At 44.3% G+C, this 72,089-nt stretch overlaps 2 protein-coding genes across 2 annotated transcripts; one reads left to right on the forward strand and one right to left on the reverse strand.

The window, feature by feature from the left end:
- Positions 1 to 13,035: 13,035 nt before the first annotated feature.
- Cryz (crystallin zeta) lies at positions 13,036 to 35,980 on the reverse strand. Its single transcript, XM_052178865.1, has 9 exons — positions 35,835 to 35,980; positions 28,401 to 28,524; positions 26,813 to 26,965; positions 23,567 to 23,730; positions 21,852 to 21,903; positions 17,385 to 17,534; positions 14,452 to 14,559; positions 14,265 to 14,360; positions 13,036 to 13,599 (listed from the first exon to the last, which is right to left on the reverse strand). Exons 2-9 carry the CDS (start codon positions 28,509 to 28,511, stop codon positions 13,438 to 13,440), a joined length of 996 nt encoding a protein of 331 aa, XP_052034825.1. The 5' UTR covers positions 28,512 to 28,524; positions 35,835 to 35,980; the 3' UTR covers positions 13,036 to 13,437.
- Positions 35,981 to 35,996: 16 nt separating this feature from the next.
- Tyw3 (tRNA-yW synthesizing protein 3 homolog) lies at positions 35,997 to 50,422 on the forward strand. Its single transcript, XM_052178866.1, has 6 exons — positions 35,997 to 36,265; positions 38,970 to 39,050; positions 39,802 to 39,900; positions 43,063 to 43,134; positions 45,739 to 45,872; positions 49,801 to 50,422. Exons 1-6 carry the CDS (start codon positions 36,092 to 36,094, stop codon positions 49,994 to 49,996), a joined length of 756 nt encoding a protein of 251 aa, XP_052034826.1. The 5' UTR covers positions 35,997 to 36,091; the 3' UTR covers positions 49,997 to 50,422.
- Positions 50,423 to 72,089: the final 21,667 nt, after the last annotated feature.

Consider the following 72,089-nt stretch of genomic DNA (forward strand, 5'->3'; position numbering starts at 1 on the left):
CCCTAGCTTAAATTTTTATTTCACTCCAATCATTTTTTTTAAGTTGAAGTCTTCCATTTTACTTTAGCAATTTCAGTTGGAACACTGCGTTTGAAAAAAGAAAACGCTTATAGAAAAGCTGAAGGTTAAATCAGCTTTCTTCTGTAAACAGTGCCTAAATTATCATCTCCTCCCTTAACAGCCCAATTAGTGAGTTAAAAAAAAAAAAAATCACAAAGCTGGAGAGATTTAAAACGTGGGGCTAATGCGCCACCTGCTGGTAAAACAGCCACAAACGCTACTGCAGACCATGTCTCCTCCGTGACATTTATTCCTTTAAAATTGTCTTTCATGGCCCCTGGTTCTGGAAAGACTCAGTGTAGCAGTATAGGGCAAAACCAGAACAGGGAAGTGGGAAGGGTTAGGTGGAAAAACAGGGGGAGGGAAGGGGGCTGATGGGACTTTCGGGGAGTGGGGCTCTAGAAAAGGGGAAATCATTTGAAATATAAATAAAAAATATATCGAATTTAAAAAAAGACATTAAAAAATTAAAAAAAAAGAAAACATAAAAAAAATTGTCTTTCATGAATATCTGGTGTGATTCAGACCCTGCAATGACACAGAGACACTCGAGAGTGCACAGCTGCATCCTTACACCCGAGAGTCACTTGGACTCCGGGAAGAATTGTTTCTATTTACCCGACAACCTCCAGGAAGGTCTGTAGCCAAGTATAGAGGATGCGTTTACAGAGTAGGCTTCGTTTCAGAGGTGGCCCAGAGAGATGCTGTTGCAAGATTTGAAGGATGAGGAAAGGTTATGGGAACAAAACGCAGAGTGTTGGGGACAGTGGGTGCCTGCGACAGGGGCGCACAGTGCACATCCAGTGACCAGGAATAATTTCAGATTGCATATTGGAGGCAACTCGGACTTAAAGGTAAGGTGGAGCTGTGCAGCTTCACGTGGGAAATATCACCTGCGTTCATTATAGAAGAAAGCGGGAGACTGGTGAGGGTCAGGAAGGTTACAGACAGCTGAAGGGACACCACAGAGGGCGTGGCTGCCTCAGGGCCATGTGGAGACCTGCCCAGTAGATCTCATTGGCACTTTAGATGTGGACTCGGAAAGATGACAGACTTTTGAAAGACATTTTAGGTTACATGGCTGCAAAAAAATAAACAGAAAGGAACATTTCTTTAAACAAGTCCAGCTTCCTAAAGTAGCTCCTTTCCCCTGGCCCTTGGTCATAGGAATAAGGTAAGGTACATTGCATGAGGTCATGATTGCTGTGCAAACTTAAGCACATGACAATAAACTAAACGTAGAGACTTTCAGACACTGTGGCTATCAACCGAAACAACGTTCTGTGAGGGCCCAGAGACGCCGATCAACAGCCCCAGGTTCTCCATGAAGGAAACAATGAATGAAACAACGTTCTGTGAGTGCCCAGAGATACGGATCAACAGCCCCAGGTTCTCCATGAAGGAAACAATGAATTCCAGTACTCAGTTTAGGGTACTCTGAGTCCTTCATCAATGGAAGCTTTAAATGCTTTAAATGAGCAGCTATGATGATAAATTGTGAAATTAAATATGATTTTTTTTTATAAGAAACGAGCTACATTTTGTCAAGCTGGTATCAAGGCAAAGGCAGACACTCGTGCAGTCCTTTATCAACAACTGTTTTGCATATGAACTGTCATGGAAGACAAATATATTAAAATAAAATTACTGCTGTTTCTTCCAGGAATAGAAAGTCCTATCTACCAAAGTATATTTAGTCTCACATGAAAGGATGTGGGAAGTGGGGCTGGGATAGGAATGGCCCCACAGACTCTTGTGTATGAATGCTCGGTCCATAGGGAGTGGCACAATGAGGGGGAGTGGCTTTGTTTGACCAGGTGTGACCTTGTTGGAAGCGTGTCACTGTGAGAGTGGTCTTTGAAGTCTCGGACACTCAAGCCAGTGGTTTTGCACACATTGTACAGTGGTTTTGTACACGTTGTAAAGTCCACCCTTGTGTTATTCATGTGAGTGCTGATTTCTCTGCCGTCATATCTTGTTTTAATCTGGACAGTGTTATGTTTATTCTTAGAAGCTCTCTTGTCTCAAGTTTGTGTAAACATGGTTCCTTATTAATACTCTACCTTGACAAGAAAAGCGGATGAGTCAATCCAGAACTTTAAAGAGAGTAAGGTAGGACTTCCGATTGTAGGACGGAGGGAGAAGGGGACAGGAAGGGAAGGAGGGGGAGGAAACAAAGAGAAGGGGAGAAAACACAAGAAACGGCTGAATCAATAAGGGCGAAAGACTGCGAGTCAGACGGGAGTGCTGTCTGGGGGGAGAATGGCTGGAGTGATAACTGCTCAGTATTTGGCTCAAGGCAATTTTAATAAATCTTAGTCTCTGGCTGTGGTTGTTGGGGAATTAGCTGGTTAAGGAATAACTGCCAATGTACTAGTTTTACAAACCAATATTAACATAATAATAATTCTATACCGGCCCACTTCCTGCTGCCTGCCCATCCAGATGTAGAACTCTCAGCTCCTTCTCCAGCACCCTGTCTGCCTGCACGCTGCCACGCCGCCCCCATGAAAATAATGGACTAAACCTCCGAACCTGTAAGCCAGCCCCCAATTAAAGGCTTGCCTTTATAGGAGTTGCCATGGTCATGGTGTCTCCTCACAGCAGTAAAACCCTAAGACAGTATACAACATATGCATACCCATGTATATACTTATATCACGTTCCCCTCAACAAGAGCCTCTACCCACAAAATGTAAGAGTCTGGAAATACACCACTTAAAATGCCTTCCTTGTTAAACATTTGACCTGTGACAGCTGAACAGCAGGACCAATTACCAAAATCAGCCCTTTAAAAATAAGAGTCTAAGCTCCGAGCTCCCAGGCAGAGCCTTTTGCCTTCGCCCATCCCCGCGATGCTGCCTAGCAACAAAGCCATGCTCCTCAATTACATACATGAATATACAACATATAGGAACTTCAAAGCAAGGACAAAGGAATCAAATTGCTGACAAATTAACAACCCGAATTTTAAAAACGGCAAAAAATGCACATGGACACCTATCTGGGAGGACTAGGCATATATATATATATATATGCATTATTAAAGTTTCCCTCCATGCGTGGTGTGGAACATGATCTGCGAGGATAATCGCTTCAGAGAAGGTTCTTTCCCAAAAAACAGAATAATGAAGTATAAGACACCAGGCTTGACTGGGCTGAGCATGCAAACCCAGCACCGGAGAGGTGGAGGCAGGAAATTTGCAGCAGCACGGCCAACCTGGGCTGTATACTCAGATCCTCTCAGACAATAACTAGCCCAAAGCATGTGACCTGTGTTACGCACATGTGTTTGTCACCCGTGTTTATGTACATGTGTGTTTGTTTCATGTATATGCTTAAGTGTGGTGTGTTTTCTTAGCAGACTCACAAGAGGCTGGGGAGGAACCCAGTTAGTAAAGTGCTTTTTACACAAGAATGAGGACCTGAATTTGATCTCTAACAATCACACAAAAATCAGGCAAGGCCGTATATAATCCAGCATTGATTGGGGAGTCAGGGATGGCGCCTCCTCGGGGCTCACTGCCAGAAATCTAGGCAGGTCAATGAACTCTAAGATGGAGAAAGGTTGAGGGAAACACCCAGCTCTGATGTCCACATGTACATGCATACCTGTGCATGCATGCTCACCTGAACACATGTGTGCACATACAGGAATAGGTAAAAACACAAGAGAGACACAAAAGAATAAAGATGCAAGTCTAAAGTGACTCAGTGATGGTGTCGGCTCTTCAACTGTCACCTGAGAACACAGTCTACAGTAACTGAACAGCAACCTGAGACAGATCTGTTTGAAAATATATTTGGTCAAAAATTAAAAGTTCTGTTCATGTGGTAGTCTGATTTTGAATGGTCTGATTAATGCGTCTTGTAATTTTAGTGGTTAATTTGTGGCCACAGGATATGTGTGTTCCTGTTCTGGATTTTATATAAGTGAATTTCACTAATTGTAAAGAAAAAACAATGCAAGTTAAAATTCCTTTCAAGACTCATCTTTGGCTGCATGGTTCTTCCTTGGACTGCGCACTCTGGTCTGGGAAGCAGTGTGCTTTCTGAAGGACGTGTAACTGAGTAATATCAGCAGAAGGGCAGGGTGTGGGTTTGCCATAATCACACCAGCAAGAGGATTGTGTCCATGACTGGCCTTCCTACAGACTGTGACACAGTATGACCGCATCCAGCTGGGCCGAAAATAAAGATCCACTCTTTCACCTCCCTGTTGTTGTTGTTGGTTGTTGTTGTTACAAGGTAAAGCTACAGGGATGGGGAGACTGCCCAGTGGTTGAGAGTGCATGCTGCTCTTCCAAAAGATCCGATTCAGAAGAGCCAAGTGTGGACCCAGAATCCACATGGAGCAGCACACAACCACCCAAGACTCCAGCTCCAGCTCTTCTAGACTCTGAGGGCATCTACACACATACATACATATACACACACACACACACACACACACACACATGGACACACGGACACACGGACACACACGGACATAATTAAATTCTTTAAAAAAAACTAAAGCTACCTTAATTTCTTTAAATTTTTTTATAGAAGCATCTCTCACTGCAAAATGGTTTTAAATTAAGCTGTGATTCATAGAGCTATGCAAATGTCAGTGCTGGTAGGAGAAATGTGCTCAGTCATAAACAACCACACAAATACACACCACAAACGTGTGGAGACATGAAGCCTCACGGTTAAACCCACGAACTGGTTCCTGAACACTAGGATGAATGAGGGCCCGTGAGTGAAGCACAGAATCCCACAGAGCTCTCCCCGGGGCCTCCTACGTGGCATTTCACATGCTTTGCACTATAGAGAAGCCAGAAGGTCCTGCTCCAACTCACACATTTCCTCCTGATGCTCCTGGGGCTCCCAGGGGTGAAGAATTATTAGAGGTAAGTGATGGGATTCAGTACCTGTTGGAGCCTCCTGATAGTCTATGTCATATGTTTTGGTCAGTATGTGTGTGTGTATACTTGTGTGTGTGCACTTTTGTGTGTGTGCACTTGTATGTGTGTGTGTGCACTTGTGTGTGTGTGTGTGTACGCACGCGCGTGCACGTGTGTATAGACGTTTGGGAGTGTGCTTGTTGTGTATATATGCATGCCCTCAGGATGCATGTGGAGGTCAGAGGACAGCCTCCAGAGGACAGGTCTCCCCTTCCATCATGTGGGACTCCCATCTTAGTTACTTTTCTACTGCTGCGATAAGACACCATGACCAAAGCAACTTACAGAAGAAGTCACTAGGGGCGTACAGAGGGCTAGAGTCTGCTCTGCAGGAACTATAGCACCAGGCAGGTGCAGCGCTTCAGCAGTAGGTCAGAGCTTAAGTGTTGATTCACAAGCAGGAGGCAGAGAAATACAGCCACTGGGAAAGGTGTAGGCTTTTGAAGCCCCAAATCCCACCCCCAGTGACAAGTCTTCTCCAAAAAGGCAATGACTAATCCTTCACAAACAGATCTGCCAAGGCCAACTGGGAACCAAGTCGCTAAACATATGAGCTTGTGGAGGCCATTGTCACTCAAAACACCACAGTTCCTGAATCGAATCATCAAGCCTGGCAGTGATCCATTCTGCTGGCCTGTCTATTGTCCCCAAAACACAAGCTGTACAGCCAGATTTGGCGATGAGATTATATCATCTACATATTCCATATTTCAGGCACCCAAGCAAGGTTTGAAACAGGAAGATAAGCAGTACCTTCTTCCTGATTTGATTGTGGCTGTAGAAAAGCAGTGTGTAGACACTTAATCCTCCTGCCTCAGTGCTGAGGTCCACACCGAGTGTATTCATTCCTTCTGGCATCTTGTTCCTCCCCTGCCTGGAAAACAGTCCATCAAATATCTATTGCAGGACCCAACTTCCTATAGGTCTTTTCTCCAAACATTGCCCCCTTACAAGAACAGCTTTTGCCACAGGCTTGACTTCATTATCAGAATACTGACACATCTCAGCCTAAAATATAATGGGGTTTCCCAGAATACAACTAAAATGGAGACAGCTCTGATCCTCTCCTGTCCCTTCCTCTGCTGTGTCTTTCTGTGTAGTCAGCATTAAAGCCTTTCCCATATCTGTCTGTCGTTAAGTTGCAGATGCTGTGAGCATGGGATTGACACCTGCTGTCTGCTACAGGATAGCGCCTGGTCAGGGCGGGTGTTCCTCAAATAACTAATGTTTATTTTATGGAAAGTTTTAGACAGATTGGGATGCTAGAGGCTGCCCCAGCCTAGCAAACCATCCATTTGTGTCAGGCTCTACTCTCTTCTTTGTATAAAACAAATTTCTACAGATTGACCCCTAACTAAACCAAACGGAAGTGGGGTCAGGCGTGTCCGAAGACAACCAGAACCCATCCACTCATTTAGTCTTTATTTACAGAATATTTATAGGAGAGAGCTAATGGGTTTTATTATTATTATTTTATGTGCCAAGATTATGTAGAGTCATAAGCCTTAGCTAGTGTGATTTCCCTAGCAACTGAATGAGTGAGTACTTACACTTCCAGATATAGCTAAGAAACATGGGCCTTTCCTTACTGAAACCCATAATCACTCCTCTTAGGAAGGGGTGGCTGTATCACTTCCTCCGGCCCTGTTATTTTGGTATTTAAAGAGAATAAAACCATGAACTGAGGGAGGCTTCACAGTGGAAGCCACATAACAAACCTTCCAAGGGAATAAAGTAGAATCTGGAAGGAGGGGAATGTACAGTCTGCTGACCTGAAGCAATAACTATTACAATTCATTTAAGGAACAATGCAGGTGGGCTGGAGAGATGGCTCCGCGGTTAAGAGCACCAACTGCTCTTCCAGAGGCCCTGAGTTCAAATCCCAGCAACCACATGGTGACTCGCAACCATCTGTAATGAGATCTGATGCCCTCTTCTGGTGTGTCTGATGACAACTACAGTGTACTTACATATAATAAATAAATAAATTTGAAAAAAAAGAAACTATTCAGGCCTTTATTCTTATTGATGAACATTAATTTTCATGTTGCTTAATTTGCTAGCAGAATATAATAGAAAATACAAGTGCATATACACGTGCCTGGTAAAAACAATGACAAAATCAGTGAATGTCATGGAATCAAACAGCTGATGACCTGTGGAAATGGATCAGAGATAAGCAGGAGACTGAAGAAAGAGCTGGCATCCCAAAGTTCAACAAAGAGGGATGCCTGCAAACAGCACTTCCCACTTATAGTGCATAATTAAATAACTTATGTGGCAATTAAATTACATGCCAATTAAGTAGAATTGCAAGCTCTAATGCAGCGAGAGAAAACAAGTGAAGTCGTCACCAAAGCACATCAATTGCTTTTCTCTACTAAGCTGAATTGACATTTTAAAAATGATCGCTGACCTGACTTGTATACCTCCAGCATTTAGAATATACATTTGAATTAGATCATTAAAAACGTAAAGGTAAAAAACCTGAACCAGGTTATGATACATAGATTCTGTCTTACCCAAGTGAAACAGTAAATGTAAAATCTGTTGCAATGACTTGTTTTACTGTAATTATTTAAATCCATTTTTTGTGTGTGTCTTTGAATTGTTAAAAAGGAAAATGGTAGGAACCCAGACTGTGTTTAGATACCATATTAAGCCAACTTCTTCACCCATGCACAAAATACATTCTTGACAATTCATATGCAAACCTGTCTGTATCCACAGCTATCAGCCCTTCTGTGGTGTGATTGGAAATCCACTTATTGTCTGTTTAATATCTGCATTTTAATATGATAGATTTCTTCACAAGCCTGTTGCTATAGTTTATATGTCTCCTTGAATGGAGTCAGAAAGATGTTACAAGCAGGAAATTGTCCCAAGTCTACATAATCTTTTACCCACAAACCACCCTTCTGCCTGGCCTTCTAGTTCATATCCATTGCACTGGGTTTCAGCACAAAAAAAAAAAAAAAAAAAAAATCAGAGGATCGGAGCTGTATAGGCCAGGCCACAGGGCTATGTGCCCATCCTGTGTGGTCCCTAGGTCCAATCCTCAGTGTCACATGCACATAAATAATACAAATGAGAAAGGGGAATATCCACTTCTCCTAGTCAACAAACTGTTTATCCTACCAGAGCTCACCAGATCTATTTTCTTTCCCCTCTGCCCTGTCACAGCTATATGCTTCCACTTAGGTTTGGGTGACGGCTAGTGAACTCTGCCACAGTGTTTTTCATAGCAGCCCAAATAGACTGACGATTGTTTCTGATCTAGTTGCTTTAAGAAGTGTGCACAGTGATTATCACCAGTCCTCGTCACCGAGGGTTGAGGAGACAGATGAAGTCACAACATTAGCGACAATGCAAGCTGTCCCACTGACCCTACTGTCTGGCTGAGGGTTGATGACTCCCTGCGAATTCTCCACCAACCATTTCTTGAGGGCCCAGTGCCAGGACCCATCCACCTTGCCTTGGTCTGGCAGGGCAAAGTCTTGCAGTCCCTGGCTGCTGCTGCTTCTCCATCGTGCACTTGAGGATGAGCACAGGACCCGGGGAGCACGGGGAGGTGGAATGCTAGAATGCCCCTGAATGCTAGAGGGGAAGACTGGCCAGCTCAGGCCCTGCTAACTATGCATGGCTCCTTGACTTCTGAGCCTGCAGACACTGGAGGATGAACAGGGTATTACAGGCCGTTGCTAAGGGACAGAGCAATTCTAAGCAACTGGAGGAGGACAACTGATGAGACGCAGCCAGTCTAGAATATGGGCCCTCATGGAACAAACTGGAAATAGGTCCATGGTTACCAGCACACAGCCCAGGACTGGGCTCGGAAGCCAGGTGAAGTAAGGCACACAGAGGCTCATGAGGTAGGTGGAGAAAAAGAGACTGTACAGCCACTGAGGGGAAAAAGGCATCTAGGAGAGAACAATCGTCTTGTAGAAGTCAGGGTGGGAAGGGGATTGAGGGTCTGTATCATTACAGAAGATAAAGATGAAGAACTCGATAAAGCAAAGCTAACAAAGAGACCACAACAATGGGATTTGGAGACATGCTTGTATGTCCTTTCTACACAAGCAAGACTGGGACTAGAAGATGCAAATAAGTTCGTAGATGCAAAGTGGTATTTTTTTTCATTGTGAAGAAAGAAATCCAGTTAGATTGCCCACCATTGGATAGAACAAAGTGCAAAGAAAGAGTGTTCTTCATTTGGTTAATCAGCAGGCTGGCAATAAAGACAAAGAATTCCAGCAACTTAAGGGTTTCTGTTTATGTGGAAATGTAGCTCGATAGACATAAAATGGGAGCGTAGTCTGAGGAGCACTTAGAAGCTGTGGTAATGGGCCTGCAAACAAGACTAGGCGAGCCTCCTTAATACACCCAGAACTCATGCACTAATGAACCACAGAACACATAAAACCCTTCGCAACAAGGAGACACAGTAACACAGAATTTGGTAAAAAAATTCTACACAAAGTAATATTTCACCAGATAAGATGTATCGTCCATGAGGAGTGATGCTTACAGTGGTATTTCACACAAGAAGTTGTGATGCGGGAAACACCCAGACAAGCAGCAGCCCGAGGTCATCATCTCAGGTTTTAGACTAACCACAAGGAAAGGCTCATTCCCAGAGATGCAAACATGGCGTTTTCTTTGTAATCAGATAGTTTTCATACCAGACAAATATTTTGTCTTTTTAAAACAAAAAACTACATACTCTGTCCCTTGTAAGCTATTGGAATATGTATGCCAGGGGAGACTTTGTAAGTATTGGCTAAGGTCCTGCCATACACTCACAAGAAATAACGAATTTCTCCTGGTATCTCTGAGTGCTTACCTGGAGACTCTTCCAGTTACTGCAGACACACAATGAATATTTGTATTACACAATGTTTTGGGAATCAGTGTCAGAGACACACAGGAACCATCATGGATGCCCTACTAGTCACTGACAGAAAACAGTAAGCACGAGTTTCTAAGACATAAAACTCCCTAGGCTTTTCTGTTTAGAGAATCTCTTATAGACATCACCTGTTAATAAAAAAAAAAAAGCTGATGTCCAACGAGATGAGGCAGGAAACAGGAGGTAGCACACTGGCTGGAAGAGAGAGGATTATGGGGAAAAGTGACAGTATATAAGGGAGACTGACTCAAGGGAACTTGGCAGGAAGAGATGTAAACCAGCAGGTATCAGAACTCAGGATAGAATAGGGAGAGATTCAAGCAAGACACTGAGAGAGACACCAAGGAAGAGGCTAAGGAAGAAGCAGGCCAGGACTGAAGGAGAGGCAGCTAACCAAGAGGTAACCATAGAATAGTTCAAATGGGTTAAATAAGTTATGAGCTAGTCAGGGAATGGGCCAAAGCTTATGGCCTAGGCATTTAATAATAAATAATTAGTCTCACATTCATCATTCCAGAAGCAGGGGCTGGGAAATGATTTAAAAAAAAAACATGTCTCTTTGGATATAGAAAGTTCCCCAAACATGGAGTACTAAAAACAAAATAAGTAAGATAAAAAATGTAATTTTAGATGGCATTTTTAAAGCACAATATTGAACACTGGCATTACTAGAGATGGCTGAGTTGCACTGGGATGCTCTGTTACTTTGGGATGGGGCTGACCGAGGACACTAAGTCAGGTCAGATTGACCTGACAGGCTTTATCATTCTTGGACGTTCCTGGACAGAAAACAGCTCTTTATCCTGAGAACCATGCTCATCCCAGGGTCACATGTAATTTCTTGCTTTAATGTTTGCTTAAGGACATTAGGAAATGTTTCCTGGTTTTCTTTACCCTTTCAGGCATATCTAAGGCGGTCCCAACCCTGGTTCTATGGCCAAAGCAGATATAAGGAGCTGACAAAGAGCACAAGAAGACCTAAATGTGCAGGTGGAACTTCCAAGCATTATTATGTGACTGCCCTGTGTCCCCATGTTCCCTGTGATGGTTGGATCTATGTCACCATGGTCGTGTTTTGTTTATCCATTTACAAAATAAGTAGAGTAACTCTAAGGAATTCCTCTTGATAGTACAGGGAGGCCTTTCCAACTAAGTAGAAGATTTAATCACAGTCAGACTTTCAAGTAAAAATCTCAGCCTACATTTCTATTCTGCTGGCTCTGACACATCAACTCCTGTAACTACTTGAGGGAATTGCTTCAAACAATCCTCTTAATATATGTCTTATTGATAATGTTTCTCTGGAGACCCATGACAGATACACACACACCCCAATTGTGGGTAATACTTCACAGGGTCATATCCCCATTCAACAATGCGGCCAGGGATATCAGTCATGTTTTATGTATCCTTGTCATCTCAGATTCCAACATGGTGCCTTCCCAGACCAGTACTTGATGGCTGCCGAGCTAACAATGGACAGACTGATCTTCAGTGACTACTATCCAACCAGCAAACAGGTGAAGCCAGTAAGAATGATGAGCAGAATCAGAAAAAAAGCCAAAAAGAACCCAGGCAGAGCATAGCTGGACAGTGGGCAGTTCAACACCTATGGAAGCCAGGGGAGTAGTAAGTTAGAAAAACCAAAGACCTTGAGAGGAAAGTCCAAGAGCTTGAATGTCTGCACCAATAGCCAGCAAAGCAGACAGACAAAACTCAGCTCCACCTCAAGCTCCTGGTCTGAGTTTGCAGGAAAGAGACTTACTTATCACCATGTTCTCTAGCTTAAGTCTTAGGCAAAGAACTCAAAGAACCCAAGAGCAGAAATGCAGAAACAATCGCTGTCTGCCTCTCATCAAGAACAGCTATGATGACCTAGGCCATAAGCCCTAAGCCCTAATTAGCAGACTGCAGTGAGCCAGCAGATGGAACAGGTCTACAGCCAGAATTACAGGGAGATGCACACTGAAACACACCCCGTGCTGTGGCATGTGAAGTCTGACAATTCACTCAAGATATGCTTAGTTTTGCCCTCAAAAGTAACTGGCCTAGACCAGTGACTGTGCAGTAGCCTGGGGTCTGTGCTCACATCCACAAGGCAAGTGTGCAAACAGATCAATCACATCTTTATCTTTTTACACAAGAAAGAACCCTCCATTTAGGAAGTGCATTACAACCCCACTCTAAGGATATAAGATACTGTCTTCCTGAAACTTTCCTAAAATGTTATTTTATAGGACAGATAACCAGCAAGATAAACGGTGGCTGAGCACAGACCATGCTAATAGCTGAAATGCTATGATTACAGCAAATACCTCAAGCCATCAGTGGCCATTCCCCAAATGCATGAAGAATGATCTCTACTCACTATTTAGCAGGGGTCCATGTTCAGACTACAAACTTCCATTCTACAGAACAAATGAAACAAGACAATCAGCCCCATGTAAAAGAGAAGGATGTGGAAATGGAGGTGGGGGGTGGGGAGATGTGGAAACGGGAGGATGTGTTCATTTGAAGAAAAACACATGAAAAGTGAGGAACTGCCCACTATCTCCTTGGACATAATGCTGGTGTGAGATTTCTAAAATTCTGCCACATGGTCAGGAGCCACACAGAAAGGAGGTTTGTGCTATACACATAAGACAGACATGGGCTTCAGTATTCTGCAGAATTTACTCCAAGTTTAGATTCTACAAAACCAAAGCAGACAGTTCTTAATGTGTTAAATTTATGAACTTACAATTCTAAGTAAAACTATGAGACTCATGTCACATGCACAGAAAACTATAAATGACCATGAAGCGTTTAATGGGCGACCATACTGAATACCAGACCCAGGATGAGGTTGCTGACCTCCCAGAGCACGGGTGGCTGGAGACTGGCATGCAGTATTCTGACATTATCGCAAATGTTAGGAAAATTGACCGGTAGGTCTCCCAGGTGTTGCTCATTTTTTCCCTTCCCAGAGGCTTACTGACTGAGATGATAGTAGTTTTAAGGGGATGTTTTCCAGCCCAGAAAACCTTCAGGGCCCAAGACAGCCATGGCAGAGGGGACAGGTGACTCCCCAAAGGGAAGCAGGCTTGGAAGCCCAGGGACATCAGTGGAGGAATATCGTGAATTTGTACATTTTATTCAAAGGTATGAAATTAATCAGATAAGAAGGTCTGAGATGGAGCTGTGTATGGTCGTACATGACTATTAATTATCCCAGCACTTAGAAGGCTGAGGCAGAAAGATCACCATGAGTTCAAGGCCAGCATGAACTACAGAGAATGATCCTGTCTCAAGCACAAAACAAAAACATCCAACCAAACAAAGAAAATGAAGAAAAAGGAACTAAAAAGTTTTGATTCATGTGAAGACTCTACAGGGCACTCCCACTCTCTGCAGTTACATCACTGTGTCTACTCCCTAAAGTCGTGTTTTTACTACATGAACCTCAGTCAAATGAACACTGATTAAAGACAGTGCAGCAGAGACTTGGGGAAGAAGGTGTCCCAGGGACAAGAGCAGGGCTCATAAGAGGAGAATCATTTTCCCGGTCTTCCCACTGCCGTGGATGATGTCTTCATGGGCCTGGGCCACCTTCTCCAATGGATATTCAGAACCTATCACAGGTTTCACCCAACCTTTTTCCATTCCTACTTGGAGGATGCCTGCGAACTGCTGAAACTCCTCCTGGAGGAAAGGGATTGGGGGGAAAGTGTGTGTTTGTAGTTATTGGTTTCTTGACAGTGGACCCCATGACCTGAAAGGTCCCCTTGCAGTGAACCCCATGACCCTAAAGGACCCCTTGCAGTGGACCCCATGACCCAAAAGGTCCCCTTGCAGTGGACCCCATGACCCTAAAGGTCCCCTTGCAGTGGACCCCATGACCCAAAAGGTCCCCTTGCAGTGAACCCCATGACCTGAAAGGTCCCCTTGCAGTGGACCCCATGACCCTAAAGGACCCCTTGCAGTGAACCCCATGACCCTAAAGGTCCCCTTGCAATGGACCCCATGACCCAAAAGGTCCCCTTGCAGTGAACCCCATGACCCTAAAGGACCCCTTGCAGTGAACCCCATGACCCAAAAGGTCCCCTTGCAGTGGACCCCATGACCTGAAAGATCCCCTTGCAAACACAAAGATTTCACGATTTTCCAAGATCCACACTTTAATCCTGCCATTCGCAAATGCCTGCAACAGTGTTAGTGTACGAAATACCATCTTGACATTGCTGCGACCAGTCTCCCTCTCCCTCCCACGGCTCTCAGGAACTGCCTTTCCAGTCAGGGGACCAAGCTTCCCATCGCTTTAACTGTCAGTCTGCTGATTAGCACAGTCGGAACCACCCCTTCCTTACCTTGGTGGATGAAAAGAGCGAGACTCCAATTATGCTTGTCTCTTTTGCCATGGTGTCCCTTGGGTTTATCTCAATGGGACCTCTACAGCCAACAACCTACCATGGAAACAACAGGTACGCGGTTGAAGGTTGTTGTGAACAGGCCTGACCGCTGGTGAAAGGCAAGGTGCTAAAGAGTCGAACTTACAATGACCCGCCCTCCGTAGGACAGAAGCTTCAGGTCATTGCCGAGGTTCTCATTTGCCAACATCTCAATAATCACATCAACCCCCTTGTCTTTGTCACCACAAGATGTCTGTGTGATAAAAGAACAAGGTGAAGACAAGAGGTGGTAAAACTGCTTCTCCAAACACACGTCAAAAACAACAGTGCATGCTTTAAAATAATCTAATTACAGAGCGACAAGTCACACTCCGCAATACAGACTCAGAAACACTGGATAAGCTACCATAATCAGGTCAAATCTGTGTGTGTGTGTGTGTGTGTGTGTGTGTGTGTGTGTGTGTATGTAGGAGTTGTTATCTGTGGTTCATGGTTGGGTACTTGTGTATAGGTTGGGGGCTGTAGATGTGTATCTGTGGGTGGGTATGGTATGTATATCCACCTGTGTGCATATTAAGTTGTGTTATAGGTGGTTTATCATTTGCTTGATGTACTAATTCTTTCTGTCTGTGCTGTTGGGTGTTGGTTCTCTACATTTTAAACTGGTTTTTGAAGATCCAGCAATGTTATAATTATTTTGTATTAGATTTACATTACATTCTAAGTAATGAGTATTTAAACCAGGCATGATAAGATGTACGGCACTTAAAACTAGGAATCGGGATGGAAATCCTACAAGCACAGCTTTTACATAAAGGTAAGCACTGTGTGTGTGTCAGAAGAGGTAAGCTGTGAGTTACAGAAGGAAGGAGTTAGTTAACTGCCTATTCTGGTCAAAGAAAGTCCCTCAAAGGAAATGACCTGAGGGACAAAAAGGAGTCCCTCAGATGTAAGAAGGAAGGAGAAGGAAATGACACACAAGGGCCTTTGGGGGATGCTTCCTCACGCGGGATTGTGGGAGAGGAGAAGGCAAACTGTTACAGACTGCAAAACATGCCAAACAGCATGTTGGGTAAAGAACTCTCTTTGCTTTGGTTTTATTTTTCAGGTGTTCATTAATAGGTACTAGAAGCTCAATAACAGACAGAAAAGTTAAAATTCCTCTTTGAACAGAGCTTATTTCAGTTATTTCTTGATACAAATATTTAAAGGGACAGATGTTTCTAGGAACAGAGAAGACAGATCATCACTGAGATCAGTAATACTGAGCTCAGGGCAGGGCAAGTGGAGGCTTAAGTAACAGTAGACAGGGATGTGAGAGATGATTGTCAGGGGTGAAACAGGCAGAGGAAAGGGGGACTAGGGCAGCAGGGAGAGGCTGATTTAAATGGGCATTAACAAGGCTTGTGGGGAGAGGCTCCAGGTAAAGTGGCGCTCACTGGCTTCTCCAGATCCAGTACCACAGAGGAAGCTGGAATCCCAGAGCTGGGAGAGGCATAGATCCTGGTCTTGCTAGCCAGGCAGTGTACAGGGAGAGGGGAGCTCCAGGTTCACTGAAAAGTCTTGTCTCAGAATATAAGGTGGAAGTCAACAAAAGAGACACCACGGTGAACCTCTGTCCTCCACATATCCATGCACAAGTGCACGGGTGCGCGCGCGCGCGCACACACACACACACACACACAATTTGAAAACAGACATAAACAATGATATAAGGGGTCCTGTCAGGACAACAGGTAAGTGCCAAGGACTGCTAGGCTAGTAACACAAAGAGATGGAACTCAGGTCAGAGAGTCAACAAAGGCATACAGACACACAGACACATAGACACACAATGTATAATAACGTGAAGAAGGAGGTTAACAGTGAACTCAGCATACAGGAAGACAGCTCAGTTTCGATGAGATCCAATCAAGATCTCATGCTCCTGAGGATGAGGACAGTCACAGAGCAGCCTGGACACAAGGACTCTCCACTCACCAGAGACGCAGCCATCCCATCGTGAATGTCAGAGTACACACAGGCAGAACTGCACCAGGACAGAGGGGGCAAGGGAGCAGTGAGTGCCCGGTGTTTCTAGAAGGCAGGCAGTAAAGGGATGCAAGGGGAGAGGGCAATGGAGAGGCCTGGAAAAGATGCCTGAGAACAAGAAAACAACAGAAGCCAGCAGGGAAGTGAAGGAGTCACCCTCGTGGCCTAAAGTCAGATGCTGTAGAAACAAGCAGCAACTTTACCCAGTAGCCAGTCTTCTCCCAGCTCAGACATGACTGTGAAGAGCGTCAGCAGTGAGCAGCGGGTGCCAGCTCCCCAGGGCATGGCACAGATCAGAGTACTGACTGGTATTTTCTTGGCAAGGTGTTATGGTGGAAATGCAGCCATGCACACATTCTTCCTCCTTGGACAAGACCTCTATAAAGCACTGCATGCCTGGGAAATTCTCATTGTCCTCCGTCAGGACAGGGCTTTCGAGGGTGAGCCAGGGATGCGTGTTGGTTTAATTATCAGTGGTATATAAATAAGGACTTCAGGGTCCAGGTGAGCACTGGACAGAAGCCAGTGGCTGAGCACTTGCCAGGCTCCTGTGCGACTGTGTGATAGGCAGCATTAACTGAATGTTCCTCGCTGTGGTAGGCCGGACAGTGATACCCCCTCCCCAAGGACCCCATTAGCAAGCAGCAGCTTTCCCAGATAGGTACATCTGGTTTGTAATTCTGGGAACCTCGAGGGCAATGGAAACCTCACATCCTTAACAGCTGCACTATGAGGATCTTATAGCTGCAAGCTTCTCTTACAGTGTGATCTTTCAACTGACATCAGAAAGGCTCCATCTCATTTAATACGCAAGTGCACCACAAGCATGGCAGCAAAGTCTGGTGAACTGGGTGCCTGGCCTTTTAAATCAATTAAAACATGTATAGGGACAAGAGCACATATAGATATGAAAACAGAAACACTGTTATTTATTAAGCAAAATCATGTTAACTCATTAAGAAGGCAGTTGTGAAAGGACTTATTTTTAAAGCCAAGTGAGTTTCCCAGAAGCAACATTTGACCTTCTTAAACTGTAGAGAAGTTTACCTTGATTTTATCAATATAGTTGGCTTCTTTGTGATTAAACACTTCATGGGCTCCATTTTGCAGAACAAGCTTTTTTCCTTCCTCAGAACCAGCTGTGCCCAAAACCTTTAAGCCATGAGCTCTGGCGATCTGGCATGTAGCTAATCCAACCTGAAAAACAAAACACGTCACATACTCTCCATGTTCCCTGGAGGCCTCCAGTGTCTACAGGGAACTGCGGCTCCCACTAGCGCGGTGCCTTTCAACCTGTGGGTATGGTCCTTTACAAGAGTCACCTAAGACCATCAGAAAACACATATGTTTATACTACAGTTCATAACAACAGCAAAACTACAATTATGAAGTAACAAACCACACTGCAGTCCGTAACCATTAGCTTTTGCAGTGAAACACTTGCTAATACATGTTTTGTGCAAGAGATACTGTCTTTAAAGAGTGCTTTGACACTTCTTCCTGGATTTATTTAACCAATTAAAAAATACATTCTTTATAACAAGCATAAGGCCTCTATTGTATAAGTTAGATATATAGGCTCTGCCCATGGAGTTAGTGTAAAAAACAAATAAATAAAATTACATTCTAAAGAGAAAACAGGCAATAAGTGTGAATTAACAGGTGAGTGAAGTCAACAGAAAGTAATGGGGAAAATAAGAAAACCACCGTGGCCTAGAGATGTGGAGAGGGGCTGCCTAGGCCATCAGGAAAGGTGACCTGGACAAAATGAGGAGAAAGGGCAGTGTGCGGGGGATGAATCCAGGCCACCCATTTCGAGGGTGCAGAGGGTAAAGGGCAGGGATGGCTAAATGGCAGAGAGGGAACACGCTCGGGGTTCAAACGGCAGAAAGGAGGATGACGTGGCTCAGCGACCGAGCTCATAACCCAGTGCAGACTGGCAAGGTAAAGGCTCTGGACGACACTGACCACGGCAAGGTAAAGGCTCTGGACGACACTGACCACGGCAAGGTAAAGGTTCTGGGCGACAATGACCACGGCAAGGTAAAGGCTCTGGACGACACTGACAAAGGCTCTGAGACCATGGCAGTCAGGAGAGCCTGAGCAGTCAGTGAGCGGCAGGCAGCGCTTTAAACTCTGGGATCTGCCCCCATACAACAGGCAAAGACCCCGCTAGACACTGACAGACAGACAGCCAGGAAGTCGGGATGCTGTGAAATGTCCCTGAGGATGACTGCTGGTCCAAGGCACGCCATGGAGTTCCTGACTTCAACCATTTACCCTCCTTAGTCATAGCAAACAAAACCTTTTCAACAGTGATTTGTATTAAGGTTTTTATATCCCCAGTTTTATTCAGAATCAAATTTAGGGAAGCACTTACTTCTTGAAAAGAAAATAAATAAGTACTCAGTCACTTCTTTTTCTTTTGAGAAATTCATTATGTAGCCCAGGCTGGCCTGAACTCATGGATCCTCTGCCTTAGCCCCTGCAAGTGCTAGGATTCCGACCATGAGCCGCCATGCTTGGCTGTTATTTCCTGTTACAGGTCAGAGTTTCAAATACAGACCAGGACTTCTTCAACGCTTTCTACTCAAGAGCACTGTTTGCGGGGATTTTGTATGACATTAGATATGATGGGCACATAAAACATACATACGAATCAGCAATCTCAGAGTCTGGCCCCCTATTCTGACTTTATGAGCATCAAGGGTAATGACACTTCACTTCACATAAAAGGTAATAGTTATTAAATTATATAAATATTAAAGTGGAAGACATGTCTGGGCCTCCTTCAGAAATTGTTGAAAATTCTATCCTACTCCTTAGCCAACATTTAGTGCATTATTTTTCAATGAAACTCGAGGTAGCAAATCACTAGCAGTTTTTAAAATCAAGGTTCTTTGTGTGTATATGTGTTTGTGTGTGTATGTGTGTGTGCACTCACGTGTGCACATATGTGCAAGTTGGCATATGTTCCCAGTGCACATGTAGAGGCCAGAGGCCAAGTTTGAGTGTGTTCCCACATCGTATTAAAGCAGAACATTCTAACCTGACACAGTTCACACAGAGCACTAACTGGCGGGATCAGTAGGCGGGGCTGCTCTCCACCAAGCCAACAGTCAGCAGTCATCTGGTAGAGGCAGGGGACCAAGTCCGGCAAACTGTCCTCTGATCAGCACAAGCTTGTACAAACACACAAGGGGAACGCAAAAACTTTACTTAAAAAGTAAGGAAACTATGACCTGGAAGGCTAATAGAATTGGGCAGAACAGAAAAAATAATTACAATGGAAAATGAGAAACTCACTGGAGTCCAGGCAGCCCTGCCCTCCTGGGCCCAAGCAGCCCTAAGGACTGAAGGTCCAGCAGTGGGTGAGGCTCTGCCAGGCTTTCTATGGTCTAACCAAGGCAAGCATGCAGGACCCTACCTAATGAATGTTACGGCCAGTCATCAGGAGGAACACTGTACTGTGAGGTCATTGCAATTGACCCTGATGACATAACCTTTTAATTAAAACTATGAATTGAATCAAACCACATTTTAAGGCACAGACTTGATGCAAACATCACCTAAAACGCTCCTTTGAGCAGTCTCTCAGTTTTCTAAAGGGCTCTGGCTACTATTTTCTTGCCAGCAATTAGACTCACAATATTTTTTCAAGAGATTATGTGCCATTTTCTGCTGTTATTTTTATCTAACTTATTTCACGAACACTAAAATGAGACTCTCCCACCAGCGTCCTGAAGCAGTGGCTGTGTTCGCAAATCCACGTCATTTTAAACCCACAACATAATCCAGCAGGAATGTGGATTAAATGAAGACAGGAAGTACAAATAGACGCCCGGCAAAAGCCAGTGTTGTGTCTCCCTCTGATAGGGCAGGAGGATCAGAGGCGCTTCATACATGGGCCGCCAGCCTGCCCCAGCCAGCCAGGATTTAGCAGACTCAGCCAGCTCCGAAAACCAGCAGTTTGGATTTTACCTTTTAAAAAAGCAAAGCAATCCCTCTGAAGTGGCAGGGCTTTCTACAGGAGTGTAAAGGGATTTCCTCTAAACCCTCTCTCTCCACTGTAGGAACATCTCTCTTCTCTACAGAGCTCTTAGACAACCATAGCAATTTAAATAAACACATGTTTCAAACCTTCCGTTATTAGGTTAAATTGAACTCGTCCAAAGCCAGCCTTTGGAGACAGTTAACAATGAGTTTAGCTGTCTTTTTATGCTCTACAGAGACAAGCTTGGCTTTCTTGGTAAATAGTCTGATGCGTGAGATCCCTACAGATTGATCTCTGAGCCACTGAGGAAGCCAAGTATGAAGTAAGGAAGTTCATCTCTACAGAGACGCACAGTAGCCTGACTTTCTGGCCACTTTCAGAGGCAGAGCCATACTATCAGGATGCCACCGTCATTACGTGGGGCATGCTGAGTAACAAGCTACTCCTTTCCATGTCATCCGCAGAACACCTAGTCCTGCGGGTCAACCAGCTCCCTGGAGGTGAGCCATCCCTCCGCAGGCCCTCGGTTTTAGAAATGGGAAATCTTGCCTCCAACATTTCCAAAGTCTCTCTGTGCTAGCTTAGCAAATTCCAAATGCACAGCTCTGGCTTCTCCCCCACGCTCCTTGGAGACAGACCAGTAGTGATGCACTTGAGGATTCTGACAATGCTGTGCGTAGGGATTCCTTAGAAGGCTTAGGTGCTGAGTTCTCAGTCTTTTCCCAAACTAATAATTAACACTTTCAGCCTTGGGTTGTGGTGTTGAGGACATAGCTATATACTGCGCACCCTTTGATTGCCTTCAAAGTGTGTGTCTGTTGGCACAACAGGGAGCCCAGAGGGGAGGGGAGCTGGCCGCTCACTGACTGTGAGGTGGAATGGGCCTTACTTTGATATCTGAGGAAATACAGAACAACTATGATTAATGTTGAGAACAGCTTAAAATGCCACAGAATTCTAAGGACCATGCCACGTGAAGGCAGAGGCTTGTCAGTCTTTGTGTGCTCCCGACATAGGTGGAAAACCTACCACATTAGTTGTCTTATGAGGTGGTCTGCTGAATTTATTAAGCAAGAAATGCCACAGCATCAGTCATGGACTCTACTCAGCAGCTATATCTGTAGAAGCTTCATGGTATTAAGGGGGCTGGGGGGATGCGGCTCTACAAAATGACTTCATCCTGCACAATGCCGGAAGCCTAGCATGGGCAGGTGACAGGCTCCCAAGGCCTGGCCCCAGCGAGGAGCTGCTGGGGAACAAAGGGCACCCTGGGCTCCGGCAGACAGATTCTCATCTGGGTACCACTGAGTTAGGACACAGTGAGCTATTTTAAAAGAAGAAGAACATGACGCGGAGTTGGGAGGGGCATACTAGGAGATAAGATCAGACACACTGAATGTGTGAAAAGAATGAAGAGAATAAATTTAAAAAGTACAGAGATTTCAAGAACTATCACGTGAGACCCATAACTTCATGCTCACTTGAATACAAACTTGAAGTACAGACAGATAGATACTCACTCCTCCGCTGGCCCCGTGAACCAGAACGCTCTCCCCAGCTCGCGCACGGGCACTGCAGGAAAAAAGCAGAGGCGCCGTCATGCCCTCGGTCAGAGGAACCAGGAACTACTGTCCTATCATCTGTGAGGGATTTCTACCCTTGCTTTAGATAACACCCAGAGAGATGCTGCATCCTAACACAGAGCCAAATGCCCTCTCACCCCAAGACTCGAATGATGGTCCCCATGGCTGCAATGAACACAAACCATCTATGCAGTACCCACTCAGGATGTGCCACTGGGTGTCTGTTCCAGCCTGAGGCAGTGTTGGGTGTGCAGATCACACTGTAATGCTTAGGCTGCAGTTCTTGTGTGTTGGTGGAACTACTGAACCAGAACTGGAGTCCTTCATACCCATGTGCCCCCAGAGTATCCCCAGAACTGGAGTCCCTCATGCCCATGTACCCCCAGAGTGTCCCCAGAACTGGAGTCCCTCATGCCCATGTGCCCCCAGAGTGTCCCCAGAACTGGAGTCCCTCATGCCCATGTACCCCCAGAGTGACCCCAGGCAAGCTTGCTACAGATCAGTCTTTATCCCGTGGTCCAGAGTTGCCCAGGTAACAGCGGGTGGGCTGCTTCTGACCAGTTCTAATAGTGTGGCCTTGACTTTCTACACCTCTAAAAATCAACTCTGTGTGGTCCCTAAGGAGGCTGTGCAGAGTCACCAAGGCCTCGAGCCACACCCTTAAAATGCCCAGGCTTCTCTCCTGTACTACATTCTTGTAGACCCTGGATGCTAGCAACAGACACCATCTCACACTGGGAGGCATTTCACTGCTCAAACACATGAACCTCCCTTCACCACTAGGTGGCGCATGATTCAGCTCATTCCAGGGTTACAGTGGGTGGCTCCTTTTGGGGGGACTGCACACCTTTAACTCTGGAATAGGAATACACTAGCCCCAAGTCCCTGTTCATGGCTTCACAGTGGCTTCTTCAACAACCTGTCTCCTACCTACAAATTTTTGAGGGTTTGAGGACAGCCTGGTCTATAGAGTGAGTTCCAGGACAGCCAAGGCTACAGCAAAGAAAACCTGTCTCAAAAAATAACAACAAAAGACTCCTCCCCCAGCCCCTAGGTTGCTCCCCCAGCCCCCAGGTTACTCCTCCAGCACCCAGACTAATATGTGTGAATGCTTAGTGACCAGGGAGTGGCACTATTTGACAGGATTATAAGGATTAAAAGATGTGGCCTCAGTGGAGTAGGTGTGGCCTTGTTGGAGGAAGTGTCACTGGGGTTGGGCTTGGAGAGTTCAAGAGCCCAAGCCAGGCAGGCCCAGGCTGATTCTCTCGGCTGTGGATCAGAATATCACCTCAGCATCCTGCCTGCCACGTTCTCTGCTATGCTGATAGTGGACTAAGACTCCGAAACTGTAAGCAACCCCCAATTAAACGCTTTCCCTATAAGAGTTGCCACGGTCATGTTGTCTCTTCACAGCAATAAAACGGTGACTAAGACAAAGATACATATTTGCCTCAGTCTTCAATCTCCTTCCTGGCTCCCACATTTGAGAAAATGATCTTCATTCAAGGGACTAATTTTCTCTTTCTTCTCAAAATGATCAAACTTCTGTCTGCTCTGTGATTGGCATGACCCTGAAATGCTTAATCACAAATGGCTAGCAGCGAGCAGCCACAATCCAGGAAGGGAGGCTGTGAACGCAGAGGGCCCCTCACCTGTGGAACAGAGCTCGGCAGGCTGTGAAGTACGCGACCCCCAGGGCAGCCCCCTGCCTCAAGTCCAGTGACTCCGGCAGGGGATAGACTGTGTGATCCGCTGCAAGAGCAAATTCTGCGTAGCCACCAGAGACTGTGCTGGTGCAGAAGACCCTGTCGCCTTTCTGAAAAAAAGATCAACAAACATGAGCAGCAGAGTCCAATTGTGATAAGATAGCTGGGACCTTCACAGTGCCAGCTTACAGTGAGAGACAATCATTCCAAGATGGCTGAGACCTTCACAGTGCCAGCTCAAGGTAAGAGACAATCGTTCCAAGGTGGCTGGGCCTTGACAGTGCCAGCTTACAGTGAGAAGTGATCCAGTGAGGAATGTCATGTGGCTCTCCAGCTCAGTGTCTCGCAAACACCGCGGAAACAGTGAACCTCATTTCATGTGGCTCTCCAGCTCAGTGTCTCACAAACACCGCGGAAACAGTGAACCTCATACATGCTTTACCAAGAGGAAGTGCTAACGGAGACAGGAACTGGAAATGCTACGGCAGCTCAGCTGAGCGTTTACTGAACTAGATGCTGTATTCTCCCACATAAGCATCACAGTGGCCCAGGGAAGGGCGCTCATCCCCACGAATAGACAAAAATACTGAGCCTTGACGGCCTCAGTATACTCAAACTGGCGCTATCACAAGTAAGTACAAAAGCTAAGGGCACCGTGCTGTAGGACAGAAGTGGCAAATCTCAGGAAGGAAACTGAGAGACGAAAGCAAGCGTCAACATTGCACGGTGTTGTCTGTGAACGGCCAAGGGTGACTAAGTTAAGATGGATCTGTTTTATGGTTTGAAAATAGGCCTGATTGATTTCAGTGTAATTCAGAACTCACCAGAAGGAAAACATAATTCGGGATATCACCAAGAGCAATGCACTGCCTCGGATCTCAAGCACACACACCTCTAGGAGGGAGAAAGGAAGACAGACAACTGCAGAGCAAGTGAACACGGTGCGGAATGGAAAAGAGCAGCAGAGCGGGGGTGGGCGACAAGATGTAAGGAGCTGCAACAGTCCCACCTCACAGCCATGAGCACCTCATCAACGCCAAAGCCCACAAGCAATAGATGTGAGAGTGAGAGGAAGCTTTCTGGAGCTAGGACCCAGAGACCGTAGCATATGTCTCTAGGCTCCAGGTCCCTGGATTGCTTCAATAAGTGAACTAAGCCACAGGCAGTGGCCACAGGAAGAGGAGGAGAGGGGTACCAGACAGACTGAGAGGACCCTCAACAGCAGGTGTCACCAAGATGACCACAGTGGGCACAGCTGATCTCAGCTTTTGACAGACTGAGGAGGGACCTCCTAGGGTGCAAATGTAAGTTTTATTCACCTTAGGTAATTTCCAGCTGCTAACCTAGGCCAAGAATGTTTTCATGTATTGTTGAATAAACTCACCCTTTCTAGTTCTTTCTGGTTCTGGCTGGCTCATTACCTCAGCTATTCAAATGCTGATTGACCTAACAGGCCTCTTTCAGCTTCTGACAGAATTGCTCTGCTTGGCCTCATACTAACTCAGGCACTGTGCTCTAATCTGGCTCCTTCTATTCTCGGGCTTGTTCTACAGTGTGTGTCTAGCTTATTTTCTATCTCTGCAACCTGTCTCTACACAACTGTCCCCCACCCCATGCTGTTCTCTCTTAAGTCACCCTTCTTTCCTCTCAGTTCTCATTAGAGTTGGGCATACCCTATTCTATCAAATCTTTCTCATTCTTTACTTCATCGACCACTCAATTAGATATCACTTTCAAACATGGGTGCGTTCTTCTGCAAACTAACTTTATCTTCATTGTTTGGGATTAAAGGTATGAATTTAGGGCTTATCTGTATCCTAGCCAGAGGGATTAAAAGTGTGTGATAAGGGCAAGTCCATATTGGGGCTAGAGTGATCATGTTGCTGGATTAAAATCCCTCTGTACTGGATGACCAGCAGGACACAGCCCTGTCTAGGAAGGGAACAGCTGGATGCACAGGAGTATTAGGCACTCAAAAAGTCAATACTGTAGGGCTGATGAGATGGCTCAGTGGTTAAGAGCACTGACTGCTCTTCTGGAGGTCATGAGTTCAAATCCTAGTAACCACAAGGTGGCTCACAATTATCATGAGAAAGAATGAGAAAGAAACAAACAAAAACAACAAACCCTGAGCGGGCTGAAGCAAGAGAGAGGCAGAAAGGGGGAAAAAAGCTAAAGTCACTATTATAACAGACAAACTAGACTTTGATGTGAGTACATTGCACACAGTACCAAGTCTTAGCTGAATACTCCAAGCATTGAGTTCTGGAAAGGAGACGGAGGCTGCCTGTGGGAGGATTACTGTGAAAGAAGAACAAATACAGAAAGCAGAGGTCTGGATGGGATTGGGGGATTGAGGCAACAGAACTGAGAGAGCATCCAAAGAGCAAGCGAGTGCCCGGAGAAGGACGCAGGACAGATGGTGAGGCAGAAATCAAAGTGACTGATAGATACAGGTTTTGGTTTTGTTTAAGAAAAACGTTAAGTGAATGAGTGCCAAATGTCATTGTAAAGTTAAGAAAGATAATAAGATAAGAAAGATAAAAAGATAATAAGAAAGATAACACAAAAGGGTCCTTTCCCTGTGGGAGTCTAGAGACCTCCAGGGGCACAGCAAAAAAGATCTAGAGGTGATAAGGGGGCAGAAGCCAGAGGGCTAAGACTGAGAGGCAAAAAGCTTCAGGAATCCACCCACTTCCTGCACAGGGACAAGTTAAGTTTCTCTAATTCAGCCCAATTTTGGCAAGCCTGGTGCCAAGGTTGAACAGGTTGAGAATTAAGTGGAAAGAGGGTAGTCATAAATTATGCTACAAAGGCACTACCCATGCCAGGCACGGCTTCTGTCAGGAAGGTAAGGACAGCCATGATCAGAGTTCTGATCTTGACTCCAAACCTGCAGTGACTTGGCATGTGCGCGTGTTTTATAACCTACAAGAGTGAATCTTCTATTTTGTGAAAGGAAATTAAAACATTTTGACTGTGCAGGACAAAAGCTGTCATCTGTCATCTCCCTGTTTGTTGCCTTCACGCACAGATTTCTGTTAGATCAAACAGACCACAGCTTTCTTTTTGACTAGGAGCCCCCAAGTGCCAGAAAATGTGCAATGAGTATGTCTCAAAGCCTTTAAAGCTATAATTAAATTTCAGAAGAATGCTACTGAGTCAAAATAGAAATAATTAAGGATGGAATACCTTGAAAGCAGACACATTGTCTCCAACAGATTCTATGATACCAGACACATCAGAGCCCGGAGTGTAGGGTAAGGCAGGTTTTCGGCTGTAGGTCCCAGAGCGAATGTATGTCTCTACTGGGTTGACACCACAGGCATGGACTTTGATTAGGACCTGTAATGACAACACTCATCAGTTTGTACAGAGCACTGAGGCATTATTGTCTTACAATAGTGCTGTGTGGAAAATGATAGAACTGAAGAAACCAAAACAATAAAGCAAGACCAAGCCAGCCCCTGCCTGCCTCCAGCAAGCCTGTGTTCTAAGTCTGCAGGAGGAAGTAGGGTAGACATGCTGGCAAGGGTGTGGAGAAAGAGGAACGCTCCTCCATTGCTGGTGGGATTGCAAGCTGGTACAACCACTCCTGAAATCAGTTTGGCGGTTCCTCAGAAAATTGGAAAGAGTTCTACCTGAAGACCTAGCTATACCACTCCTGGGCATATACCCAAAAGATGCTCCACTTTTTTGAAGTTTTTTAAAGATTTTAAGTGTTACATAGACTTTGGATTTTTAAAGTGTTTGAATTTTTAAAGACTGCAGGACCTTTTAAGTTTGCAAAATATTTCATAATGTGATGTTGACATTAATTTGTCATCTTGGGGATGAACAAGAGAGGTCACAGCTTAACAGTGATGTGTTTGTTTGTCAAGCTCACCACGGGTGAATTGTGCTGGCTAATACTACATCAACTTGGCACAAGCTATAGCCATCGGAGAGGAAGGGACCTCAATTGGGAAAATGCACAAACGAGATAGGACTATAGGTGGGCCTTAATTAGTGATTGATGTGTAAGGACCCAACCCACTGTGGGCCATGCCACCCCTAGACTGGTGGTCCTGGGTGCTCTAAGAAAGCAGGCGTAGCAAGAGGGAGGAACAAGCCAGCAGGCCGAACTTCTCTGCACCAGCTCCTGTCTTCAGGTTCCTGTTCCATTTGAGTTCCTGTTCACTGGGGAGGTAAGCAGAGGGGCTATTTTTAGGTAAAAGAAATATGTACAAAGCTTGAATGAGAGTCTCTTGGGGAAATTGGATAACTTAAGATTGCTAAAATCTCTAAGAGGGTGATAAGAAATGAACCTGTAAAGATGAGCTATGAATAAAATTAAAACATTCTTATAAAGCTTGCAAAGATATTAGACTACAGGGTATGCAGCCTTAATAAGTGTATACCGCTTGAATCCAACGGATATTGATAAAAGCCACTAGAGACAATTAAATTCCACAGCTGAATTCCCTTAAGTATAATCTGACAAAGCATTAGTGAGGAGGGGAAATTACTTTCCCACCATGTGAAAAATAAAAACCAGGGAGGTTCCTGAGAGCAGAACTTACTTAGAATTCCCCTGACACCAGTAAGATACTGTTATTATGCTACAGAGCTGATTTTCTACATCAGAAACTTTGTAGCCAGAAGTGATTCCTTTTCAGGTGTCTACTAAGTATCATGTTGCTTTGTCGGGGTTCACACAGACAGGGAAGCACTGCCTGTTTCAGCATCTGAAGCTCACTGTGCACCTGCTCTGGTCAGCCATTGCAATGACTGTATCCACCTGATGGCTCTGTGGAACAGGAACTACCACGTCAGACCGGAGCTTCAGCACTTCTGGTCCACCAAATTCAAACACTCGAATAGCCCTCATCAACTTCTGTCCAGTTGCCATGGTGATCTAGAAGCTAAGACAAATTAATATATTATCATATTGTATCTAGGCTATCACTTTTTGTTTTATCCCCCCCTCAAGAGGAAACAGATCAAACAATTTTCCAAACAACAATTTAAGCCAGGAGCTTCCTACTGATCTCATTTCATTTGTGAGGACTTTCATCTTAAAAACCCTTCAGCTACAAAGCAAAATACTCCATAGGGCTTCCTGTGGGGATTCACTGCCTTCAACAAGGGAGTCAAACATGCAAATAAAAACATCTGGATCAACACAGGACACCATATCTGATGTGTCTTTTGCTATAAGCTTGGGTTGTGGTGCCTTAGAAATTTTACAAACTAACATTAGATTTTAGGATCTTCAGTCAGATTATGAAGTGTTGCAAACATAATAGAGAAACAAGGAATAAACACATTTATGCCTAGCTTTAACAAGCTAATCTTTTAATAACCTAAAGCGTTACAGATATAATTGAAGCCCATGCACTCATCCTCCAGACTGCCTCCCAGCATCACTTTCAAGAATCGATTAGTACCATAAATCCAATGCTGGTAATTGCCCGTTGTGTTCCTAAGCATTTAGGAGCAATGCGTGCAATTATTTTATATCTCTACTAACTTTGTTAGGCTGAATTGTACTGAATTATGGTATTTCCTTTTTCCTCTAAGCACTAACCTTTTTAAACATACCAGGTTATGGAAACAGACTACCTGTAGTTTTTCTCTTTGTTATCACATTTGTTTATATGTGCATGCGTGTGTGAAGGAGGTGTGGACACAAGCCAAAGCACAGGTGTGGAGGGCAGAGGAACAACCGGGACCTGTGTGTCCCAGGGACAAACTGAAGTGGCTAGGTTTAGCGGCAAGTGCCTTTACCTGTGAGACTGTCTCACAGCCCCTCCACAGTTCATTGTAACAAAAGGAGAAAGAAAATTGAAAGTTAAAAATTAGTACACCCTGTTAATACATAACAATGGCCAATTCTGCCATCCTAGTATAAGGAAGATAAAAGTTAGTTAAAAATAAACTCTAAGAAAAGCAAAACTAATTAGCAAATGAAATTATGTAACTGGAAACACACACACACCATACTGACAGATGTGCTGAAGTGATTTTAGCTGTATGTCCACAATGTTAACTATGGCCTATTATAATTTCTTTAAATAAACCAAATCGAATAGTTCTATTCTGCCACTACCTAGGAGGTATTTGAGACACAAAACTCAAAACCTGAGAAAAGCCAGTTTGCTATCCAGTCCAGAAAATGAGTCAGGCAAAACACTAATACCCCCATGTCCTTACACAGTCTCAGCAACTAACCAAAGTCCACCTTCCCAGGGTCTGGCTCCAGCAAGGTTTCAGAGTGTGGGTGAGGGGTTACTTACAAGGGTGCAGATGACTCCAAACCAACCACACCACTGGAAAGTCTCACCCAGCATGGGCAAGAACTTCCCCATGGCCGAATAGATAGAAACCCTCTCCAGATAACCCTCTACCTTCTAAATACCCCAGCACCTTCTGGAGCAAAGAGGCCATACCCAGGAAACAATTCACATACCAAATGATGCCCAAGAAGAAGGAAGGAGAGGCCCCTGGTCCAAGAAAGGCTCAGTGCAACAGTGTAGGGGAATAAGAGGATAGGGAACTGGGAAGGGGTGGATTGGGGAATAGGAGGAGGGAAGAGGGCTTATGAGACTTTCAGGGAGGGGGAATCCTGGAAAGGGGAAATCATTTGAAATGTAAATAAAGAATATATCAAATAAAAAAAGATAAAAAAAAAACCCAAAAAACAAAAAGGCCAAGTGCAGTTAAAGTAATATTACCCACAGTTGGCCCAGGGTACAAGAGGGGAGTAGCTGGAATATCACGTAAAGGTACAAGGACCCCATCCTTCTATGAGGGAACATCAGTTATCAATGATCAATCAATCAATCGTGACCTCAAGGGTCTGAGGGTCTATTGTAAGGACGTCATCGTGGCTTTTTGCTATAGGCCACTGCTCTGAGAACAGCACTTTTCAATAGTAAATCACTATGTTAAACCCAGAAAGTGTTAAGGCTGCTATGAACTGTACACACACACACACACACACACACACACACACACAATTTAACTCCTCTTTTCATTTTTTTCTTCTTTGTTTTTTTTCATTGCTGTGCTGTAGCCTAGCATCCACAACCAAATTCCACATCCTGACTTTGACTTTTTTGAGACAGGGTCTGGCTATGTGGATCAAGTTGGTCTTGACATGCTATGAAGCCAATGCCGGCCTCGAACTTGCAATTATGCAACCTCTGCATCTTGATGCTGTGATCACAGGTGTGTGCTACCTCACTGTTTTTTCCACTTTCCACTTCTATGCACTGCCCCCTTATCTATTTCCCATACACATCTGTCTTTCCAGCGGACATCCTTATTAGTCTCAAAGGATTATTGTAATAATAAAATCAATATTGGTTTAAAGCAGGGTCTGAATCTTGTTGTTAACTCATTTATTTTTCTTACATTTTGAATGGGGGCAGAAAACAGGAAGGGAGAGAGGGGAAGAAGGCTGAGACTTTTCTTCACTCTGTCCTGGGACTAGAAGATCTGGCCCCCACCACACACACACACACACACACACACACACTTTATCCTGACACTGCAAAGAGGCAGCCTGGCCCATGGCCGTGCCACCCTTCGCATCTCTTCATCCCCTTCCCCACTGAGCCTTTGCATTCTGACAGCTCCAGCCTGTGCTCTGAACTCAACAGTATCATCATCTGCTTCCTAACACTGGTACTGTATCAAAGGGAATCTGCAGAGCACCAGCCCCAGCCTTTGGGGGTTTGGAGCTGACATGGAACACAGAGTTGGACAAAAGCCTGTTGATCTCTGGCCTCATAACTCTCTCTAACTGTACTGAGGACTAGAAGCTGATGGCTTCTGGAAACTTTATACTCTCTTGATTATTCTGTGGCTGAAAACCACAGGCTTCTGCCAGGAGCCATCTACGAGAAGCTAAAAACTAGCTGGTGATCTTCCTGAGATGGTTCCACAAAGGACTGTAAAGCTATGACAGATTCGCTCCTTTAGGCAAGGCTGAGGTTATATTTGGGGAAAGATTCCTGCTATTAATATGTTTTTCCTGTTATTATCAGGTATATATAACAATCCCTAGGTATTAGCCTATCTTTTGAGCAGATTTCTGCAGACCATTGAAGATATACTGTCTTGTAGTGATGTTATATAGGCAAGTAGACTTACTGATGATTCTATAAGAATTCTTAAAATTATACCAGTAATTATTAAGATCTTTTATAATAGGACTGCCATTAAGTCCTTTCTGATATCAAAACTGCAATGAGAACTCCGCCAGTCTTCAAGTTAATTGCTTGTGATCATCTATAAAAACTTCAATGATAACTTAGTTATGGTCTTTAACTTTCCATGAACCTGTAGAGCTGTGACAGATAATGTTTAGTCAGATAATTACTCCTAATGGATATGCATGTAAACATTCTCTGTTGTAAACTTCTTGTTCAATTTATGATTTGAATTTATGTTTGAACTTCTAGGGAACTTTTATGAAAAAAAAAAAAAAGGATTCTTGAATAAGCCCTGTGATCTATTCTAGAAAAGGCACAAAAGACTAGGAAAGGTTACACTGTATTGGGAGTAAGGCCACTGCTACATCAGAGCAGGAAGGAGAGCAAGATTAGGAAAAGAACTTTTTTAGAGAAAACTTTTTTTGGAATTTAGAGAGCAAGAAAAGAACTTTTTAGAGAGAACTTAGAAATAAGGCCTAAAATCACTTTTCAAAGTATCCCCTTTTCTTGTGACCTCAGCTAGCAGGCTAGGGGTTAGAGCAGCAGGCCTTGCAGAGACAGAACAAAGGCTACTTTACTTTATCCCCTGCTGTGTCACCATGGGGTGCTAAAGGCCAGAGACTTGAAGAACTCAGACAGGCAGGTCAGCTACCATAAGAATGTGATTTAGACTTAAGACAGGTAAACATTTTATTATAATAAAGGCAACCCTAAATATCTTGCTAGACCAAGTCTTGGCCCCACAGACACTTCCCCCTCAGGTACCTTCAAGAGAGAACCAGAAAGAACAGCTGGAGCTGGTCTCCAGCAGGCTCCTTTTCTCTTTAATAAGCACTGCAGAAACTTAACCCCTTTGTGCTTAAATAAGTGCTTGGAAATGTAACTCTTTGTTACTGCTCTGTACTTAAATAAATGCTAAAAAACCAACTCTTCTTAATACCGTGCTTTAATAAGCACTGAGGACTTAACTCTCTAACTCAGTTTCTGGTGGATTAACACATGCTGTTCAGTCACCATGGGAATGAAGTGAAAGGATTTATTGTTAGTGCTCCTTTCTCTGGAGAGTAAGCCCAGAGCCCCTTGCTGGCCAGGCAAGAGGCTTGGAGCCTCTTTGAAGCAGAGAGAAGTCCCTCACATAGACAACACACACACCGGGAAATGTGTGTGCTGCACCACCTTTCTTTATTGCTGTCAGTCCTTTTATACTTTTAGACCAAAAGTTCTCTATGTAAAAAAGAATTACCTAATGGATAAAATGTTACACAAAAGGGGAGTTATGGAAACATAGCAATAACAAGTCCAATGCACTGTTTCATAGCTTATAAGCCCATTATAAGCATCAGGTTGGTTTTTTTTAAGATTTTATTTCTTTATTTTATTTTATGCATGAGTACAGTGTCACTGTCTTTAGACACACCAAAAGAGGGCATCTGACCCCAGTACAGATGGTTGTGAGCCACCATGTGGTTGCTGGGAATTGAACTCAGAATCTCCTTAAGAGTCGTCATTGCTCTTAACCACAGAGCCATCTCTCCCTCCCCCAAAGCATGAGTTTTACATGGCCTTGCCTTATCATAGTGCATACCTGTGGCTTCATCTTTAGACCTGAATAGTTTTCCTTGAACATAAATTTGTCCAGAGCCTATTTTCTCTTTTTAGTGTAATTATGAAAGCTCATTGTATCTCTTATCATGCAGCCTTTATTTAATATTATGAGGAGTAGGCACACCCTATTCCTGATTCTAACTTTATTACATCTTTCTAGAAAAACAACTAAAACCATCTTAAAATTTTCTTCCCAAAATAATTTTAATCAAATCAGGAATTCTATGAGATCATTGATTCATCTAAACAGCATTAATTCATGAAAGTTCACCTTTAGGTTGATCTATAGGAAATCTGCTCAAGAGAGTGGGGTGATGCCCAGAAATCCTTAGATTATATATGTCAGGAAAGGCATATCAGCTGCAGGAAGCAATCCAGAGATGAAGTCTCTTGAGATCTTTCCTCTTAGAACTCACACATCATAAGCCCCCAGGAAGGTCACCTGCTAGTCTTAACCTTTCCCTGATGTCTTCTGACAGGAACCACAAGAATTAAATAGTACAATATACTAATAGCAATTATGAAAACCCTTACTCCTTCATTGTACCCAGCTTTTCCTAAAAAAGCATAGTTTTTAAATCTCCATTCATTTATCTTCACAATAGACAAAAATAAAAAGTTGCTATGCAGAACTAAAAAGCCAAGCTTCCTGTTATGAATGAGAAGATATTTGAAGAGGTTCAGAAACCTTGGCAGGTCACAGCAGTGCCTTAAATGTTGGCATTTTTTTTTTTTCTTATAATCTTCCAACTTCACTTTTGGAAATGTTGGCATAGATGGTCCTTCATTCCTCTGAAATGAATTCTGGAATGTATGAACAATTGGGTATGAAATGTCACCAAGCTACAGACTGGGGCACATATTATCTAATAAATGGTATTCTTCAAATGCCTACAAATTGGGAAATAACACACACACACACACACACACACACACACACACACACACACACGCACACACACACCATGGTTCTACAGGGAAAGCTAATCTGTCCTGATGTGATGGTACAGGGAAAGCTAACCCGCCCTGATGGCACAGGCCGTCCAGCACAGGACCTGTGGGGATTGCCTCCAACAGTGTAAGCTTTATCATTGCCCGTGGTCTCACACTGGACAAGGAGGAGCTGTCTGCCACTGTGGAGCATCTCACACTGTAGGCCGGGCTAACCCAGAACTCAGTTCATAGTCCAGGTTGGTACAGAGCTCTGGATAACTTCCCTGCCTCAACTTTCCTAGGACATGCACCATCATGTCTGGTTTCTTTGGTTTGTTAACTATGCTATGGTTTAAATGGGCATTTCTATTTATCAAAAACATATGTTGTGAAAATCGTTTATAGTATCTTGTTTTATTTTTATTTTACTTTTTACTTCTAGGATATACACAATTAAAAATTCCTCCTCTGGGCTCTGTTTGAACTCATTCATAGGTTTAAGTGAAAGTTAAAGTGATAGGGAAAGTGTTATAAGGTCTTAATACAGATTTAATGGGTCAATTCTCAAACTCAGAGTAAAGGCATATCACAAATCAAGTGCAGAAGGCCAAGGCTAGGGCTAGCAGCAAGGAACACTTGCTATCCTCTTGCTGAGGGCTTCGTTTGGATTTCCAGCACAAACATGATGGCTCAGCCTCGAAACCTATTCTAACTCCAGTCCCAGGAGATCTAATACCCTCTCCTTTCCTCTCCTCTGAATGCGTCAAGAGTGCACATGGTGTGGCCATGCAGGCAAAACACCTATACACACAAAATAAATAGATTTTTTTAAAAGAGCAAAATAAAATAAATTTCTAAAGATAGAGTTCATGGATAGGGCAAGCCCCAACCCGCGCAGGGAGGAGTTATGGTGGCTTCTGGGGCTTGAAGTGGACAAGCAGTCCTCACTTTGAAAGAAAAAGTGGAAAGAGTGACCTTTGCACTTTCAATTATTCACGGGTCACTGGACTGAGGCACTCTAGAAACTGTAAACATGCAAGATGTAGTTAACAAAGTATTAGGTTTCTCTAACTCTGTCCCTCTTTCTGTCCCTCTGTCTCTAACTCTGCCTAGGTCTCTCTCTCTCCCTCTCTCTCTCTCTCTCTCTCTCTCTCTCTCTCTCTCTGAAGACTACTGTAGGTGGGTGCCACTAAGTCTTAAAAAAAAAAAAAAAAAGGAATAACAACGCCCACTGCATACACACTGGAAGCCAGAGCACAGAGCTCCTCTACCTGCACCTGGAGAGTTGTGAACCCGGAGTTGGGGCTGAGAGAGCTTTGGTGGAAGCAGAAATCCCCAGGCAACACCAGGCTGTTAAGAACCACCGGGCCACCTACTGTGCTGATCTCCTAGAGCCTAAGACTTGAAAGGTAGGGAGAAAATAAACCTCTTGGCAGACAAGACTAGGAGCTTGCTTGCGGTCCTGGGTGACTTACCCTCCTCTAGAGTAGGAATCAAAACCTCCTAAGCTCCAGAAGTTCCATGGGAAAAGAGAAGAGTTGACTTTTCACAACTTAGCAAGGCTCCACCTCCCGGGTTACGCCTCTACCGTCTTGCGCCGCACGCGTCGCAGCTGGTTGCGCAAATGGGGAGGTTTGGTCCTCTCCGGCCACCGTGCCGGCAATATGGCTGCGCCCATGGAGAAGAAAGCGAATTCCAAAGCAAGAGAAAGCCGGCTCCAGATCGCTCGCTCATGGACCGCAGCGCAGAGTTCGGCCGATGGAAGGCACAGAGTCTGAGCAAGGCGGACCTTAGCCGGAAGGGCAGTGTGGACGAGGACGCGGCGGAGGTGGTGGAGCTCCTGAATTCGCGGGAAGAGTTTTTCACTACCAGCTCCTGCGCAGGCCGCATCCTCCTTCTGGACGGGGTGAGGTCCTGACCCGGGGAGCCGTGTGCGGTCGGGACAGTGATCTCGGTGACCTGTGCTTCCAAAGAGTTGTTTGTTATCTCCCTGGTACCCTTACAAGCGATGTTGTAATGCTAGTAAGACCTCCAAATGATGTCGGACTAGCTTAAGTGGCAAAAACTAGGAAATTGGGCTTAGAGAACGCGAGAGGAAAGTCTCTAGTCCCTTGGGTCACGCCCACCCTCCAACCGCTCCTACCTAGTCGCTGTCACTTCTAGATGGGCATCCTAAGGTTAAGGGCTCTCTGCCCCCTCGTGGCCGACTTCATTATTGCAGCCCTGGCCATTTTTAGCTCTATATGAAACTACTAGATGTTGAGCCCCTGGCTGCAAACTGTTGACTGTTAGAAAATGTACCTGCTCTCATCCTCTTCCTGTCCCACGAACAGAGGATAACTAGACAATATCGACCGCATAGGATTTTGAGTGAGCGAGATAGGATAATTCATTTCCAGCATTTAGCGTGCCTGGTGGCCTACATTGCTGGTTGAAAGTCGCTAGGTCCTGCTTCGTTAATTATTTACCGAGGTCCCGGATTAGCAGGGTCTGTTCATGTTTATATTGCTTCCGTCACTCACGCTCGTTCTGTTCATGGACAGTCTTGCTCACAAGCCAGCTGCCCACATCCCTTCTACCACTGTCCTGCCTGGGTGTTTTCAGACGAGTCTCTGAAACACTCTTGTCTCTCCTCCAAGCCATGTTACACAACACATACATAACACATTCACAGATAGATAGATGATAGATAGACATATGTATGTATATAATTTATTTATAAATGTATATAATTTATAACTATATATACATATAGTATATAAATATACTGAACTATAGTATATAAAATGTCTATAATGAATATATTATATATAATTATGATTATATATAATATAATTATAAATAAATAATATAACCTAAGTTTTATATATTTGCCTTTTTAAGCAGAATTTTCTTGACTAAATATCTGTGCTGAAACTTTGTGACACATTTCTTATTTTAGAAAATTCAAATTTATATTGTTCTGTACCCTGCAATCTTTTCCTCATTTTAACTACCTGCCAAAATCGAACTATTCTCTTCCTGGCTTTTAGTTGTTTTGGCTTGTTCTTCATTTAGGAGTGTCGGTTCTGAGAACTGCACTTAAGGTCTCGACCATGCTCCGCAGATGCTCTACCGCTGAGTTACACCTCCAGCCTCCTCCCTCCCCCCCCCCCTTTTAACCTCTATGACAGGATCTTTCGAAGTTGCCTCAGCTGATCTTGAACACATTTAATAGACTGAGAAGTCCTTGAACCTGTAATCCTCCTGCCTCAGCTTCTGCAGTAGCGGTTCTATAATGCTTCCCCTATATCCACATATCTGAGACTCGAGTCTCCAAGCTCCACTGTTCTGCCAGACGCAGAAAGAGGGGCAGACCAGGACAGGACCCACTGAGCAGAGACCGTTCGTTCTGAACTGTCTTATGACTCTCTCCGAACCTCTTTTAGTTTATATAGCTTATGCTCTGTGGCTATTGATTTTTACTCTGCCTTATTAGAAAAGAAGGAAAGAAGAAAAAATCAGGATGAGAAAAACATAGATAAGCCAGAGATATTCCAAGTCATAGTATGAGATTCTGTACATTTGTTAAATGTAAACCATTAATTTGGCTCTGAGGTTTTTATCAGCCAGCACAAGGCCAAATACCTGTTACTAAAGCCTAACCATAAAAACGAGTCATTCAGGGCCCATGCTTTCCAGTCCCAGAAGGTCCTCCAGAGCTCTGTGCACATGGCTATTTTAGAGACACAGTGACCTTCGTGTATGTGGTTTCTTGCCCTCACTTTGCAGTGTCTGAGGGAATGGTCTGTATATACCTATTAGAATTTGCAAAGAAGCAATGTTTAAGTCAGTGTTGTAATGATGATCTTTGATACATTGCTCCTTGCTTCTTTGCATATACAATCTACTTTAGAAATATCAAATATGGGGCTGGAGAGATGGCTCAGCGGTTAAAAGCACTGACTGTTCTTCCAAAGGTCCTGAGTTCAAATCTCAGCAACCACATGGTGGCTCACAACCATCTGTAATGAGATCTGGCACCCTCTTTTCTTGTGTTTGAAGATAGCTCCAGTGTACTTACATATAATAAATAAATAAATCTTTTTTTAAAAAAAAAGAAAAGAAGTATCAAATAAACTTCCATAGTGATGAGGAAAGTGTCCGAAGGAGTGCCCATCACAGGCGTCGGGGAGTGGTAGGTATTCCCGGTGTCAGCCACACTGTTCTACACCTCACCTTTTTTTCATTTTTTATGATGAAATGCTGCTAACATGTAAGTCCCTCATCGTCTTTTTCTTGGAACAAAAGCATGACCAGAGGGGCGTATGGCCCACAGTAAGTGTGCTCCCCTGGCATTCATAAGGCCTTGGGTTTCATCCCCAGCATCACAACACAAACACAGAAGCAAACAGAACGCACAGCCGTGTTTCTGAAGACACCTGAGTACTTTTACCAGTCAAGCCCTAAATTATTTGAGTTGACTTTTCTTCTAGGTTATCTTAACCCAAAATATATTGAATTATCTTCAGTAATCCTTTTGAGTACTAATTTAAGCATGCCCATCATATTATACAATGCAAATGTACTTACCTTGTTAAATTTTATAATTAAGTTGTCTGTCTTTTTAGAGCACAAACGGTCTTACAGTTCAGAAACAGCACTGCTGCTGGCTGCTGGTCACACACAAACCTTGTGCAAAACATGATATGGTAAGTTTTTAAGTTAACAAATGAACTTTAAAAATCCGCAGTTTAAATAACGAATAGAACATCCCCTTGTGTGACGGTGATGGATGGAGATTGTGAAGCTTGGGAGGCTTTTGCTATGTCCGCCCTGTTGGGTTGTAGGAGGTGACCGTGCAGACGTGTCTGCGTGCCTGCAGCTCAGCACGGGGAGTTTGGGCATTTGGCTCACTGGGTCCAAATCTTTCATTCAGCTCTGTTATTTAATAACTTTGCAACCTGATAAAAATTATAAAAGAAGAAGGGAGGACTTCACTCTGCATTGCCAGCTTCAGCACTGGAAATGTGTTTCCCATTCACCAGAATCTCTTGTGGACATGTTCACGGGCGTGCCCAGTGTGCCGTCTCTGAGCCTGGAGTGTTAGGTGTGCACAGGGAAGGTTGTGTCAGGCGGAGACCTTTCCCTCCAGGTCCTTGTGGAAGTCCAGCCCCATCCTATACAGAAAAGATGGAAGGAAAGAAGTGGGCGTGGAGAGGCATGGCTGGCTCGGGCATTCTCAGGTAGAAGGGCGAGGGCTCCTCCCCTTCATAGGAAACTTTAAGTACAATAAGCAAAGAATAATGTTTGTAATAAAAATGTCAAGAAGGCAGAGGACACGGATATCTCAGTGCGGGTAGTGAGCGGGAAAATGTCTAGGAAGCAGAAGGTGGGCGGGACGACAGGTTGACAGGACAGGATGCGACAGCTGTGTCTCATGCTGACCTTTGGTTCCCTCAGATGGCAGCTCTGAAGGGTGCGACCAGCGAAGCTGTTTTGAAGTTTGAACCTTTTATCCTCCATGTGCAATGCCGGACACTGCAGGATGCTCAAGCCCTGGTAAGACTTCAAGCTTGCTCTTGAGTTTAGACATCTGTCAGGCCTTGAGCCACCTTTTAAAATGATTTGATGTTGATTGATTCAGCTGATGTTTTGACTTATTGTCCTCATTTGTTTGGTTGGTCTAGGTATTTATGCCAAGAGTTAGGAGCAGGGACTCCTGGTAATCTCCGGGAAAGTAAAATGAGTGCCCACACATGGCCCTCTGCCCCTTCAGCTCCGTTCGTGTGACATTCACAGTGCTGTCTTTGGTTTTCCGGCTGAGTTCTAGAAGAAAGCTCCGGAACTGCATGTTTGAGGCCTCCCTGCTCTTCTTACACGTTCTCCTCACTGACATGTAGAGTTGTCTCATTGCAGGTGTAGTTTAGTAAGCACACGTATGTGCCACGGAGCATCTGGTAGAGCTTGTGCAGGTCCTCACTCACACGCCGCTCTGAAGAACTTCCTGAACCTATGACTGGAAAGGAAGAAGCAGAGATAGGCCTACAGCTGGGAAACAAGGATCCCAAGCAGATTAGAATGTTCCCAGGACACAATTTCAGAGGCAAGAAGGGACTGGTGTATTCACAAAGCAGAAGAAGCAGGGCATAGAGGGGAGAGAAAGATAGGGTCCTTTAAGGAAGAAGGCTGGTTGCCTTGTCAGGCAAGTGCTAGCTGCAAAGGCTTGGTGCACTGTGTTCTGAGAGCCTAGTACTGCCCCTGTTTAGTCAGGGCTCCCATAGTGGCCTCTGTGGGGTGGGGTGGAGTGTGGCGGCATGGCCTGAGAGGACAGCAAAGAACATGAGAGGGTGACAGAGTCAAAATGTGCTTTAGAGACACAGAGTGATGAGTTCACTCAGGAATCGGACAGCCTGGGGAAAGGAGTGGTAAAGGGAATCACAGCAGTGCCACAGTGTTGCACCACAGTGCCTCACAGCGCCACAGAGCCACAGTGCCTCACAGCACCACAGAGTGCCCAGGCTTCAGACATGCATCTCATCCTAGATGCCCATCTGGGATCACAGCAGAGCCACAGTGTCACAGTCACTGTGGAGGGAGTGGAAGGAAGCGGGAGCACTCAGACACGCTTTCAAAGCGTTGGTTACGACACAGGACTCCGCAGCCTGCGGCTTTGTCTCCCCCAGCCTTGGATCTGTCTTATTCATCTCACTCCAGAGCGTACCGCCAGTGCTGCTTAAGCTGGACCGTCCACATTTCAGTACTGTCTCAGGGTTTCATTGCCGTGAAGAGACACTGTGACCAAAGCAACCCATGTACAGAAACGTCTAATCAGGCCTAGCTTACAGCGTCAGAGGTCCTGTCATTATCATCGTGGGGAGATGCATGGCAGCATTCAGATAGATGTAGTACTGGAGACGGAGCTGAGAGCTTTTCATCTTGATGCTTCTGTAGGCTACCAGAAGGAAACTCTTCTGTACTAGGTAGAACCTGAGCATAGGAGACCTCAAAGCCCACCCCCACCATGACACACTTCCTCCAACAAGGCAACACTTCCTAATAGTGCCACTCACTCCCTGTGGGCCAAGCATTCAAAAACGTGAGGCTAAAGTGGCCACACCTATTCAAACCACCACACAGACCCAGGTCCAGTTCCCCATGCTAATCCCAGTGAAGCCCAGACGCTGTTGTGAAAGTCTAGCATGCTGACTGCATGTTGGAGCTCACTGCAGTGGAGCACAGTTGTGCGGTGCCTATGAGCACGCTCAGTGTTACCCAGCGTATCAGGTACCAGAGAAGAGTAGGAAAGGCCGAGGGGAGGGGGTCTTTCCAGAGTTTGTATTTATTCCAGGGGAAGGAGACAGGCAGTCAGAAGACAGTTTCTCCCTGGGGTAAGTGCTGCTTACCACAGGTCAGGGCACTGTGCTGAGGGCAACGGGAAAAAGCTTCAAGAAGGCAGCCAGCCGGGAGGCTTACCTGCAGAGAGAACTGCAGGGCAACAGGGCCCTGAGAAACCAGCAGGCAGGATATAAAGGCTGCTGTTGAGAAAAGCTTTTGAATATTCAGAGAACAGAAGGGAAGTCAGATGAGACAGAGAAGAAGGCAGGTATTCAGCCACACAGAACCTATGTAACCCTTGTGGTGTGGCGTTTGGACGCCCCTGCCACTGCTCTGTAAGGAAAGGTAAAGGGTGTGGATGGAAATGAACTCCTGGAGAAGTCTGAGCGAGGGTCATGAGAGTTTGAACAGCCTGAAGAGATGGAGAGCTGGGTATAGCTGGGTGTGATCTGAAGGTTGAAGGAACCTATGGTCTTCCTGCAATCTGAAGGGATTATATGTGGGAGTGGGGGATGGGATGGTTAGAAGGCTAAAAAGCTAGGGCAAGCTCACTTTGGACCCGGAGTCATTGGATGGGTGATGGTGTCCTATGTCAAAGCCTGGCTGAGTGAGAGATGGGTTTCTAATACACAAAGCACTGTGGATGAGTGATCTGACCCGGAGATGGGGCGTGTCAAGACAATCCACATGGTACCCAACACAGGGCACTGATGACATCTCAAAAGGAGAGCCACTTAGAGTAAATTCTCAATGCCTACACTTCTGATATTTGATTCTTTGTACCATAGAATGTAGTGGTAGCATCCCTGACTAAATGACCCCTTATATATCAGTGTTCCTGCCACCACAACTACCCTGTAATTGGGACAGTTGGGCACTCTCTCCTATCAGTGCAGAACCTCTCTAAAGGACAAAGCCAAGTCAAGAACCGCTGAGCTGAGGAACGTCTGTGCCGTGCAGTGGCAGATCAGAACCTGATACCAGGACCTAGAGTGCTGTGTCTTCTTACAGCACATGGGTTCAGGGTGCAAGCTCAGAACATCTCATGGTTGTGGTTTTGAAAGCATGCTGAGGGAACTGTTTCCTTCCTTAGAGAAAGCACTTCATTTGTTTGAAGTTTGCTTCTGTCTAACATGGTTTGGTCATCAGCCTTAGTTCACGGTCATGCGTCAGAAGTCTTTTCTACCCTCTTTTGGTGATGTTTCCAAGGCTGCTCTTGGGGTATGTGTAACAGGCGTTGTGATGTGTAGCAGGGCTTTGACGTGCTGTCTACACAGCCAAGCACATTAGTGATTTTGTAGTTATCTGTTTCTGCCACTTATGGGACACAGCCGAGGGCCTGGATAGTGGGCATACCAGAACCTAGAGTACTGTGTTTTCTTGCAGCACTCAGTGGCAGTTGATTCTGGCTTCAGGAACTCTGGCATCACCGTGGGAAAGCGAGGGAAGATCATGCTGGTAAGGTGCCGTCGGCAGGAACGGTTCTTAACTTCTGTCTTTTCTACCTGTGCTCCAGTTCCCAAAGAATGACTCTAAGAAGTTTGGGCTTGTTCTTGCTAGCTCACAATTCAGTTATCCTGTTTAAGCTAACTTCTACCATGTGGCTGGTTACTGTGCCTCAGCTTCCTATGTACAACTTCCTAGGGTCCAGGTGGTGGATCTTCCCCCTGCCTATCTCCCAGCATTCCCCCCTCTGTCCAGATGTCCCACCTTCTAACCCTGCATCAGCTTACAGGCCATTAGCTGTTTATGGACAGGTGAGGCTTCCACATAGTACAGAGACTCTCTCGACACAATTCAGTGAGTCTGACATGAACAACATTGCTGGGACTGTCTTAGCACTCCTGCCCATTTCCTCCTCCTCAAACGTCCTTACTGGTGTCTGAGCCCCGGGAAAAGTGGCCAGGCCCTTCCCGAGACAGGAAACCCAGACCTTGGATTCATGTCCGAGTCCCTGTTTTACTGGTTTACACTGCACTCTCTGCTTACTTTGAACCTGTTCCTTGCTCTACCAGCAGTGTCCTGAGTCATCAGGGATGATGGGATAAATGTGGTTGTGCTGCATAGAGAGATTCACAGCCATCAAGTCTTTCATATCGATAACCTCTGTCCACAGCTGTGCTTCACAAACATGTGTGAGCTCCGTAATGCTCACATCTGTTTGAGCCAAGTCCAGCCCCTGGGGAGCAGGTTCACCCCACCCTCTGATGAGCGATTGCATCCAGCTTGTTTTGTGTCACTGCATCAAAACTGAGTAGTGACATCCTGCGTGATCTGCAGAATCAAGGGAGCTTGGCATCTGTCTCTTCAGAAAATGTTTGCCGGCCCTTGATCTAGATGGCCCCAAGATCCTGACAGCCTACATTCTTTTTGTCCTTCCCTGGCCAAGCTGACCCACAGTAATTTTGCCCAGTTCTGATCTCTGTGGTGCTTGCTCTTCACACAGCACATGCTGCATCTGAGCACTGTCACATTCCTGCTGTTCTAAGCCCTCTACTCTCTGTATTTTTAACAAAGAGCCTATTTCCCAAACAGAGGTGGCTCTCAAAGAACCTAAAATATGACTAAACTGTAAATCAAAGCCTACACGCCACAACATATCAGGTGCCCGGGGGAAAAGTTCACACATTTCTTTACCTTTCTCTCCATGTTTCCCTGTTTCCAGTTAGTAACTGGTCTGATTGTATCTGCCTCTGTGCCTTTGCACCCTGGCCCTGGTCCTGAGCCAGCACCAGCATACGGCCCTCATTTCTAAGATTGTCTCCTGACAGGCTTCTGAGAGGTCTCCCCCAGCCCTCCCAATCTCTAGCCAGTATCGCCAGAATCTCTCCTTTAAAACACCAGAATCTCCCAGGGTTTTCCCTGATACTCATAGCCTTCAATGTTGTATGTGAGTGTGTATGTGTGTGTGTGTGTGTATGTGAGAGAGAGAGAGAGAGAGAGAGAGAGAGAGAGAGAGAGAGAGAGAGAGAGAGAGAGAGAGATGTTCCAGCCATGGAATCTGTTCTACCGCTGTAGCTGCTCTGACTAGAATATCCACTCTCTGGTTTTGTATCTGAGGAAATTGTCCTTGTCCCTGGGAATTCCTGTCAAATGCTTGCTTTGGTGTGGAGCCGAGCCCCAGACTTCACCAGAGCATCTGTCATGTTATCAGCATGTTTCACTTGTGAGTGTGTGAACACATACAAGGATTCATGTGCTTCTTCTGTCTTAACACCCATGCTACACTGTGATTCTGTGCAGTTGTTTATTTCTAAGCGGGAGCTCTTAGAGGCAGGGACCAGGCTGTGTGCCTCTGCGCTGTCTCAGCCACCGGGAAGCTCACATTCTTCAGTGCAGTGGGCTTTGTTCTGTTTGCCTCTGTGCTTTCCCTGCACCCAGTTCGGGATGCACAGGGAGGTAGCGGCTGAGACCATGCTGCAGGATGGAGGAGGCGGGGCTCCCGCTCGCTGTGCTCCAAGACACTCTTGGTCTTCCTTGAAGGCCCTGTTGATGTATCATCATCTATTTATGTTCTTTGAATCATGTGCTAAAGCTTTCTAAGCCATAGTAAGATTGAAAATATACAAAGTTTTTTTGGTTTGGTTTGGTTTGGTTTGGTTTGTTTTTTTTTGTTTTGTTTTGTTTTTTTGTTTATTTTATTTTGTTTTTTATTCTTTTTTTTTTTTTTTTTTTTTTTTTTTTTTTTTTTGAGACAGGGTTTCTCTGTGTAGCACTGGCTGTCTTGGAACTCACTCTGTAAACCAGGCTGGTCTCAAACTCAAAAATCCACCTGCCTTTGCCTCCCAAGTGCTGGGATTGCAGGTATGTGCCACCACACCTGGCTGAAATTGTACAAAGTTATTAAATTCTTTGATATCATCTCCTTCCCTGAAAAAGGATGTATAGACTGTCCTTGCAGAAGTCTGTTTCATCTCCTTTGGTTGGAGTTTGGTAAATTACATGAAATCAAGGGCCTACACGCTGTAATAGGAGGTAAAAGTTCTAACTGAGCCCTGACTGGGACTTGTCTCTCATCTTCAGAGTCTCTGCTCCTCACGTCTACACTCCTAACTCTTCCAGGCTGTCCGGAGTACACATGGATTGGAAGTCCCACTAACCCACAAGGGAAAACCAATGGTGACAGGGGAATATATTGAGTTCCTGGTAACTATAGCAAATCAGAAAATGGAGGAAAACAAGAGAAGAATCGGAAGGTACAGTTAATTATTTATTCCCATGTTACTCATATATGCCTGCATCGTACTTGGAATAGGAACGCATGTCCTTATAATCCAGACCGCTTATGTGATCGTATCTGTCCTATGGAGAAAAGGAAAGCGACTGAGGTCTCCAGTGGAACTCGAGCACACTGAGATGGGCGCCCGTGATTGCAGAAGGAGGCTTTGCAGAGTCAGGTAGAGGTGACCCCCAGCAGCACTGCTAAAGAGAGAGTCTGACAGTGGTGCGGACAGCTTGAGGGGAGCTGTGCTCGCTGCCCTGGATGCTGCCTAGACTCCTCCTTCCACTCTGACAGTGACCCCAGGCTAGCTCACCAACAATTTTCTCCGTTGTCATGGAGAAAATCTGAAATTGCCTCGCTGGTCAACTGCAAAGGAGGCTGGATTCCAATTCACATCCTCTACTGTTGCTTTCCAGTTGGACCTCCTGGCAAATGGATGAGCATTTTTTAACAGTGTTTCTATAGATGCTGCCTGCCTTCTGTATGCAAGCAGTGCCACTCAAGTCCCCTAGGCAAGCTGTGTGTGTGTGTGTGTGTGTGTGTGTGTACATCTGTGTGCATGACTGTATGTATGTGTGTACATCTGCATACATGACTATGTGCACATGTGTATGTGTGTGCATGTGTGTTTATGTGAGTGCATGTGTGTATGCATACATGTCTGTGTTCATGATTGTGTGTCTGTAGTGAGTGTGTGAGTGGGTGTATATGCATGTATATATGTGAGTGCACGTGTGTGCACGTGTGTGCATGACTGGGTGTGAGAGGGTTTGCATGTGTGTTGCATGAGTATGTATGTGTACGTACATGTGCGTGTGAATGAGCCAAAGCCCACTGTTGTAGAGGTCAGATGACAACTCTGTGAATTACATGATTTTGAAAATCAAGCTCACCCCATCAGGCGAGTGTGACAACTTCCTTTACCTCTGGAGCCATCTCACTGTGGCCCACCAGTACAAGTTGTACATTTCCAAGTTACAGAGCGATGGGCATTTTTATGTAACTTCCTTTTTTCTTTCTCCCCACACTTTTGGAAATCTCACATTGCATCACGGCCTGAGTATCCCTCAGTCATTTTTCTTTCCATTTTCACTGCCTCTCTATTAAGACCTGTGCAGTAGCCTCTCAGGCTGGTCTCAGAGCAGGATGTAGACAGGATGTCTGTCTGTCTGTCTGTCATGTCTGCATTGAGGTCAGAGTCATGTCCTTATCCTGGAGAAGAGCCTGTGGCTTGGCTTGGCTGCCTGAACCCCCTAACTACTTAAGAGATGTCCAACTGCAGCTAAGACAAAGGTGCTGTGACAGCAATGACACTGAGTCTCCACAGTAGCCTGGGTTCAACCCTGTCCCACCAGATCATTCAGCGCTGCTCTATCAAGTCACTGTTGTATTTTGATTGTGTCATATGTAACTTGGGGGAAATGCCACCTCAAAGAAAAGTTGCCCATGTCATTAAATAGCATGTAGGCCTCAGTGCCTGCTGTGGGCTCAGAACAGGGTCCTTCTTCCTTTGTCACTCACAACTCTGAAGCCTGGAGTACCTAGAGCTACTGAAGCCTCCCCTAGGGAGCTGTGGGACCTGTACCAGACTGGGGTGGGGGAGGGAACAGCTGATTCCTGACTCGAAGTGGTCATCTCAGCACGAAGCACACAGATCCTGGTTTAGGAAAACTGACGATAAATCCTGGCCACAAAGCATGGACAATCTAACCAGAGCAAAGCCCTCAGGTCGGCAGCTGGCACCTGCCCAGCTGCCCAGCAGACATGAGCTGCACTCGGACGCTCATTGCCACACCTGACTGTCTGCCGGTAGACTGGGGCTGCCGGGTTCGCAGCGCAACCACGCAGGAAGCAGCAGTTCAGATTCTCCTGTTTTCTGCCCTGAATTTCAACAAGTTTATAAATATAGCACAAGATCAACTAACTCTACACCTGGCGAAGTTAATTGAGCCACGCTCACCAACCATAAAATCAAATTATGAGTTAAATCCATTGACTCAAAAATGTGTTTTGAGATGATAGTTTGCATGCCGCTATCAAGAGAGCAGGCTCATCATATAAAATCAGGGAAAAATTAAAGAAGGGCAAAAGTGTCTTAAGATCCTGATTACAAGAATACGTGTGAATTCAGAGTGTGCGAGCAAATTAGGGCTCCTCAGGGAGCAGCCAGATGCAGGCACAGAACTCCTGATCCTGGGAGAGACGGCTGCCAGCCACGGGTGGGCTCGGGAGGGGCAGATTTCTAAAAGAATTGGGAAACCTCAGCCCAACAAATAGCAGTTCATCAGCCACAAATAGTTCATCAGCAGCATGACAATTGAAGTTAAGAGTTAAAGAACTTCAAAATATTTGTGGGAAATATATGTTATCTATGTGCATATGTGTATCTAAGTATGATTTAAGTGTGTATGGCATATGCACATGTGAATAGGTATGCATACATATGTATGAGTGTCTGGTCACATGTGTCATATATGTGAGACTGGTATGTGTATATATGTTGTATATGCACATGTGTACCAGCTTATGTATGTGTATGATATTTGTGTGATATTGCAGATGACTCAATTATGAGTTAAATCCATTGACTCAAAAATGTGCAGATATGTATTTGTGTGTGTGTGGGGGGGGGGTATCTGTCCTGCCCTATCACTCTTTGCCTTATCCCCTTGAGACATGGCACATCACTCAGCCTGGTGCTAGGATGGTGTCAGAAAGTCACCATAGCCCTCACTCCGGGCTCTGCAGCCACAGGCCACTCATGAACCTTTTACATGGGTGCCAGGATCTGAAGTCGGGTCCTGATGCTTATGCAGCAAGAGCTAGTACCCGCCGAGCCATCTCTCCTCTGGCCCTAAAATAGTTTTAGTAAGAAAAGGTCTTGTTCCTGTTCATGCTTGTGAAAAGTAGTTCCCACGCCTGTCTCTCTGGGAAGGGACTCAGCCAGCACAACAGCCGAGAGCCTACAGTGTCTGGAGCCAGGCAGGGCGGTCCAGGGAGCATGGCCTGCTTTGTAAAGAGCCGATTTGGAGACTGGAAAAGACAGGGACTGACAGACACTGTAAGATATTTCATACATAACAACTTCCAGGTGGAAAACTCGAAGTTTGTAGGTCTGCCTCTGACTACAAGAGGAAGGGTTTCTTTGTCTGTTAGCAGGAGGCTCGGACCTGGATCCGACAAAGCCATGTGGCCCTGGGTAGAAAAAAATTAGCCATGTTCTTCTTTTCATCAGCAGTGTAATAAAATATTAAATAAAACAGAATAAAGGGCTGGATATATTGGCATATAATATTGTTAAGAATAAAGAAATCAGAAAGGCAAAGTAATTGAATCTGTTTCCAGCGGTTGGTTGATTTTTTTTTTTTTATCTTTATTACTGTGGTGAAATATATAAGAAATTTACCATTTTAGCCAATAGCATTACATACATTCACATGGTTAGTAGCCATCATCATCCGCCCCTAGAGCCTTCATCCTCCTGAGCAGAAACTACATCCACTGAGCGCCGGCCGCTCCCCGCCCTGCAGCCCTCAGAACACCCCCTTCTGTGTGTGTGTGAACCAGGCGCAGTAGCAGGTGAGACTGCAGTCTGTCCTGCCTGCCGTGCAGCTGCACTCTCCTCTGTTTGGATGTGGTGGGAGGAGCCAAATGTCCAGAAGAAGGCAAGCAGTTAGCGGGCCAAGATGGAAACACGGTGCTCCACCAGACCTGGGTCTGCGAGGCTGGCTTCACCCGTTAGTGCTGCCCTTAAAGAGCTGAAAACACAGTTTTACAGTGACAGAGGCCAAAAAGGTGCAGTCGGTGGACATTGTCACACTTCGAACAGAGGACCAGTTTGAGGTTCAGTCATTCATTTTCAAAATAGTCACATATGTAACCATATATTTAATTCCTTACAGGTTTTATACCAGCCTACAACATGCTGTCAAACAAGAAACCATTTCAAACTCACATTCCAAGATCAAAGAGAAAAGTAAGAATAGGAGGAGCCCAGGAAAAGCACGTGACCCATCTACCACTGAAGACCCTGGGAGGGAGCTCTCGGGTGGCGACAGCCTGGGAATCAGCACCACACTCCTCCTGGGAGGCGACTGAGACTTGGCACAGTGTCGGCCCTGGTACCTGGTATACGGCTGCTCTTTACAAGAGCGTCAGGGTTTGCCGAGGGCATCAACCCTGCAGGAGGCAAGAGTTAATTTCTCTATTTTAGAGAAACGTAAGTGTAAATGGCTTTTCAAAGTAGCTTTGTGTATGTTTGCTCTCTGAAGACTTTTTTAAAAACATATTAGGAGTCACTCTACGAATAAACTTAAAACTTCTTGTGTCTGTTTCAAATAGGAAAAGCAAGATTAATTCTTTTCTGAGGTAGCCTCAGCATCATGCGTGTTTGAGCAGGAACTGTGGGAACACCTCACCCCACCCCAGCTTTCTGTAAGGGGAAGGTCAGTTTGCATTTCTCACCACGGATGAGGTTTCCTCTCGCTTTGGCCTTGTGAATAAAAGTAATTGATACACATGTCAGTGTTTGTTCAGGAAAATACCTGAGCCTTCTTTCTACTTGGTCTCTCACACCAGAGCTTCCTGCTGGCAGCCTCTGAGACACGTGGGTGTAGCCTTTTCTAAGCTTGCTTGAGAATGATCACTAAGCCACAGACATCCCCGTAAAACAGAACACGTGAGCTATGACAGCTTGAAGGGTCAGAAGCCCTGGACTTGAGTTCCAGCATCACGGGTCCTATAGCAAATCATTCCATTTTGTGGGTTTCCATTTCTTCTGCACAAATTCTAACACCTGCTGTGTTCACACTTGAGGGCTGACTGGGCCAGGTAGAAAGTGTGACCAGCAGTAGTCGATTGCAGCATTATATTTTTGCTCATTGAAAGGAAAGGTGGCATCATTGTTTTCAAATGCACCAGTCATGAAGATGACATTGACAGCATCAGGGAGCATCATGGGAGCAGAGGACATCTCCAGCTTTGGCAGCAGGAGCCTGAGGCAACTTGTCACATTGCTTCCATAGTCAGGGAGCCCAGGGGATGGTGCCGCCCACAGCAGGATGGATCTTCCTGATTAAACCTCATAAAATAGACACCAGAGGCATGTCTGTCTCCTGGGTGATTCCAAATCTCACAAGATTGAAAGAATTAACTGTCACGTTCAACCTTTGTCAGTCTGATGTCCAAACACATTACTTTTTAAACTTTCATTAAGATGTATTTTACTAGTTCTGGTTATGTGTTTATGGGTAGGTTTGAGAAGGACGCCCTAGAACAGGCAAGGGTGATCCGCTTAACACAAGCACATCTTTTAAGTCAGGTCTTTCCAAATATTGGCAATCTGGAAATGAGGGTTAACCGTAACTCTCATCCTTATTGTTTTAAATATGTAAGTAAAGTCAATCAACAGCATTTTAGAAACCGTTGCTAACAGACTTACTCCAGATAGCATGAAGAAAATCCACACGAGCAGAGGCTGTAACAGACCTACACTGTAGACTTCTTGTGGATTCGTCAGATGAGCAGGGACCTCTGATACTGTCTACGATCAGAACAATGCTGTTTTCACTGTGGTGAAGGGCAGGGCAGGCAGCCCTGGGGCTGTGTGCTGCTGTGTGCTTGAGCCGTGCACAACTTGCACTCTTGAAACTGCGGCTGCACATTACATATAAGCATATACAGCTCGGCTGCCAGGTAGGGGGCTGGGGTAAGGAAAGGAACCTTACAGTCTTAGAATGTCTTAGGCTTGGCTTCCGAATTACTGAATAAAATCAAAAAGATCTGCCAGACAAACAGGCAGGAGTGACCACATGTAAACAGGACAGCCAGCAGGGGTGCAGGGGGCACCCCGGGAAGGGACCTGAGCTGCAGTGACCGGACTATGGGTGTTAGCCTCCGTACTAGCAGGAATTTCCTGCTTCCCCCTGGGGTAGTCATCCATCCCCAGGTTTGAATCCTCCACGTTACACAAGCTTTGTTTCTGAAGTTCTTGGACCAGACATCATCCGACTCATGGCCAAGCAGACGTGTTTCTTTGGCTCACAGGAAGCCAGCTCTACATAGTAGGCAGAACAGGTGCTTTGCCCCTCACACGACAATTTAACTGTCCTGTCCTCATTGCAAAAAGAGGGAGGGCACTGGTTCCTGGAATAAATGTTGAGGGACTCTGAAAAGTGACCACTGCCTCCTTCCTGTGATGGATGCCAGACGTGACTTTAATTGAATTGGAGATGGAGAAATAGATCTAACACTGCTACGTAAGGAAACCAATCAAAATCTACTCCGATTCCACCATGGTGCTTTACACATGTGGGTGTGTCCTAACAGGGATTCAAATAGGCACAAATGTTAATGTGTTAAAACCCAGTAAAATAGTTTAATTTCCTAGAATTTTGTCTGTTCTGTTGTGGTAAATATCACTTGGGGTGTGTCTCCCACCTTATTCTCAAATAAAAGACACAAAACCTTTATACTTATAATAAGTCTTAAAAACACTTAGAGCTGGCCAGATACCAACCCTCTGTGCTATTTTGTCTATTTCTCTATCAATAATCCCAAATTATCACTTGCCACATTTCACCTTGACCTCTCCTGCTCCAGCTGGCCAACCCTGACAGCCATATGCTCACGATCTACCTACCCCATGGCGCCTTCTTCCTTTTTCTGACCCTCCCCATGCCAGGGAACTAAAGACCCAGTACCTCTCTTCTGCCCAGCTACAGGCTGTCGGCATCTTTATTCAACCAATAGCTTTAAATTAAGGTGCAAGATTTGCACAACGATCGCTGGTATAAGTGAGAATTGAGGCACTAGACTTGTCTTGAGGCAGCTAGACCTTAGGATACAGCAATTAGCATTTCAATACATAGCTACAAGCCAAACCTCAACAGTGTTCAAGTGTTTGTGAAGTGAATTCATTCATTCATTCATTCATTCATTCATTCTAATAGACTTTTTTTTCCTAAGCACTTCAGGTTTACAGAAAAACTGAATGTGCAAATGTGCCCCCCCCCCCTACATTAGTATCATACTCCTGTCTCTGCTGACAAGCCGTGCTGTGAGCCTGCTATTACCCAGGTCTAGTTTGAGCAAGCCCTTGTGGCTCCTCACCTCTGCTCTCTCCTCCTGGAGCCTGGATTCATCCATCAGCCAAGTTCTCCCTTTTTGCAGGGTCTCTGCATCCCTGAATCACACCCTCCCTTTATCTCCACTGGACACCTTTCGCTAAACCATCTACTTCTTCAGCTTAGTCTAATCTGCTGCCCTCCTAAGACTCAGTGCTAGGAGTGTCTTCCCTCCATGCTAACACATTCCTGGGAATCCCTGATGATTTTGCTAACACAAACTTCACACATCTTTGTATCACAGAAATGACTTCCTCTGTTGTACCAAGAAAAATTCTCACTACTACACAGTTTACAAGCCTTGAAAGGGAAAAGCAACATCTCTCTCAATAGCCAGATTTTTATCTTGATCTTTATGTGTGTGAAATAATAACATATGTCTAATTATTAGTGTATTTTCCTAAGTCGTTATTGAGCAGCTACAATGTATCTGTTAGAGAAGACAGAATCCAGGAGCAGCCAATAAATCTCCCTCAGACACCATCCCCTCCCACCCTCACAGCTACAATGTATCTGTTAGAGAAGACAGAATCCAGGAGCAGCTGATAAGTCTCCCTCAGAACGGACACCATCCCCTCCCACCCTCACAACCCTTTACTTTGAGTAAAACCATCAAAGACAGCAGAGCCTGGAGGATCACAGCTGAGGCAGGAGGACCGCTCCAGTTCGAAGCCAGGCTGGTTTACACACTGAGTTCCAAGCCAGCAAGCACAGCATAGACAGACTGCCTCAAGCAAAAATAAAACCAAATCAAGAGGTCAGTGAATACTCGCCCAGGATCCTTGCAGAGTCTCCAAGAAGCCTCTCTAAGCTGCTTCAGAATGCTCTGTCCTTCCTGTGCCCACTCATGTCCTATCTTTAGGAAGGCACAGAAGTGTGCCTAGACTCTCAGGCACACAAACCAGCCAGTCTCTTGGCAGTTAGCCACACAAACACGGCCCAGCATTGCCCAGCTACTGAGGACAGGTAGCAAGGAGACACTGCTTCTGTCACATCTTCATTCTGTATCCTATCTTCATTCCTGGTTAGCAAATACTTTGTTTTACTTTATAAATTGTTTTTGTGTGTGATTATTCAAGAGCATTATTTAGTTTACTGATTACTATTTATAAACCTGGAGAAGCTTGATAATGCAATTAATAAAATCCAAGCCCTAGGCTAACAGATGAGGCACAAGGTCACTTGGTAGCTGCAGAGTATAAGCTAGCCTTTGTCTCCGACTGAATGTACAATCTCCTGCACCATCCCGTCTGTTCGGACCCTTGGTCCTCGTCTGCCCAAATGGTGGCGCTGAGGAGGAACCAGACCTTCAGGTTCTGGAGGCATGCTGGAAGAGGTGGAGTACTGAATGGGGGGGGGGGGCAGTTATGGATTATAGCCAGGCCCTGGCTCACACCCTTTATCTCTGGGATGAGAGACATCTCAGCTACACACCCCAGCCATCATGGAGCCTGCCACATTTCACCATGGTAAGGTGTGTCCCTTTAAACTGTGAGCCACAAAGGGCCTTCCCTCTTCAAGTATAGCCTTCCGCATCTCAACTTCCCGCCAAGAAAATAACCAATGCGGACAGCTCTTCTCACAAAAACTGGCAAGATCTCCAGAACCTAGAATTAATTCTAAGATACACTTTGTGATTAACGGTGGCAAGGCCTCTCTGATTATTTTTCAGCAACCCTTTTTAAATTTTTATATTGAAATCATTTCAAAACTGAAAAAAATCAACAATCAGAGAATCTGCATGCCCCTCTCCCATGGAATGTTGATAGTGTACACCCACGTGTATAATCAAGTGCGTGTACACATCTCAGAATATATCCAAGATGTAGCTCTGCCTCTTCATTTTGAGGGAGGACCCATTGTGGGTCCTCAGGCTATCCTTGCACTCTCTGTATAGCCTTCTCATTCTCTAGTGTCACAGAACTTATAGAATGAATATATATATTCATTCTATAGGCTGCAGTCCAAACTAACTCAGCAATGGCCATGTGAATGGGAAGTTCAAGAATAAAGCACTTGCTCAGTCCCAGGAGGCTGGTGCTTCAGCGTAAGCTGGACTCCTGAAGAAGTAGGTTCCAACAGATGCTCTGGAGAGGAAGCGCAAGCAGGCAAAGAAGAACGAACTCTTCCTTCTTCCATTATCCTTATACAGGCCTCCAGCAAATTAAAGGTGTGCCTCAAGATCTGGATTAAAGGTGCGTATCTATCTAAATTAAGAGTATGTGTCATCCTATCTCAAGATCTGGATCAAAAGCTTGTGTCTTCCAGCCTCAGGATCTAGGTCACAGGTATGATTCCATTTCTAGATTGTAGTTCATTCCAGATATAATTAAGATGACAAACTTGAATAGCCATCACAACTTCTTCAGTCTCCTGTCTCTATTTCCTGGACGCTGGGATTAAGTTTGTGTCATGGCACCCGGTGAATATGGTACTTGGAATTGAACCACGCATGCCTCGAGGATGCTAGGCAAGCACTCTCTGTGGGGGAATATGACCAGGAATCCCCGTGGACACCAAAATCAGTGGATGTTCCCACTCCTGTATAAAATGGCATTGTATTTTCATGTGCCCATGCATGTCTTCCCATAAATGTTAAAACACATTGAGATAGCTTATAATGCCTTATACCCTATAAATGCTTACAGAATAATAACAAGGAAAGGTCTTAGTGATCAATACAGATGCAATTTTTCCATATCCTACCGATGTGGATAGCCAACTGTGTTTCCTTTAATGATATACTTACATGGCCAAGACCTGATAAAGTAAAGTTGACAACTGTGAATAGCTGAATAAGGACAAGACCTGCACAATAATACCACCAGTTCACATGCCAGCAGGGGTGGGGAATTTAACAAGGCTCCACCCTACATTATGAGCAACAGGCAATTAATGGCTGTTAAGAGAGAATCAGTCTTCTCCAGGAAAGAAACCCCTGGTGGGTTATTCAGTTTCCAAGCGCCATTTCTAAGCACATGAACATATGAGCAGCTCTGACTAGACTCAGCAGGTTGTAAATATGTAGCAATAATAACTAAAGAAGAGAATGTGAAGTTGAGAAGGAGTGGGTGTGGGGGCAGGGGAGGAGCTGGGGGCTGGAGATGGAAATGATATAATAAAGTACTCATGTATAATTCCCAGAATATAATGAAAAATGCTGGAAAGAGGGAGTTGTGAACTTCTACACTTAGGAATCTATAAATACCCTATGTTTTTTTTTTTAAATCAAGTCCCACCAACCTGTGTCTCTATGGACTGACTCACAATCCATATCCAAATCAGTTATTACATAATTGCTTCTTTATTTCTTTTCCCATTATTAGTTGGAGTTCTTCCTTATCCCATGAGCATGTACATGCATGTGTGCTCAGGCACACACACACACACACACACACACACACACACACGCGCGCGCACACACGCACACACACACATTCATGTTTGTCAAATGTTCTATTCAATGATCTAAGAGTCACTGCTGTTACCATCTACATTAATGTTAACGTTGCCCTGGGTGTGGCCCGCAGGAGTCCCCAGGTCGCCCCTGGGTGCTCTCCAGGTGTTCTTGTCTTGCTCATACAAGAAGACTCTCCAGGCTCATCTTGTGACTCTCCAGCCCATGTGTCTGGCCCCTTCCATATTTGTGCATCCAGGTTCTGCATTTGTGATAGTGGGTTATTTTATATATAATTATGAAATTGTTCATCATGAATGATAATTACTAGCAAATGATCATCATTCCAAGGCTGTACCTTATAGCTCACCTCACCGTCAGGACACACTGGCAGGGACGCCTTCCGCTTCTTTCTTCTCTATAACATGGCACCAACAACCTCCCGTTAAAGCCCTGGGGTGTTCCAAAAAAAGAAAGAAAAGATGAAAGAAAGAAAGAAAGAAAGAAAGAAAGAAAGAAAGAAAGAAAGAAAGAAAGAAAGAAAGAAAGAAAGAAAGAAAGAAAGAAAGAAAGAAAGAAGGGAGGGAGGGAGGGAGGGAGGGAGGGAGGGAGGGAGGGAGGAAGGAAGGAAGGAAGGAAAAGTAGCCGGGCAGTGGTGGTGCACACCTTTAAATGGTGCACTTAGGAGGCAGAGGCAGGCAGATTTCTGAGTTCAAGGCCAGCCTGGTCTACAGAGTGAGTTCCAGGACAGTCAGAAACCCTGTCTGGGGCGGGAGGGAAGCCCTGGGGTGTTGTCTGTCCATGGCAGCTTTAATGACTAACCTCTGCTCTCTCTCCAAGGCACAATGGGACTGAAATAAACTCCATGTATGTCTTTAGAGAAAATCAACTTGGAGAGATAAAAAATCTTAGTGAATTTCCTTATCTTAACAATAAGTTCCTGCCTGCTGCTGGTGGAATGCCTCTAATCTAAATTAAAGTTATAACAGAATTCTCTCCTTTAAAGTTATTTTCTCAATGGTTTATCTTTAGCTTAAAATTTTACATAGTTACAAATAAATTTAATTCTAATATTTGAAATGAGACTTCTTAGCTAGACAGTGGTAGCAAACATCTTTAATCCTAGCACTCAAGAGACAGAGGCAGCCAGATCTTTGAGTTTGAAGCCAGTCTGGTCTACAGAGAGTTCCAGGACAGTCAGGGATACACAGAGAAATCCTGTTTCCAAAACCAAAGCAACAACAACAACAAAAAGAAAACAATAGGTTACTAAAGCCACCTGTTTTGTCTGGGTGTTGTTTTTGAATGGCCAAATTATCAATGCCTCCCACAGCAGCAAGAATGGCATCAGAGTGGAGTTTAATTAACCAGTTTTACAAAACAGAGTGTGCAAGAACAGGGCATACAGAACGTCGACTAATTGTCTACATTGGCCACCAGGTGGCAGAGTAGCACACAGTCCCAGAGCTGCCTAGGAATTGCTGGTGAAGTTCAAGAGCTTGGCTGTGTTTTATTTACAGTCCTAGAATATTCCAAAGGTTTATTTTCCAAAAGACATTATAAAGCCAACTTCCATTGTCTTTTGTAAATAATGATATGTAAAATAATTATATTTTAGTCATTTAGTGTTTTAATACTAAAATAAATATAAATATAAATATTTATATTATAAATAATATAAATATAATGCTTCAACGCCTACATTTAATAATCCAATCTAAAAATGCACCACTGTCCATTCCAAATAGCCATTCTAAGTGCTTGGGTGTGGGTATGTGGTTTTGTGGGTGCAAGTGTCCATGTGCTGACCACACAAGAGGTCAGCCTCAGATGTGTTTCTTAACACTGTGTATTCTGTTTTGAGATGGGGTCCTTCACTTGGCCAAAAGATCACCAGTTATTCTAGGCCATCTTGCCCGGGAGTCTCCAGGATTCTGTGGTCTCCACTTCCCTAGTGCCTGCTTTTTTTTACATTCTTGCTAGAAAGCAAATGCTGGACTTCCTGGCTGTGGGTGAGGCACTCACCCTGTTAACTGAGAGATTAATTTAACTGACCCTCCTGATAATTTTTGATATCTCAGTTTCAAGGTTCTTTGCCACACTGGTTTTCTCTGAGATTCTAAAGCTGAAGTGTGAATAGTTTCCTTTCCAAATCAACTAGCAATGATTATTCCAAGTACATCACAGCTAGAGTGTAAGACTAACTGTTGTGGCTTGGCTGTATGAAAGTGGAAATTAACTAAGAGAAACAGAGGGGGGAGGCTGCTAAGAAACCCTGCCCTTCCTGTAAATATGTGCGATCAAATGATCAAACACTGAGGAACCGGCAATGATTTACCTCCTTGCTACTGCTACTAAGTGCTAGATGGAGCTCAAAGAAGATCTGGCTCGACCCCACAATCTCTAGCTTGCACGTTCCATTTAAAAGACAAAGGTGTATTTTTGCTAAATATCGCATTTGTATTTTCACTTACAGACCAACAGAGGAATTTGGTAGGCGCTGCTCTGTGAACTTGAAGCGCTTTCTTTCTGGCCTGGCTCCTCACTGGGTCCTAAGCTTAACTGCTTCTGCAGACGGCTCTATATTGCACTCTGGGTAAATCAATCCTCTAAATGGGAAAAGGGAACATTCTTTCACTCAGGGGGTGAAGGATAGCTCTTCAAATGGGGAACATTTCATCGGCATTTTTTATTTTAGTTACTTCTTTTTCTTTAATCTTTTCATATTTTTAAAATGAAGAAAGCGTCATGCGATCCGGATCCTCGCTTGTTGGTCAGTGGCCTGCTGCCCTGCTGACGTGAGTGATCTAAATATAGGGATGAGTGGATCGTTCACGTTGGCTCTCAAATCATGCCTTCTTTCTGTGGAAAACACACGATTCAATTTAATTACATCATCTGTCATTCTCCAGGACAGGGCTTCCAACAGGGCCAAACAATTGTGAAGCCAGTTCATCTCTTTTAAAGAGGGCTAATCAGAAGGGATTTGTGATATTGAAATAACGGAGAGGCCAGTGTGATTGATTCTGTGCAATTCAGGAATGAAGAATTCTTCCCCAAAGCCCCAAATCATTGAACCAGCTCTGTTTTAAAATAACGGAAGGGTACCGCATCACTTACATATCACACCGGTGTTGTCTGTGGATTCCGCACACCCTCAGAATGAAACGTGTTTCCATCAACAAAGGCGAATGGATTACAAATGGCATAAGACAATTCCATATGATTCTGAAAGCAGGGATCCTCAGTGTTAAAAGACAGGAATCTGTTCCATGAAAATAATATTTAAAGTGAGTTTCCACACCAAAATTATTTCCATTGTTTCTTTGCAACAAGAAAAGACAAACATTACCAAGGAACTTTCCACAGCCTTGTTGACAGGAATGCCAAGTTTTGCTATTAATGTAGAAAGCAGTAATTACGTTTTTAAAAATAACAACTCTGGTAATTATACATTTAAAATATGAATCCCAATGTTTAATTAGGTCATATGACTATAATATCAGCTTGCTTGAGCAGCACACCAATTTCTAGCAATTCAAAGAAATACAGGCATAAAGGCTGCTATGATTGTGACATTTAAGCAGAATAAACCATAATGCACTACATTATTCTTTAAATATTTTAATGTTTACCAATGTTATTGAGTAATGAAGTTTGTCATCATGGCTTATTCTTCATAGATAATTACTCTGGTAGCAATGAGTATACTAGAACATTCGTGTGTGTCTTCCAAATTAAACTCATAGCCAGACTCAAACATACATTTGAGCATAGTTTTGTATATTTTAATATGCCTAAGTAAATAATATGTTTCTTAAATTAATTGCACCATATTTTATGTTAGGCAAGTAATTCTCATTTTATCCTGTATTTTAAACCTGCATATCATCAACATCATCATCATCATTAATTATTATTACTTTCATTTTCTTCCTATTATTGCTATCATTATTTCTTCCTATTTTTCATTTATAAATTCTGCATCACTTGGCTTTTTAATTTTTGTCTCATTAATTACTCTTCCCAAGAAGCTTGTGTGCCTGTGTTTTTACAAAGTTTCATTTTGTTGTAGTTACAATTAGGTTTTTAAAGCTTGCTTTAAATTACTCTTTCCTTCTCTAAAGTACATGGATGTGTATGGTCATTTATGGAGGCTTTGCCCCCACTCGCTCTCTTCGAGTAGAATTCTTTCTAATGGTTGTACTGAGTTTTGAGGACGCCTGAGAACCCGATCCCATAATACACCCTTCTCTCCCCAAATTTGCTCTTAAAGATAAAAAAAAAAATCAGTTAAGCAGATTCTGCAGAATTCATTTGTGCACGTTGGTGACACAAGCTTTTAAACACAAATGCTAAACGCCTCCTTACATCGAAGTAATGATTTACACAGCTGAGAGGCTCGGGTGCTTTTCCATTTCATCCATAAAAGCCGGATTTCTTAATGTGGTCACCGCTACCGGGCAGTCCTTCCACACCCTGCCCTTAACAAAACACTACTGGAAGTTTTACGAATCCTCTGTATTTGTAGCTACGACTACTAACACGAAAGAGAAGTCCTTTCTGGAAAAAAAAAAGTGAATCACTTTTGTGTTCTGAAGGATTATATAATATTGAATTAGAAAGAGAGAGAGAGAGAGAGAGAGAGAGAGAGAGAGAGAGAGAGAGAGAGAGAGAGAGAGAGGATTCCTATTGAAGCCATGGGCAGCGAGCTCTCTGAAGTTGACTGAGCAGTGAATTGAACGTGTCTGGCAAACCTGCATGACCTCCCTGCAGTTAGAAATGTCTGATGCCCTGGGAGTGTGGCTTTAAACAGAAAACCCATGTTTTAACAGGAGGGGTCATTTCGGCTTGTAGCAATCAAGTGTGATACAAGAGAAGGTTAGGGATGTAGCCTTTTTTTGTGTCCCCTGGTTGAACAGAACCTACATTGTCACTTTTTCTAAATTTACGAATGTGAAACGACAGTATGCTTTCAATTTCTCCCAAATCAGTTAATTCTCCCCAAATACCAGCAAATGGCAGGCACCCAAAACAGGGTGGGGGCGGGGGGTGGGAGCAGGGGCAGGCCTAGGGGTTGAGGCTCCTCTGACATTTAACCCATCTTCAGGCCTTCATATTGACTGGGTGCTTCTAGCCTGTATCACTCTGACCCCCTGACCCACAGGCGAACTCTTGATTTCAAATTGTACTGTATACACAGTCACCAGGACAAACTGTGTCCCATAGTACAATCCCCATTTCCTTTACAATCCCTTAGATATTCTACTGCAAAGGGTGTTGAAAGGTTCAGGCTCTTTTAAAAAAGTACTTGCTGTCATTACCTGGAACTTATCAGTAAGAATTACTTATTTCATTACAAAAACTCACTTGGAGACCAAGGAACTAGGCATGGGTAATAATGTTAAAAAAATACACACTGTTTTCAGGTTTGTACTGGGCATTTTCAAATGCACTATAGACTCTGGAATATAAATTATGAACCTGTTTATGTTGAATGGAATGGGTAATTACTAGCTAAAAATCAGTTCTGCTATCTTGAAAGCACAGCCTTCCTACTCCAGGCCATCCGCATGAATAAGGAAGAGATATACTTGTTTAATTCTAGTTTTAGACCTGTGTCAAGTCTGTCATGCTTCGTGAAATAAAGCCGTTAACATTTGAAGTTTCCAATCTAAAATAAAAATATTTCCTTAGATTTAAAAACCATATATATTTTCCATACCTAGAGTTTGCTAAACATACCAAAAGAAAGTTGTTTCATCTACTAGAAGGGAGTAAATTACTTAGGATGCCCTCCTCTATACTAACCTGGAAGTGTTGCCTGGTTTTCCAGACCTGTCAGTTACTCTGAGTAGCTTTGGAGACAGAGACCAGGATTCTACCTGCTGAATCCCCCCCCCCCCACTAGCTGCTTACCTTGATAACCAAATGTGGAAGAGCCCTGCTATACTGAGATTCCACTACCAAGTCTGTTCTAAGCATCTGGGAAATTGTTAAGCCGGATATATTTCCTGAAGCTGGTAGTTTTGTTCTGAACCTTCCATGGGACATAAAAGTGTTATTAGGAAAGGAACAAAAAGTATCGAGACTTAGAGAAACAGTTGCTATTCCCGCAGTAGGCTGCAAGCTGCGTGCTCCCCTCTGAGTCCACAGTGTCGGTGTAGCTAGCCTGCCACATTCAGAAACACACAGTTTACTGTGAGTGTCAGGTCTAGGGGAATGCAGACACACAAAAGGCAATGCAGGTGTGGTCAGAGAGGGCACCGGGGCTCTGCATGAGCAGCCGTGGCTGCCGTCTCCTTCTTTACGGCATCCCTACCCATCCTCCGCCTCCCGGTCTTCATTTATAGGGGAATTAAGAAGCTTGGCAGGCAGCCTCGTGGTCTCTCCTGTTTCTGTGGATCTCTCTGTCTGTCCAATACTCCTACCAGTCTTATTCTTTTTCAGAAAACAACATCATTGGATCTGGAGAGATAACTCAGTGACTGAGAACACTGGACGCTCCTGCAGAGGACACACCTTCTGCAGTCAGCACCCACAGTGAGCGGCTCAACGCTGCTGGAAGTCCAGCCCCAGGGACTCGGACATGGTCATCTGGCCTCTGCGCTTAAACACACATGGCATCCATCTGGACACACAAATAAAAATTAAAATTAAAAATAAATTCTGAAAATATAAGACAGTGTGTTTTTGACTTCTTTAATATACTACTGCATTTGATATGTATGCATAACTGTTTTCAGAAAATATTACATATGAAATATACACGTGTCTTGCTCATTGGAAAAGTTACATTAATCTCAAAACAGTACCTACCTTATAGATTCCTCGATTTTGTGAATTGGTGTATTAATGAAATAATTATGAATTATGTCTAGTGAGCTCCAATAAGGATACAGAAACATGTTGTGCTGTAAGGCATTCTGAAATAAGAGCACACACACACACACACACACACACACACGTGCTGTACTGTAAGGTATTCTGAAATAAGAGCACACACACACATGTGCTGTACTGTAAGGTATTCTGAAATAAGAGCACACACACACACGTGCTGTACTGTAAGGTATTCTGAAATAAGAGCACACACACACACACACACACACACACACACACACGTGCTGTACTGTAAGGCATTCTGAAATAAGAGCACACACCACACACACACACACATGTGCTGTACTGTAAGGCATTCTGAAATAAGAGCACACACACACACACACACACACGTGCTGTACTGTAAGGTATTCTGAAATAAGAGCACACACACACGTGCTGTACTGTAAGGTATTCTGAAATAAGAGCACACACACACGTGCTGTACTGTAAGGTATTCTGAAATAAGAGCACACACACACACACACACACACACACGTGCTGTACTGTAAGGTATTCTGAAATAAGAGCACACACACACGTGCTGTACTGTAAGGTATTCTGAAATAAGAGCACACACACACACACAAACACACACGTGCTGTACTGTAAGGCATTCTGAAATAAGAGCACACACACACACACACACGTGCTGTACTGTAAGATATTCTAAAATAAGAGAACACACACACACATGTGCTGTACTGTAAGGTATTCTGAAATAAGAGCACACACACACACACACACACGTGTTGTGCTGTAAGGCATTCTGAAATAAGAGCACACACACACACACACACACATGTGCTGTACTGTAAGGCATTCTGAAATAAGAGCACACACACACACACACACACGTGCTGTACTGTAAGATATTCTGAAATAAGAGAACACACACACACACATGTGCTGTACTGTAAGGTATTCTGAAATAAGAGCACACACACACACACATGCTGTACTGTAAGGCATTCTGAAATAAGAGCACACACACACACACACACACACGTGTTGTGCTGTAAGGCATTCTGAAATAAGAGCACACACACACACACACACACACACGTGCTGTACTGTAAGGCATTCTGAAATAAGAGCACACACACACACATGTGCTGTACTGTAAGGTATTCTGAAATAAGAGCACACACACACACACACATGTGCTGTACTGTAAGGCATTCTGAAATAAGAGCACACACACACACACACACACACGTGCTGTACTGTAAGGTATTCTGAAATAAGAGCACACACATACACATGTTGTACTGTAAGGCATTCTGAAATAAGCACACACACACATGTGCTGTACTGTAAGGCATTCTGAAATAAGAGCACACACACACACACACACACACACACGTGCTGTACTGTAAGGTATTCTGAAATAAGAGCACACACACACACACACATGCTGTACTGTAAGGCATTCTGAAATAAGTGCACACACACACACATGTGCTGTACTGTAAGGTATTCTGAAATAAGAGCACACACACACACACACATGTTGTACTGTAAGGCATTCTGAAATAAGAGCACACACACACACACACGTGCTGTACTGTAAGGCATTCTGAAATAAGAGCACACACACACACACACACACACACACACGTGCTGTATTGTAAGGCATTCTGAAATAAGAGCACATACACACACACACACACATGTGCTGTACTGTAAGGCATTCTGAAATAAGAGCACACACACAGACACACACACACATGTGCTGTACTGTAAGACATTCTGAAATAAGAGCACACACACACACACACACGTGCTGTACTGTAAGACATTCTGAAATAAGAGAACACACTTGCGATGTTAAAGATTTCTAGAAATAGTGACTTTCCCTGAATCCAATCTGCCACAACTGAAAACAGCCTGTGGAGCCTTTATGGTGCTTTTAAGAAGTCAAATCCCCTGAAAGGTCAGAACCCTTTCTAAAACTGTAATGACCAGTGACAAGTGTCCAGATTTACTTTGGGATACTATAGGTCAGTGTTGTCAAAAGAATTCACAGCCCTGTTTCTTCATTCCTTGGAGACTTACAATTCTCTCTCTCTCTCTCTCTCTCTCTCTCTCTCTCTCTCTCTCTCTCTCTCTCTCTCTCTCTCTCTCTCTCTCTCCCCTTCCCTCCCTTTTTTCTTTCACTTATTTCCACTATCTGTGAGTTCCTCGACTACCATGTCGGAGATGGGATTTGATGTCACGAAAATGGCAGCCCACAAGAGACACTCTTTACAAAAGCAACTCCTTCCCACCTCCCTCCCCCCTGAAATAATAACAATTTGCTAAATTGTTGGGAAGTTGTTCTAATTCCTTGTCCAAATTATTACTCGCCCTTTAGATTAGAAATGAGGCCAGGGTTAGCAATCAGCTATAAATGGTAGGATTTCTCAAGTATGAAGCACTTGTCTGATTGTGAAGTGGAGGCCATTACTGCCTTGATTGGGCCTTTTTTTTTTCCTTCCAGCTTGCTTGATTTGTGGTTGAGAGCACACATTCACTCCTGTACTGTGAGCAATCACAGCTTCCCCCTCTCATTTTTGCTCAGCGATTTAGGGTCCAGGACTCTGGCACAGCTGCCACCTTTTAGCCACCACCATGCAGAATGTGTCTTTAAGAGGACTGGGGGATGGGCGCAGGTAACCACTGTGCACTCGTTCCCTAATGCACCTATTTTCTGTTTCTCAGAGAGAAGTTTTTCACTTGAAATAACAACCATGTTGGACCTTGGACTCCTATACTCAGTAAGTAAGTTTGGAAAGAGCCCTGAAGCATATATTTCCATTTCTTTAACTCTTCAGAAATAAATAGGTGTGGGGTCCGGATCCAAGACGGTGGCACATTTCCCAGGATGCACATTTCCTACAGTGCTAGCTTAATCTTTTTTCTCTGGGAAATCATGCAGAAACAGGTTCATTTTCTAGCCTTGCCAGATCGTGGGCATTTAATACCTCTTTCCCCAAAGTGGAAGGTCTGTAGTGAAAAGGAATTTAAAACTCCTGAAGTTTTATTTTGCTCAGGTTAGATAGGACACGGGACAACTTCCAACTTAAGAGGATCTCATTGTCAAGAGTGGCAAATGTTTTGGTTAAGAGTTAAGTTCAGCATCTCTTACACCATTGTGAGACGCACTGGAGAAACCCGAGAAGTCAGGAGCTTCAGCGCCGAAAGGCTGATCTTCCTGAGAGCTTCCCGATTAGCGAGCCTCAACTACTCTCTTTCTGACCCTGCCACCCCAAATAAAAATGCCAGGATTATTTCCAAAATCAACACCTTTCTCCACACACACTGACAAAGCCTAGGACCCAAGGAGAACAAGGGCGTGGTGAGGCTCATGGGCAGGCAGTGTTTCCTGAGGCCAGCGCTGCCCAACGTCTCTGAACTCACTCAGACGTCTTATGTGAACCAGCTTCAGAAATACTGTGATTTTATTCCAGTTCCAATTCTTAGAAATTAAACAAAAGAGATATAAATTACCACCCATCACTGCATGGTTTAATAAACTTTTGTACATTTGTTGAATTGTGCAGGTACTGTCTAAAGACAATATTTCCATCATCCTAAACAGAGGTCTTCTATTCATTCACAGTCCCTCTCTACCCCATGCGAGGCCTGGGCAATATTAGTCTTTTCTTCTGCCTCTGTAAGTTTGGGGTTTAAGGACATTTTCAAACTTGTAATTGTGCAATATATGCTCTGTTACATCAGGCACTGTCACTAGGTTGTTTTTGATGTTTGATATGACATCTGAGCATTGCAGGCTTATACTTTTTCCCTTCTCAGTTAAGGACAACATTTTTTATTGTGTGGATTGCCACAATGTATTAATTCATTTCAGTAAAAAGGCTTCAATATGACAATGTTTCAATTTCAGTCTATAGGTACAGATGCACTCACAACATTCCTATACAAACCTTTGAAGAGACATGCATAACATGCACACAAACAGTATATGCAATGGGCAGAGAGACGGCCAAGTGTTTGAAGATGGCTCCTTCCTTATGGATTTAGTAGCCATTTTACCATATCCGTGTCAATATTGTTACTGCCTGTTTTCATCACAGCTATTTTATACTGGATGACTGACAAATGGACCACATAGTTTCTATCTGTATCTCTCTAGTTAGTAGTAGCAGAAACATCCATTTCATGGTCTTATTAGACATTTATATGTTTCTTTAAATAAATATCTAGTCAATTCCTCTGTCCATTTTTTTTAAAGCGAGGATTTTACATGTAGATACATGTGATGTGATTGGTGTATTTTACATGTAGATACATGTGATGTGATTGGTGTATTTTACATGTAGATACATGTGATGTGACTGGTGGATTTTACATGTAGATACATGTGATGTGATTGGTGGATTTTACATGTAGATACATGTGATGTGATTGGTGGATGTTACATGTAGATACGTGTGATGTGATTGGTGGATTTTACATGTAGATATATGTGATGTGATTGGTGGATTTTACATGTAGATACATGTGATGTGATTGGTGGATTTTACATGTAGATACATGTGATGTGACTGGTGCATTGTCTGCCAGTCTATGGCTGACTTTTCTCTCTTTCTAGTTTCTCTGAAGCCTCAAAGTTGTTAGTTTTGAGAAAACCTCTTTTGAACTCTTAAAAGGATCAAAATATTTTACCACTTCTGACTACAATTGTAGGACTTAAGAGATTGCTCTGTGATTAAGATCACTAGTTGCTTATTCAGAGGAACTGGGTTCAATTCCCCGCACCATATGATGGCTTACAACCATTTGTAACTTCAGTTCCAGGGGATTCAGTGCCTTCTTCTGGCATCCATAATCACTGCACACATACCCACAGAGTGAGAATAAATAAATCTTTATAAATAGATATAAATTCAATTGTTTAAAATTAATAAGTCAAAGATTTAAGGCAAACCAACAGTTAGCCTTGCATCCAAATAAGGAAATGAAAAGCTATTTTGGTCATTTCATTTCTAAAGTAATCTAAAAAAGAGAATGAATTTGCTGGATACCACTGCTGGCATCGTGTTCTTCTTGAAACCGGTGTAGAAACTCAAAATTCAGCCTTGTCAGGTCACAAGTTGTTTGCAGAGATGTATCTATAAAATGAACCTGAGGCCAAAAACTATTCTTTGTCATGGGACTACTAAGAACAGCAAATGGCCAAAGCAAAACTAGCAAGGCAAGAAACTGCATCTCATGGCTGGGATGCCAAGCTTCCCATGGCTCCAAGGCCAAGTGCAGTGCGCTATTCCTCAAATAGCGTCCTGGAAAGGAAGGGCACCGCTGAATGCCAAGCCGTTCTGATTGAATGCCATTGTCAACTTCCTATAACCTAGAATCACTGTGGAGAGGGAACCTGCTACAAAGAGTTGTTTGGATCAGGTTAGCCTGTGAACATTTCAATGAGAGATTTTATTAATTGATTTAGGATGGCCAAACCCACGGTGGGTGGCCCCATTCCTAAGACCTGGGCTGTGTAAGAAAGCTAGCTGAGTGTGAGCCTGCGAGCGAGCCAGCAAGCAGAATCCTCTACGGTTTCCGCCTTCATTCTTGCTCAAGTCCTTGCATTGACTCTGACACTAAAGATAATAAACCTCTGCAGGTTGTTTTGAATCAGACCATTTTGTAACCGCAAAGGAAAGTAGACTACTGCATAAGTCTATCAGACAAACCGTTGCTAACAAAGGTATCTATTTAGAAGTTCCTGGGCGTGGGGAGGGGAAGGGACGTGCCTATGAAGAAGACTTGGAAAGGTGTTGCAACATCCACAGCTTTGCTCTAATGCAGCACAGGTATGCACACCTTGCTTTTACTGACAAGGGGCTCCCTGTTTCTAAAGCCTGTAGGTTAAAATTCCTCTGCTGTGAATCTTTTTAAAAAATGAATAGCCAGCATTAATTATCAACAAATGATCAACTCTGAAAGGCTGGACTTTCATCCAGACTTGTCTGTCTGTGTATCTATCACAGAAAAAGAGGCATTGGATTCAGTCTGGTTATATAAGACTTGCTTCTTTCTGAGCTTTGTGTCACTGTGACTTGAGCTTTGATTCCAAAAATGTGCATACAATTGCATTAATAGTAAAGAATACTCTTTCTTGACTTAGTGAACCTTTAGTGTCTTCTACATAAAATTCCAATTTTATGTAGAACTACAAATAATTGATTCTATTATGTTATTTTATGAAAACAAGATTGTGGCAAAAGAAAGGTGAAAACTGATGAAGGCTGTGTGGCTTGAAGGTGTCTATTCAATTCTGTTGTCTCCAAACAGACAGGCAGTTCATAATATTTCATGCTTTCAACTGGATTACTTTTATATAAAAAATGACTTCCTGTTGAAGCTGAGCTAAGGGCAGAGTCAATCCTTGCTTGTCAAGACTGCATAATTAGTTCAAATCAATGTAACAGAAAGCAGAACTGAAGATATTAAAGTCGAGGCTGTTCATTGTAATCTTCCTGGAGAGTCTGGGCATCAAGAGTAAAGCACGATTAATTAAACTGGAAACCATGGCAAGTGTAACTGGAAACAAAGCCATGCAAATAAAAAAATAAGAAATGGTCCAGTAGTTACGCCCACCCTGCAATGCTCGTGCTTGCAACATTTTAAGCTCGATTGTATAATCCTCAAGCAAGAGTATTGTAAATGTCCTGTGTTGCGATCTAGGCTGGGCATCCCTGGTAAAACTTCAGACAACTAGAGCTTTAAAAGATATAAATAGAAAAGACACAGCCCTCCAAAGGAGTGACAAGTGGAAAGAAAAAGAATGAAAACAGTAGGTTTGTGAAACACCCCTGCTATTACACTACCACTGCTGTGGTCAGTAGAGGAAAAGCAAGACGGAATCCGGGCGGACCCACTTCCAGAGGGGCAGCAAAAGGGATTGGAAGGTCAAGGCTCCAACACTGAAGGTGTGAGCATCAGAAAAAGAGGGCCAAGGAAGTGTTACACGGCACTCTATACAGCAGCACAACAGCAGGTGGCATCCCAACCCACTGTGTCTTGCATTACCTGAAACTATCTGGCCCTGTAATGAAGGTATGATAGCAGATCCTTTAAGTAATTGAGAACTTCCTGTGAAGAGGATTAACTACAGACTGGGAAGAGGGGTCTGCTGGTGGCATGCTTGCCAGGAATGGATGGTGATCTGAGTTTGGATCCCCAGCATGCACATAAAATGCCTGCAATCCTAGTGTTGGGAAGCAGAGACAGGAGGGTCACTGGCCATGCCCGACAGTCAGTCTACATGGATCAGGGAGCTCCAGCTCAGGTAGAAATCCCTCCCGTCTCTACCAGCAAGGCGGGGAGATGAGAAGAAGAAAGCCTGACACCCAGGTGTCCCTGGCCTCCACAAGCACACACACAGACACACACACACACACACACACACACACACACACACACTCACACACACACACACACACACACACACACACACACGCACTACAACTGCACATGTCAGACACAGTGCAGGCATGGCATACAGCACATACACATGGGCACACACACACATACACACACATGTGCAGTACAACTGCACATGTCAGACACAGAGCATACACAGCATATGGCACATTCGCATGGGCACACACACACACACACATATGCAGTACAACTGCACACATCAGACACAGCACAGGCATGGCATACAGCACATTCACATGAGCACACACACACACACACACACACACACACACGCAGTACAACTGCACATGTCAGACACAGCACATGCATGGCATACAGCACATTCACATGGGCAAACATATACACACACCAAAAGTACCAGCTATGTATAGTCTTCAAAGTAATAAAGTAGAGCACAAAGTTACTGCGTCTCCAACACCACTGGGAGTTCGTTCCTCAAGTGTCCTAATGGCAGGATGGTTCTGCAGAGACCTCTCCATGAGGAATCTCATCACCTACACACTGGGGCAACTCTCCTTGCTACAAATTACAATTTTCGAAGTATCTTCTAGATGTTGGGGGAAAAATCCCATTATTTTAGTAATTTGTCAGTGATGACTATATGACAATTCTGTTCATTTTCTTTGCTAAATTATCCTTTCGTTATATAATGATGTTTTTCTCATTTATTTATTTATTTATTGATTGATTGATTCACTTTACATCTTGTTCACAGCACCCCCTCTCCTTCCAGTCCTACACACATGCACACACACATACACATACATGCACATGCACACGCGCACACACACACACACACACACACACACAGCTCCTTGCCCCATCCCCTATCCCCTCACCCCTGAGAAGGGGGAGGTCCTTCCCTAGGTGCCAACCCACCCTGCGCGTCAAGTCACTGCAGGACTAGGCACATCCACTCCCACTGAGGCCAGACAAGGCACCCCGGTTAGGAGCAGGCACATCCCATGGGCAAGACCCAATTTCTGACATTATTAATGGCTCTCAGTTATGCTTGCACAGCTGTCCTCTCTGAGGCTCTACCCAACAGATGATAGAAACAGATCCAGAGACACACAGCCCGATAGCAGATGGAGCCTGGGGTTGGGGGGGGGTCTTGTGGAAGAGTTGGGGGAAGAACTGAGGGGCCCAGAGGGGATAGAGACTCCACGAGAAGACCAACAGAGTCAACTAACCTGGACCCTTGGGGACTCCCAAAGACTGAATCTCCAACTAAAAAGCATGTGTGGGCTGGACCTAGCCTGCCCACCCCCCCTGCACATATGTAGCAGGTGTCCAGCTTGGTCTTCATGCGTCCCCCCCAGTAACTGGAGCGGAGACTGTC

This window comes from Apodemus sylvaticus, chromosome 4 (genome assembly GCF_947179515.1).
Source record: "Apodemus sylvaticus chromosome 4, mApoSyl1.1, whole genome shotgun sequence".
Taxonomy (NCBI): domain Eukaryota; kingdom Metazoa; phylum Chordata; class Mammalia; order Rodentia; family Muridae; genus Apodemus; species Apodemus sylvaticus.

Coding starts and splice junctions, on each gene's coding strand:
- Cryz (XM_052178865.1), bottom strand. CDS start 28,511: ATGGCAACTGGACAGAAGTTGATGAGGGCTATTCGAGTGTTTGAATTT. Junction 23,731..26,812: donor ACAATGTGTCTGCTTTCAAG/GTATTCCATCCT, acceptor TCTTTTTTTCAG/AAAGGCGACAGGGTCTTCTG. Junction 13,600..14,264: donor CGCTCTTTTCATCCACCAAG/GTAAGGAAGGGG, acceptor CCTTTCCTCCAG/GAGGAGTTTCAGCAGTTCGC.
- Tyw3 (XM_052178866.1), top strand. CDS start 36,092: ATGGACCGCAGCGCAGAGTTCGGCCGATGGAAGGCACAGAGTCTGAGC. Junction 36,266..38,969: donor GCATCCTCCTTCTGGACGGG/GTGAGGTCCTGA, acceptor CTGTCTTTTTAG/AGCACAAACGGTCTTACAGT. Junction 45,873..49,800: donor AACAAGAGAAGAATCGGAAG/GTACAGTTAATT, acceptor AATTCCTTACAG/GTTTTATACCAGCCTACAAC.